Here is a 72,089-nt window from a genome sequence, read left to right as displayed (position 1 = left end):
AGACGCAGTGCAGAGTCAGTAATCGGCCTGTAGGTCTTGATGTGGGGTCTTTGCACTTGGCTGGTAGTGGGAGCTGGAGACCAGAACACTGATAGGTGTGTGCTACACCCGATAGAATGCATTGGTTGAGGTAGCTGGTACTGGTCCGTTAAGTCAATGAAGATGAAGTCAAGGGTATTTTGACCGTGTATAGGGGAGTTCATAGCTTGTGATAGTAGCAGCTGTTCCTTGATTACCAGCGGTGTCAATTTCGTTATAATCCCCGCATAATACTAGCTTGGCACATGGGTACCTAAATCTGAGGTGGTCTGAGGTGGTAATGAGGTGATTGTTAAGAATATCTCTCTGGTGGGTGAGCAAGGTGGATGGTATGCCACACAGTATATGATAGAGGCAGTGCGGCAAGGATGGGCATATGGCACAACATGTACCCATAATGCCTCCACATTAGCTGGGACTAAGACATCCCGGCGTGAAGGGCATATTTCATCTTGACAGAAGAGAGTAACGCCCCCTCCACGTCCATGTGAACGAAGGTGATGAAAGAGATGATATCCCTCAATGTGGCAAGTTTCAGGAACAATTTGCCACGCCTTGCAGATGGCAACGATGTTGGTAGCAATTGACTTGACTGTTTGCCAGCTCGTCACTTATGTTGGCGAGGGAAGCGACGTTGGAGAGCAGCAAGGAGGGGAGATTGTACCATATTCAGGGAACTTCGATGTATTCGAATGGTCTGTCAAGAATAAGTTTCATGTGTTTTCCAGTGGAGGCGATAGTCCTGATGGGCTTCTGTTTATGACGTACTTGTTTACGGCTACGAGCATGGAATATGATCAGTGATTTTATAGCGCAATAACACTGCCATCTGGATATCCGTTCCCTCACTTTAAACTGTACAGGGTGTACCTGGAGTGTCTCACTGGTGGACATCAGTTGATATCTGTTGCTGTGGACGGACGGAAGTGTTTGTCCACTGGCCTTAAACTCAATGGCGGCACTAAGTGGACCACCGACAGAGTTTCCATGGCGCAGTACACTGGTAGACATTTGTTAATGTTTGTCTAGTCATAAACACCCCGGTAGTCTTTGTCCGGGGTTGGCCCATATTGGTGGAATTAGGCACTTCTCTTCCACTCTGGCCAAGGAAACAAAAAGAGTACTTTATTATAATGCTTCTGGATCAATTGTCAGGGTCAAGAATATAGACTTACTGGTCCATCCTTTTGTCACACACACGCACACACTACTCCCTACTTTGCTGGCTCCCGGACAGATGGCCGAAGGACACTTGGCCGACGGACGTTTCAACGACGGACATTTGACCGAACGGACATCGACCGACGGACATTTGGCCGAACGGACAATAGACCGAACGGACAAATGGTCGAATGGACAATAGACCGAACGGACAAATGGCCGAACGGACATTTGGCTGAATGAACATATGGCCTTTTTAATTTTTTATTTTATTTTTCTTTCTTCTTTGCAATGCATTTATTGCACATTTACTAAAGGATAAAAGATATTTATTGTAATGTAATTGCTTCTTTGCAAAGTATTTGCTTTATAAAACAAAGGATAAAAAGATAACATAATTCTAATGTGATACATTTGCATGGTATCCATTTTTTTTTTTGGGGGGGTTTGGGGCGTGGCTAAGAACTTCACCTGACTTAACATGACTAGTTACGTCGCCCTTTCTCTTGTGTTTGTGGTGGTGTTAGTGTGTGGATTAGCGGATGTCATGTTTTTGACCTGACCTCACGTTTTGTAAGGTCACCCTGTGTACATAAACCTCTCTCAGTCCTTGTAATTAACTAGTTAAATTGAAATTGGGGAAAATAATGCTGATTGTTTCCGAATAATGCTGATTATTTCCGGTCTACCAGATATTAAGCACAAGACTGAAGCAATTTTTATATAGCAATTACATTACAATTAATATATTTTATCCTTTAGTAAATGTGCAAAAAATGCATTGCAAAGAAGAAAGAAAAATATAAATAAAATTAAAAAGACCATATGTCCGTTCAGCCAAATGTCCGTCGGCTCGATGTCCGTTCGGTCAAATGTCCTTCGGTGAAACGTCCGTCGGCCAAATGTCCTTCGGCCATCTGTCCGGCCACGACTTTGCTTTCACTGGGAATCGAGTATGAAGATCATCCAGCTATGATACAATGATTTGATTTATCAAGGATGTCACCCAGGTTGGAGAGTTCTGAGGTGACTAAAGAGGCCGATACAGGACCGGCAGGGTCGATAACAGATGTTGCACATGTGGAGGGCTACATCTAGTGCGGGAGGGGCAGCAGCAGCGTCGTTCCGGCGTTGGCGCTTGTCTGTCCCGTTATGCAGTAGGGGATAACTCGAAAGTTTGACACCTTCTTGTGTGGTGATTCTCTAAGCGTTACGGTGTGGAGTAATCGTCTCCCAGGTGAGGGGGTCGATTTGGCACTTTTTCAAGTATGCTTTAAGACTATCCTTATACCTTTATTGGTGCCCAAGAGCATTACGTTTACTATTCTTTAGGTGACTGTAAAGTAGCTGCATTGGCAGTCTACTTTCGTCCATGCGGATATCATGGCCAGTCCAGCGTAGTTGTTCATGGATAAAGGTAGATTCGATGCTTCTACAGTTGGTGTCAGCAAGAATACTGGCATTTGTTGTCATGTCTTCCCTGTGAACTTGGAGGATAGAACATAGACTATGTTGGAGAAAGTTTTCAAGTGCCTTGGTGTGTCTCCTGTATGTGACCCATGTCTCTTTGCCATATCGCAAGGTGAGGAGAACCACTGCTCGATATACGTGTAATTTTGTAGATAATTTTAGCTATCTACAGCTGAAGACACGGTTTCGGAATCTGCCAAAGGCTTGAGATGCACATCTGATCCGATGCTGATTGTCTTCATCGATGTCGTCGGTGGTGGACAGGTGGAAGCCAAGATCCCGAAAGTGGGTAACATTAGAGAGGGTAGTACCGTTAAGCTGCATGGATGGGGGAGATGTGGCTGAACCAGGGGCAGGCTGAAAGACAATCTAAGTCTTACGTACATTCACCTCAAGACCAAAGTGTGCATACGCATCTGCGTAGGTGTTCAGGATCTCCTGCAGATTGTGTTCACTGTGAACAACAAGGGTAAGGTCGTCTGCATGCTGAATCTCAGTAATGGAAGCTGCCGACACCTTTGTTCCTGCCTGGAGTCATCTTATGTTAAAAAGGCCCTTCAGCCAGTACTCAATGTCCACCCTGCTGGCTAAATTGGTGCTGGGAAGAGTAAGGAAGGCAGCCAAGAAAGTGAAAAAAGTGTTGGTGCCACTTCACACCCTTGTTTGACCCCCGTTTGGATGGGTACGAACTCAGAATGGGTGCCATTGAGCAAGACGCTGCCATTCATGCCATCGTGGAGTTTTCTCACAATGGCGATGAATTTTGGTGGGCAACCAAAACGGCTGAGGGTCCATCAGAGGACTTCCCTGTTGACCTATTCGAAGGCCTTGGTTAGGTCGATGAATGCCATGTACAGATCACGACGGTGTTCTCTGCACTTTTTATGTATCTCACGGGCAACAAAGATCATGTCAGTGGTGCCACCTGATGGCCTAAGGCCACATTGAGATCTTGGAAGGAAGTTTTCCGCCTCAGGAAGAAGTGTGTTTTGGAGGACATAGGCGATAATCTTGCCAGCTATGGACAGCAGTGAGATCCCGCGGTAGTTGCCACAGTCCGACCGACCTCCTTTGTTATTATTAAGAGCTTGGGGTATTTCCTTCTTTTCCCATATATTCTCCAGGAGAGAATGGAGACGGCTGGTAAGCAGAGGTCCTCCTACTTTATACACCTCGGCTGAGATTCCATCAGGCCCTAAGGTTTTATTTTTCATCTATTTGATGGCAGTAGCTACCTCATCCAGGGATGGAGAATAGCTGAGATGAGTCAGCTCTGGATGCTGAAGGACCTGCTGGGTAGTAAGTACATCTACATGGGTGTTTTGGTTGAGCAGTGAATGGTAGTGCTCTTTCGGTGCTGAAGGAGGCTTTCATCATCTTTAATTATGGAGTTACCATCGGATGACCGGAGGGAGGCTGCGTCACTATTGATTGGCCCATAAAATGTTTTAGTGGAAATTAAAAATTTGCGCATTTTGTCTTGATCTTCAATTTTTTTGTTTCACATACTTTATTTTTAAACCAGTTGTTCTTAGATTACAAAGTTCCCGCTGGGTCGCCGCTTTTGTTCTTGCAGAAGGTATCAACTTTGGTCAGAGACTGAAGGTTGTTCTGTCAGTCAGTTAAAGCGGCACGCTTATCATCGATGAGTACATTGAATGCTGGGTCATTTTCATCAAACCAGTCCTAGCATATTCTTACGATCTGGCTGAGGGTCTCTCTGAAGATTTGTGTCATGACAGTGTCGAGAATACCCCATTAGGCAATGGGATTTGGGTTGTTTGTTATAGGGTTGTTTATAAGCCCATGTTTGAGCTGCTCTCTGAAAGCATGTGCTACCGCTGGATCCTCCGGACACTTAGTGTTAAAAACTCCTCTGGAGGCTTGATGCCTTCTTCATTTTGGGGTTACGTGATGTGGGAGCTTGACTCTGACGAGCATATGATCAGTGTTGCAGTGGTCTGACCCGCGCATGGCACAGGTAATTAGGACATCTCGGCGATCTCTTTCCCTGACAATGATGTAGTCAATGAGACACTAGTGTTTGGATCGTGGGTGTTGCCACGAACCCTCGAACTTGCTGAGGAGGAGTAGGTCGCTTGGATTACACTTGCCAAGTTTCTCCATATTATTCCATGCCAAATTTCATCATCTCTGCCAACTCTGGCATTGAAGTCACCAAGGAGCTCAACCTTATCTTCTCTGGTGATAGAGGTTAGCACTCTGTCGAGGTCGGCATAAAAGGCCCGCTTGATGTCATCCTTTGCATCCAGTGTCGGGGCGTATGCACTGATGAAAGAGGTATTACGTGAGTGATTCATTGGGACTCGCAGCATGACGAGGCGCTTGTTGATCCCATTAGGCATTTCAGTTAGCCTGTGTAGGATGCATTGGCGGATGGCAAAGCCAACTCCATAAATACAGTTACTCTCAGCAACAGGCTTACCCTTCCAGAAGAAGGTATAGCCAGACCCCGTTCGGTTAGTTGACCTTCGTCCGGGAGCAGGGACTTACTATGTCGATAGTATACGTAGTCAGCTCTTTTGCCACAATGGAGGTTTTTCTTTCAGGGCACTCATGCGTGCCAGTACCCAGAAGGGTCCTGACATTGCGTGCAACGACCATAAGAAGTTTTATAGTTTGTTTTGGTTTGGATCTCTGATTTTGATTGTGTTTTCGACCGCATAAGGATGACCTTAATGGGCCCGGTTGCCCAGTCAGGATGGTTTTTAAGGCAGGCTATGTTTAAGGCACCTTTTCTAGCCCCCTCCCCATGTGGGGTGAGCAGAGTGGCTCCTCGAAATGGCTGTTCAGTCGCACACAGGACCGGATTGCGGTGCTTCCCAGATCCCAGTACACAAACGACCATCTTATCTGTGCCTCCCATGTGCAGAGTTGTAACTAGAGACTCCCGGCAGTCATCTGTGCCTGTCCTCGTCGCCACTTGTCCGTCCCCATAAGACTTTTGGTGATAAAGGGGGTTTGATTATGAAGAGAGCTATGATGAGTTGGATAATGGCTGCACATGAGTTGATTTATGTGGTGAGACAGAAGCGCAAGCTGCAACCACACATCTTGGTTCTCCCTTTTCCTGATCCTGTGGTGCATGTGTTGCAATGACTGGGGAGAGGGAGAGTTGCAATAGATTGCTGATAGCCCAGTTTGTTGGGTTTCTCCTTAGTAGCCTGTCCATCAGGCATTGCCTTTACCCGCCGATGTAGTCGTTGGGGTCCCATTGTGGTCACCTCTTCCGCCTATACCTCCGCTGGGGTCTCTTTGGAGCTCTGTAAGCATGTCTGCTTGGTGCGGGACTCCACCGTAAATTTTTCGTTTGGGGTTTACTCCAGTAGCCTTATACCTATGAAGGTTAATCCGCAAGGCAGCGGGCCAATGGTTAGTAGGCGCTAGGGCATGTCCACATGTCAGTGGGCCTATCCGTCTTCCCTCTGGGGCCCACTGCTTCTTCGAGATCCCCTGCTGGTCTAGCCTGGGCCCACAAGGCACCCAGTTACCGTGTGTTGCCAGGAGGAGGAATAGCAGTAATTTTGATGGTGAAGAGGCTGTGAACTGGCAGGAGAAGAATTATGCAAGTTGCTTCCCTGTTCACCACGAGGAAAATCCAGCAGAGATAGCTAAAATCGAGAGGAGCAGTCAGTGCTTGCATCTTAACACTAACATAATGCTGCCACAATAGGCGCATTTCACCACCCCCTGTGCGAGCACACACAACACAGACACACACACACTTGTGTCCTGATCTATTCGGCGCCTCGCTGCTAGAGCCACATGGAGCATCCTGTTGGCCCCTACTCCTCAACTCCCTCCCCTCTACCCCTCCTCCCCACTGGAATATAGCAAGTTCCCGCCAGAACTTTTGGAAAGGAGTTGAATTAGGGTTGAGCAGTGACGAATAGTACTTAGAGCCAGAGAAATCAACGTTAAACAGTAATTGCTAAGAGTTTGGGCCAAGTTAACCTTCACACAGTAAGATCCTACATAGTTACCCAGAGATAACTGCCAACAACTACTGGCGATGTGTTAATCCGTCCGTGATGGGAGGCCTGGGTAAAGTCGAGTGTCGTACTGTACCTCCGCACTTGACTGTGAAACACCACTACACCACTGGGTGAGGTCCGGTGACAGGTTGAACATGGGGTGCACAATAAACTAGCCTCTTTAAGTGGGGAAAAAATGACACCAGGCCACGATGCGTCTCTATGACGCTACGACACCATGTAGTGAATGAGTTACTACAACATCATGTGAGGTTCCTCATAACACCATCTGTGAGAGAGTTACTACACATCATGCGGTCCCTCATAACACCATCTATGAGAGTTACTACACCACATGCGGCCCCTCATAACACCATCTGTGAGGGAGCTACTACACCACATGCGGCCCCTCATAACACATCCTGAGAGGGAGTTACTACACCACATGACGCCCCTCATAACACCTTCTGAGAACAAGTTACTACACCACATGTGGCCCTCATAGCACCTTCTGTGAACGAGTTACTACATCACATGTGGCCCTCATAACACCTTCTGTGAACGAGTTACTACAACACATGTGGACCTCATAGCACCTTCTGTGAGGGAGTTACTACACCACATGTGCCTTTCATAACACCTTCTGTGAACGAGTTACTACAACACATGTGGCCCTCATAGCACCTTCTGTGAACGAGTTACTACACCACATGACCACATGTGGCCCTCATAACACCTTCTGTGAAAGAGTTATCTCACCAGATGAAGCCCCTCATAACATCATCTGTGAGGGAGTTACTACACCACATGTGGCCCTCATAACACCATCTGTGAGGGAGTTACTACATCACATGTGGCCCTCATAACACCTTCTGTGAACGAGTTACTACAACACATGTGGACCTCATAGCACCTTCTGTGAGGGAGTTACTACACCACATGTGGCCCTCATAGCACCTTCTGTGAACGAGTTACTACATCACATGTGGCCCTCATAACACCTTCTGTGAACGAGTTACTACAACACATGTGGACCTCATAGCACCTTCTGTGAGGGAGTTACTACACCACATGTGCCTTTCATAACACCTTCTGTGAACGAGTTACTACACCACATATGGCCCTCATAGCACCTTCTGTGAACGAGTTACTACACCACATGTGGCCCTCATAACACCTTCTGTGAACGAGTTATTGCACCACGTGAAGTCCTTCATTACACCTTCACTACACTACGTGTTTGCTGGTCAACACCACAGCGCACGTGGCCTGCGAGACCTCACACAGAAGGGCAAAAGACTAGCCCCTGTTATCTCCTGTAAACAAGGGGTGCCCAATAAACTAGCCCCTAGAGGGGCAAATTGTTACCACTCCCTCCTTGTCAAAGTATGTGATTAGTCATTTCTGTCCACTGTATATTTTCAGCTTTCGGTCTTATGAACTTTTTCAATAAGCCGTTAATTATTATTATTGTTATTATTATTATTATTATCATTATTATTATCATTATTATTATTACGGTATTATTATTGTTACTACACAGACATTATGAAAAAGCCTCTCTATTAGATTTAAAAAAGGAAGGGAGAGTGATAAGAGAGAAGAAAGGGAGGGGAGAGATGGAGAGGCTGGAGGGAGGGAAGAGTGGGTGGGAGGGAGAGGATCCAGGGAGGGGTAGTAGGGAGCGAGAAAAGGATTACGAACAAACATACACACTGGCCACTGTTTAGTTTACGGCGTTGTATAATATTACTAACCCAGACCACAAGTCATGGTGGGCGCCAGCTGCTATTATTAATAATGGCTGAACTTTAATATAGCTGAGAGAGAGTAGGCGAGGGGATGAGAGGGAGGATATATATATATATATATATATATATATATATATATATATATATAAGAAGAGAGAATTTTTTTTTTTACGGGCACAGGTCACTGACCCATATCGGGGTCTGGGAGGACGAAAATGTAATAATAATAATAATGATAATAATAATAATAATAATAATAATAATAATAATAATAATAATAATAATAATAATAATAACAATAATAATAATAATAATAATAATAATAATAATAATAATAATAATAATAATGAAGATAAGTAAAATTTATAATAAAAAATACAAAAATAAAAATAAAATAATAATGATAACAATAATAAAAATAATAAAAACTCTGCAATAATAATAATAATAATAATAATAATAATAATAATAATAATAATAGTAATAAAGAACCATAAAGAAATACAAAAAAAAAGATAATTAGTGAGGTACAATATATATATGTTGTGTTGTCAAAGTAAGAGAAACAATTGAGACCCTGCAATTGTGTGTAAATGAGGAAGAAAGTCAGATCAGCAACCTGGGACTTGGTCACAATTTTTGTGATGACATATGAAAGCAGGATCTATCATTAGACAATACATTATGCTTCCAGTATCTTCCCAGGTGGTAGTACCTCCCTGTTTGGTAGCTGCCCACTACCTATTACCTAATATATATATATATATATATATATATATATATATATATATATATATATATATATATATATATATATAGAACAAGTAAATCACTGTAGGTGCGCGTGATCTAGGTATATGCATGTAACAGGAAGAAAGCACGAAGTTCCCAAGCGCTTTCGTGTAATTCACATCTTCAGGGGTGTACAGACTAAGGAGAAGTACAAAACAAGGTGTATATATACAGAGGAGGGTGAGATCAGGTCCACAATGTCAGGTATTAGGTAATGACCCTATAAACAGTCTGTACCCACCCCTGAGATGTGAATTACACAGCGCTTAGGAACTAGTATTTTAACATGTGGTTATCAACATATATATTCTGTTTTTCTTTCCTTGTGGTTATCATATATATATATATATATATATATATATATATATATATATATATATATATATATATATATATATATATATATATAATCAACATATATATATATATATATATATACATATATATATATATATATATAATCAACACCTCAACCCGCCAGGATTCGAACCCACGGCCCACGAGCCCATGACTGTGACCGGGGAACGCTACCTACTGGACCACCAGGATACTAAAAGCAGTCCTAGACTCTGTTATATTTCACAAAAAGCCTGTTCAATGAGCTTATGGCGCCGTGAACCTCTAATGGGGACTACCCGTATCACGTAGCTGGTCAGAGTTACGTTTTACCAAATCCGGCTTCGAAACAGGAGGATCCATATATATTTCATTAGCCCAATAAAGCACGCAGACTTCTACATGCAATCAACACCTCAACCCGCCAGGTTTCGAACCCACGCCCCACGAGCCCATGACTGTGACCGGGGAACGCTACCTACTGGACCACCAGGATACTAAAAGCAGTCCTAGACTCTGTTATATTTCACACAAAGCCTGTTCAACGAGCTTATGGCGCCGTGAACCTCAACAATGAATACCATGAGTACATCACCAGATCGAAGACAGAAGTCAACTGACAACGCAGGCCAGTGGTGGAGGTCCGAAGACTACCCAAAGTTTGTGTTAACTAAAAACCGGCTTTGACTTGACTTAAATGCTAGTGACAGGAGGGAAGGAGGTTCAGGGGAAGGATAAAGGGAGGATTGAAGTGAATTTTAGAAGGAGAGAAAGGTGCCGTGGCTAAACACCGCTTACGTTATTTTGGGTTTTAAGTTGGAGGCAGCAGCAACTCGCCCGGACGCGGCGAGGAGGTGGCAGGTCCCAGAGTCAGGTGAGCGTGAGGTCAAGCATCAGGTGCGTGTTGGGTTAGGCAATGGTTTCTCAGTACTAAGTCGGCTTGATTGGGTGTGGTGTTTTCTTGTTTGGAGGAAATGTCTTGGTCTTCTGTCTAGAGTCTTAATTTTCTTCTTGCTCTCCTCCTCTTCTTGCTCTCTTGGAGTGACCATTTCGTCGTGTGTTCTTCGTCGCTTTCATGTCTTAGGTCCTGTTCTTCGTCGTCTTAGTGTCTTAGGTTTTCGTAGATGTGGAAGAAGTCGGAGACGGTGAGCTTGACCACATGAGCTTCTGCCCCTGGGCCCTCGTGGTGTTCTTGGTTCTTTGTAACGTGTGTGTTTTCTTGGGTATTCTTTTCTTTATTTTTTTTTCTTCTTGTTTTTTCTTGTCAGCAAGGAGGGCCTCTTTGTAGCTCAGTTTCTTGTCAAGTCGGGCCTTGGCTATCCTGCATTCCTCCTTCCATTTGGGGCAGGTCCGGTCGGCGGAGGAATGTGGGCCGCCACAGGCAGTGCATTTTTTCACTGTGTTAGGGCAGACGGTGTCCGGGGTTGCCGCACAGAGAGCAGGTGTCCTCCTGCGCCTCACACTTGTTGACAGTGTGACCGTAGTGCTGGCATTTGTAGCAACGTTTTGGTCTGCATTAAGGCTTGACTGGCACAGTTATCCACGCCAGTTGAGCCTCCTTGGGTAGGGTTTCGTGGTGTCCGACAAGGGCAGTGGTGTCGGACAGCTTCTTGACAACTTGGAGTTGTCCCTTGAGTAGTTCATTCAGTTCTTTTTGGTCCACGTGGGCAATTTCTGCGTGGGAGATTACTCCCATCTTCAGGTTGTCCCAATCGTGGGCAATCATTTTTAGTGGGATGCCGTTTTTGTCGGCGATCTCCGCGAGTTGTCCGGGCATACCATAATCGGTGAAGGTAATCTTGATGTCTCCATGGAGCTTCAGTCGATCCACCTTGGTAACCTCCACGATCCCATTAGTTTCAAAGAACTTCTTGAGAACTAGGAGGTTTAATTTCTTGGGGCAGGTCGGGTTAACCAGGCGTATCCGCGCCACCTTGTCAAATTCGTAACCGTTTATGGTGAGAGAGGGTTAGAGAATGAACATGAACATGAAATGCTAGTGACAGGGGGGAAGGAGGTTCAGTGGAAGAATAAAGGGAGGATTGAAGTGAATTTTAGGAGGAGAGAATAGGTGCAGTGGCTAAACACCGCTTGCGTGAGGGAGTATAAGTTGGAGGCAGCAGCAACTCGCCCGAACGCGGCTAGGAGGCGGCAGGACAGAGTCAGGCTAGCGTCAGGTCAAGCGTCAGGTGCGTGTTGGGTTGGGCCATGGGTTCTCAGTGCTTGGTCTGCTTGATTGTGTGTGTTGTTTTCTTGGGTGGAGGAAATGTCTTGGTCTTCTGTCTTGGTATTCTTCTTAGCTTGATGTAGATTTTCTTCTAACTCTCCTCCTCTTCTTGCTCTCTTGAAGTGTCCATTCATTCGTGTTTGGGTCTTGTTGTTCGTCTTCCTCGTGTTTTAAGTCCTCATAGGTGTGGAAGAAGTCGGAGACGGTGAGGTTGACCACGTGGGCTTCAGCTCCACGGGCCTCGTGGTGTTCTTGATTCTGTGTGGCGGGTGTCTTTTCTTGAGTTTTCTTTTCTTGGGTTTTCTTTTCTTGGTTTTTCTTTTCTGCTGGTTTTTTCTTGTCTTGGGAGCGTACAGCAAGGAGGGCCTCTTTGTAGCTCAGTTTCTTGTCGAGTCGAGCCTTGGCTATCCTGCATTCCTCCTTCCATTTCGGGCAGGTCCGATCGGCGGAGGAATGTGGGCCACCACAGGCAGCGCATTTTTTTACTGTGTTGGGGCAGACCGTGTAGCGGTGTTCGGGGCTGCCGCACAGGGAGCAGGTGTCCTCCTGCGCCTCACACTTGTTGACAGTGTGTCCGTAGTCCTGGCATTTGTAACAGCGTTTCGGTCTGCAGTAGGGCTTGACTGGCACAGTTACCCACGCCAGTTGAGCCTCCTTGGGTAAGGTTGTATGGTGTCCGATGAGGGCAGTGGTGTCGGACAGCTTCTTCACAACTTGGAGTTGCCCCTTGAGGAGCTCACTCAGCTCTGCTTGGTCCACGTGGGCAATTTCGGCGTGGGAGATTACTCCCAGCTTCAGGTTGTCCCACTTGTAGGCAATCATTTTTAATGGAATGCCGTTGATGTCTGGGATCTCCGCGAGCTGTACGGGCATACCCTTCTCGGCGAAGGTGATCTTGATGTCACCATGGAACTTCAGTCGTTCCACCTTGGTGACCCCCAGGATCTCATTAGTTTCAAAGAACTTCTTGAGAACTAGGAGGTTTAATTTCTTGGGGCAGGTCGGCGTATCCGGACGTATCCGTGCCACGTTATCAAACTCGTAACCGTTCATGGTGAGAGAGGGTTAGAGAGTGTGTGAAACCCTGGCTTTATACGGGCTGCTGACTGAGCAGACTGACCCAAACATCATACTTGAAGCAACGTTTCATTGTTAATGTTATTAGTGTTACTGACTGAAAAAATATAAAATTATACAAAATATATTTAACAAGAATACATACGATCTAGATACTGGGTTCAGCAGTGACATAAGCAAGTTTGCGGATGACACCAAAATAGGGCGGCACATTAATTCAGGGCAGGATGCAAATGCATTACAGGAGGATCTAAATAAACTGCAGGGGTGGTCTGAAAAATGGCAAATGAAATTCAACACCAGCAAGTGCAGCGTACTTAATATTGGAAGAACAAATACTTATATGTATACAGCCTTAACAACATCAACCTAGAGAAGTCGACTTGTAGAGAGACCTAGGGGTACTTGTAAGCCCGGACCTACGGCCTAGAAAACAGTGCGTTAATGTTCGAAATAAGGCAAACAGAGTATTGGGTTTTATATCTAGAAGTGTAAGTAAGAGTGCAGAGGTCTTATTGCAACTATATCTTGCGCTAGTCAGGCCGCACCTCGATTATGCGGTTCAGTTCTGGTGCCCCTATTATAGAATGGATATAAATTCACTAGAGTCGGTGCAGCGAAGAGTGACAAAAATGATTCCGGGACTTAGAAACCTTCCATATCAGGATAGGTTAAAGAAACTTAACTTGTATTCCCTAGAAAGACGAAGAGTGCGGGGAGATATGATAGAAGTATTTAAGTGGGTGAAAGGAATCAATAAAGGGGATATAGAAAAGTTCTTATAATATCCGAGCAGGATAAGACTCGGAGCAACGGATTCAAGTGGGATAAGTTTAGGTTTAGGAGGGAGATAGGAAGAAACTGGTTCACAACTTTGTAGTAAGTGCGGGAACTCTGGAAAGTTTCAAAAGGAGGCTAGATAGATTCATGGATGATAGAGAGTGGTAGTAACTCTCGACAGGAGCTGCCATGCACAGGCCAACCGGCCTGTTGCAGACTCCTTATTTTCTTATGTTCTTATGTTCTTATACTCATTTACAGTACGTCTGGCAGGGGTATACAGTTCATGTAGTAATTTGGTTAGTTCTATCCTACGTTGCACGTAACAATATCAGAAACTGTTATGTAAACAGGTAGGTAAATCAATGTAAACTGTAATATAGAAATATATAAATCAATAAATAGATAAATTAATGAATAGATAGATATACAAGGTGTTCCGTAAACACCTTTCATAAATTAGGCGGTGTATTCCTGAGACATAAATAAAGATAAATTACTAAATGACCAAATTGTCAATTCTCAATAGTTTCGAAAGTACAGCACGTGAGATAATTCATAGGAATGTGACATAAATCCCCTTGATTTCTACCTGCGGGGTCACATAAAAAGAAAAGTGTACAGTATGTTACAAAGGTTCGCAAACCATGAGGAATTGTGACGCCGTGTACAGGACAGTGTGACAAACTTTCGCAATACCCCTGGGTCTTTGAACGTGTGCGGCACTCACTAGAGCATTAATATTGTTAATAAACGTCATTAGCACAGTGTATTGGATGTTTCATATATACCTCATATAGGTTTCATCACATTCCTACCAAGTATGTCATGTGCTGTAACTCCCAAACTATTGAGAATTGACAATTTGGTCATTTAGTAAGTTATCTTTATTTATGTCTCAGGACTACTGTACGCCCCCTGATTTATGAAAGGTATTTATGGCTCACACTGTATAAATAGACAGACAAATGGATATATAGATACACACACAAATATAAACAGATATGGAGAAATAAAGAAAATTTAATGAATATTAAAGAGCACTATAGAGAGAGAGAGAGCAAGGTTCCCCAAGGTCATAGGCAGTAACAGGTAGGAACGCACTAAGGCGCCATCTCACGACTTACAGCATGTGGCGCGGTGATCTTGGTGAGTGTCAAGGAACTGCTGCTGCTGCTGCTACTGCTGATGATGATGATGATGATAATGATAATGATGATGCTGATGATGATGATGATGATGTGGTGCTCAGAGTGAAGTTTAAGGTGATGCGGTAGTCATTAGAAAGTTGTGGTATTGGTGCTGGTGTTGTGGTATTTAGGGGGATGTGGTAGTCTTTAGGGTGTTGTGGTTAGCGGTGTTAGTGTTGTGGTATTTAGGGGGATGTGGCATTCCCTATGGTGGTGTGGTTAGCGGTGATGGTGTTGTGGTATTTGGGGTGATGTGGGTATTCTATGGTGGTGTGTGGCGGCGGTGATGGTGTTGTGGTATTTGGGGTGATGTGGTATTCCCTATGGTGTTGTGATAGTGGTGCTGGTGTTGTGGTAATTAGTGTGATGTGGTATTCCCTATGGTGGTGTGGTTAGCGGTGATGGTGTTGTGGTATTTGGGGTGATGTGGTATTCCCTATGGTGGTGTGGTTAGTGGTGATGGTGTTGTGGTATTTGGGGTGATGTGGTAGTGGTGATGTGGTGCTTAAGGTGACGTTTCGAGTGATGTGGTAGTGCTTAGGGTAATGTGCAGTGATAGTTATGATGTGGTTTTAAGTGTGATGTTTTTGGTGATGTGGAAGTACTTAAGATGATGTTCATAATGAAGTGATGTTAGAGTGATGTGATGGTGCTTAGAGTAATACAGTAGGTGAAAAATACGTTCTTTAGGGTAATGTAGAGTCTAGGGGTATCTGTAGGCCATAATGTGGCATCTACGATCAAGTGGTAACATTAATATAGCCTTAAGTTAGTTTAAATTAGGTTAGATTCGGTTAGTTTTGGTTAAGTTAGGTTAGATTAGGTTAGGTTAGGTAAGTTTGGTTTGAGACTTAATTAGGATAGGGTAGGTTAGGTTATGTCCCATTTAAATTTACATATTTTCTCAATGACCGAACACTCACTCACTTACCTATTCTTTCTACCTACTTCATTAGCAGCTCCTCTTTACCTTACCCACCTGCATCTCCTCTCTCCAGTTATTGCAGCCATACAAGTGAATCCTTTCCTGTTGCGAACCATCATCCCATAATGTGAGAGACGGACACTGTGCCACTGTGGCCTGTCGCTACAAGGACGATGTATAACTATACGAATTGAGTATTTTTTCTTCTTCATTTTAGTATAGTGTGTGTGTGTGTGTGTGTGTGTGTAAGTGCAGGGGATTATAATCGAACAAGTAATCTCTAATGTCTATTCTATTCTTGGTGCTCTCATTGACTGAGCATAATGCTTAAATTATATGACTAAGCTGAAATGATAATAAATTTAATTATTACTCATTATAATTATTTTTCTCCATTGGGGTCGCTCAATGCCTTAGTTATCCATCCTCCTCCTCTTCCTCTTTCGCTTCTTTCCAGGTGTCTTATCACAGTATCTATCTACCTTATTCATTTTCTCCCCGTCTTTCTCCTCCTTCTTCAGGAGGAGAAAGACCCATAATTCTCAGTCGTCCTTAAAATCTGTACCTAACTTCATGCGTTTCCGATTGCTTGACTTGTATTTCAGTGTCCAATTCTCTCTTTCTCTTTTCACTTTCTCTCTTATTATCTTTCATTCTTTTACCTCTCTCTCTCAAATTTCATTTTCCTTTGTCTTTTTTCTCCTCTCTCTCTCATCTACACACATTTTTGCACACGTAATAATAATCTCAACAGATTTGGAGGTACAACTCGATTATACTCGACTCCTCCTCCACCTCGACAACATCCAATCTAAATTCATGCATTTTCTCAATGACCCTTGACACTCACCTCTCCCTTTCCCTCCCACTATTATGACAGGCGTCCTCACTGTCTGTACGTTGTTGTCATCTAGGCCCCTTGTAGACACTAACTCACGGTCATATTAAAAAAAAATCCCCCTCCTGAATATTTTAAGAGTACGTGAGAATATTGTAAATCATATATATATAGGACTTGGGTATAGTGTTTTATTAATTACGTCGTAGTTTGTCGTGTCACGTAAAATTAGAAAACCTGCCTATTTCACTTTATGATTAACCCCCCCCCCCAACCTACCTGGGGGGAGGGGGATATGTTGAGTTAGGTTAGATTAGAAGTTAGGGGTTTGGTTTAATATAGATAGCTTGAGTTTGGCTAGGTTAGGTTATGTTAGGTTAAGTCAGGTTAGGTTAGGTCAGGTTAGGTTAGGTGTGTGTGTGTGTCATTGTATCATAGCTGGATGATCGTCATACTTGATTCCGAGTGACAGCAAAGTAGTATTAGTAGTAGTAGTAGTAGTGTGTGTGTGTGTGTGCGTCCTTCAGTGGTAGAATTTAGACAAATGTGTAGTGTGTGCTAAGTTTTACACACTCTCCGCATTATCATCCTCTCACATTATGTATCCAGCAAGGAGGGGGAAGGGGGGCTTGTTCCCTCTTAACTACACTATTATTGCCAGATGGTCACCTTGTTATACTGTATACAGCTGATGCTAAATTCTCCTCAAGTTAAGTTGCAGAAAAGGAAATTATGGATAACCTGAAGATTACCTCCCCAACTTATATTACCTAACGCTACCTGGGAGGTTAGAGAAGGTTAAGTTAGGTTAGGTTAAGTTAAGGAGGTCAATCTTAAGGTAAATTAATCTTTAGATGATTCATAAGTTTTAACACGACTTTAAGAAGAGATAAATTTATAATCTTTACGTATAACTTCATACTGTGGACATCAATATAAACTCAATTCAGAATTATTCCAAAACATATTCATATATTAAGTACAAGTAGCTTCATTTACCATAGAGTGAAGGTTCTTACAGGTAATCTTTTAGCACACATACAATAGATATTACAATTTATAGACATACTCACCAGTATGTTGTAGCACCAGTATCACCATCCCCTCGTGGTCATGGTTAGGTACTCGGTGAAACACTCAGACGGGTGTTTGGTAGTACAGGTCGACCTCACCCTCTTCCTCCACCACCACTCGTCTGCCTCTCTGTTATTGCCAATTGCTTGGTGCAACTTTACTCACTTTTGCATGTCCATTGATTACATGGTTCAGGTACTATATAGGGGTAAGGATAAGGGTGGGGAATTACCTGTATCCGTACCTGTATGTGAGGTGTTTATTTTGTAATTCATACAGAGGAATATGCAAAAATTATCAGATCCAGGAGTTACAGTCGGGCACTCACAGATATGAAACACCTTGATTATGCATCTCGTGATGTATATATATATATATATATATATATATATATATATATATATATATATATATATATATATATATATATATATATATATAATATATATATATACATTATATATATATATATAATATATATATATATATATAATGTATTAAAGGAAAACCACTCTTCCTGGAACCACGTTTATTCTGCGTACATGACTCTGTGAAACACTTACCCTTCTCAACACAGAGCTGCTACAAACTAACCCAGTTAGTTTAAATAATCCTAATAATAATGCCTCCCCTCATACGGCCGTGTGATGAGCAATTACCACGTTATAAATAATTTCCCGCGTGGCTACAACAACAACAACAACAGCGGTTATTACTCGTGTAGGGATGGCGAAATTTAATAGAGATCTGCCTTGGGTTATATAAATTATTACTCTATTGTGTGATTGTCTGATGTTAGGGGAACATGATTGGGATATAATTGGATAATACATTCATTGGATTTTACATTGTGGTAACGAAATAATGGTAATAATTGTCACATTAGAGTTTAATATACCTCCCTCTCACCCTCCCTCTCGTCCTGCCAGGTGCCTGACTTTTGTGTACGACGGGTACTATACTACAATAATTCCCTGGGATTAGTATTTTTTGCTGTATATTTCAAGAGCACTTGGGAATTAACTCACCTGGGTGTAAAATATCATAAGGGGAGCGAGCAGTGGAGGTAAAGGGCGGTAGTGTTATGAACCTCGCCAGGAGCCTGGCAGGTTAATTGATATTGCTTTGTCTCTGTGTAATTGTGCACCTATCTGTTGTCTGAAGTCAATACACCTCAAAATAGGGAAAAAACGATTTCAGTGAAAACAGGGAAATAAGTTTATAAATGAATGGTTATAAAGTTACAGGTAGTCAGTGTTGATATTCCGATATTTTATATACTGTATATGTATATATATATATATATATATATATATATATATATATATATATATATATATATATATATATGTGTGTGTGTGTGGCTGCCTGTGGTAGCTGAGGTGGCGCTGCTCGCCAAGTTCACATAGTCGTGTTATGATTTACTGTATATTGGTTTGTGTATAACCGTAATAATTTCTGCCTCGTCAGATCAGTACTTATTTACTGTGTATGCCTGTTATGTGTATTGAATAAATCTGCTGTGTGTTTAGTTATTATAAAACCATGTCAAAATTTCCTTGCTTTTTGGGTAAGGTGCGTTGTGTAGAGGTACACAACACACTACAAAAATATTTTTTCGGAGGAGTCCGATGAATTTCCAAATCAACACTGCGACTCCTGTTGTCTCTGTAGGGTTGTTATAATCCATCGTCCGTTGTGTCATAGTTATTGTCTCATACAAAATCGTAAAGATAGTTTTTGGAGCGAGTGGTACGTATTATCTCTCCTTTGTGTCTTGATAAATTGTTCTTACTTTTAAATTTTTAAACCTCAACAGGATGACCCGTCACCCAGTACATCCGGATTATTCGCGCACACACACACACACACACACACACACATATATATATCGTGATAAAATCACACAGGAAAAAGGAGAAACAATAGAGCACCTTAGTTTTCGTCTTTTTCCTGTGTGATTTTATCAAGGTTTATCTTATCCACGTTTCCACTGTGGATCTACATCACACACACACACACACACACACACACACACACACATATATATATATATATATATATATATATATATATATATATATATATATATATATATATATATATATATATATATATATATATATTACATTACTACCTATATCGATTGAAACATTGATTGAAACATTGATTGAAACATTTTATTTAGCCAGAAAAACACAGATACAGAGTGGATAATAATAACAATATTAACATGGCTGAGCCAGTTGAGAACATGAGCTCTCAGTACAATTCTTAAATGCCAAAGGTCAAAAACAGCAATAACCTAGTGTGACCTGCAGGAGCAATAAATTACTGTCAGTTAGTTTAATGTTTTCAATAGTACTTCGAAAAACTACGTGAGACCTGTAATTTACATAAGAAACATAAATATCAATTATTTTTTTTACAAACTTTCCATTAATTATTTTTTCGATTATTTTTACTAAACTCTTGTATAAGGAGCAAGAGCTCTATATTTATGCCGAGCCCCACAGGTTCAGTTCATCGGCCTTTGAAAATATTATTACAGAGCAAGATATAAGCATCAATATGATTATGTTAAATGTAGGTTGGGTTACGTTACGTTACGTTACGTTTCGTTGGAAACACTTATTGCATTTCGTCGTAGCTAATTCTTTACTTTAAACAAATGTCTTTTTTACCTATCTGTTAAAATTATAAAATATCCAAATGTCCGATGAATTAAGTCAGACCATTGTGTCTCTTGTAATATGTTTTGTGACTTAAATTTTCAAAGAATTTCAAGGACAAATGTTTTTGTAGTCTTTCAGGTAACCTAACCTAACCTAACTTATCATCGTAACCTAATCTAACTTAACCTAATCTAATCTAGCCTAATCTAATCTAGCCTAACCTAACCTGTTGTTTACTGTGCTATAAGAATTCTGCAATAATTTCAGGGCATTTTGTTACTTGTGGTGGAAACTTGTAACTTGTATGTTATCTCCACTACTGTTAACCTTGTAACTCTTGTAACTTGCCTTGTAGTTATCAGCTGGCGAGCTAAATAAGTCACTTGTAATATCTGTTTGCACTTGGTTCAGATCATCTGATCTTCATACAAACACTATTTCCTTTCTATATTAGGTATAAAAATATGACGAATGGGCAACTGTCCTTTTACGAGAGAATATAGGAGGTTATTGAGGGAGCTTCTTTAATGACACGTCCATCGTGTCACAGATACAGTCTTCATCTTCCCAGAGCGCCGGTCACTTTGTGCTGACCCACGCAACTAAAGATGCGAGAAGAGCATGTGGATATTATCTGGCACGTGAGAAGGATGTGATAAGCTATATGATTCATTGCCCATTATCATAATTAACTGGGTGATGTGGATTTTATATTTACTACAAGTACTTAGCCCACATTTATATAATTGCCACTGTCAGTATGTTTAGCAGAGACTAATGCAGTTTCTGCTCCTGCTATGTACATTTTAATACAACTGAGGTGTTACCTACGTTCCTCGACCACTGATGATCTCCACCAGTTTCTCGTTCTCCACCCATTCACATGTTCTCCACCAGTTCCACATGCTCTCCACCAGCTTCACATGTTTCTTCACCAGTTCCACATTTATCCACCCCGTTAAACATGATCACCAGTTTCATGCGTTCACCACCAGTTTCATGTGTTCTCCACAATTTTCACATGTTCTCCATCAGTTTCACTTGTTCTCCACCAGTTTCACATGTTCTCCACCTTTTCCACCAATTTCCCAAGCTCCCCACCAATTCCATGCGTTCACCACCAATTTCAAACATTCTCCACCAGTTCCACATGTTCACCACCAGTTCCACTCGCTCACCACCAGTTTCACAAGTTCCCCACCACTTCCATGTACTCCACCAGTTCCACATGTTCACCACCAGTTCCACGTTCACCACCAGTTCCACACGTTCACCACCAGTTCACAAGTTTCCCACCAGTTCCACATGTTATCCACTAGTTCCATATGTACTCCACCGGTTCCATATGTTCTCCACCAGTTTCACATGTTCACCACAATTTCCACATGACCACCAGTTACACGCTCATCACCAGTTCCACACGTTCACCACCAGTTCCACACGTTCTCCACCATTTCCACATGTTATCCACCAGTTCCATATGTTCACCACCAGTTCCAGTTCTCCACCAGTCCATATGTTCTCCACCAGCTCCACACGTTCACCACCTGTTCCATATATTCACCACCAGTTCCACATGTTCTCCACCAGTTCCACATGTTCTCCACCAGTTCACACGTTCACCACCAGTTCCACACATTCACCACCAGTTCCACATGTTCTCACAGATCATATGTTCTCCACCAGTTCCACAGTTCATCAGTCCACATTCACCACATTCTGTCTCTTTCACATGTTCACCACAATTTCCACATGTTCACCACCAGTTACACACGCTCATCACCAGTTCCACGTTCACCACTAGTTCCACACGTTCTCCATTTCCACATGTTATCCACCAGTTCCATATGTTCCCCCCAGTTCCACAAGTTCTCCACCAGATCCATATGTTCTCCACCAGTTCACACGTTCACCACCAGTTCCACACATTCACCACCAGTTCCACATGTTCTCCACCAGTTCCACATGTTCTCCACCAGTTCCACACGTTCACCACCAGTTCCACACATTCACCACCAGTTCCACATGTTCTCCACCAGTTCACATGTTCTCCATCATTTCCACATGTTATCCACCAGTTCCATATGTTCCCACCAGTTCCACAAGTTCTCCACCAGATCCATATGTTTCCACCAGTTCCACGTTCACCACCAGTTCACATTCACCACCAGTTCAATTTCTCCCAGTTCCACATGTTCTCCACCAGTTCCACACGTTACCACCGTTCCACATTCACCAAGTTCACATTCTCACAGTTTCCATGTTCTCACCAGTTCCCGTTCACAGTTCCAATTCCACCAATTCCATGCGTTCACCACCAATTTCAAACATTCTCCACCAGTTCCACATGTTCACCACCAGTTCCACTCGCTCACCACCAGCTCCATATGTTCACCACCAGTCCCACACGTTCATTACCAGTTCCACATGTTCACCACCACTTCTACAGGTTTACCTCCAGTTACCACACGCTCACCACCAGTTCCACATGATCACCACCAGTTCCACACGCTCATCACCAGTTTCACAAGTTCCCCACCACTTCCATATGTACTCCACCAGTTCCACATGTTCACCACCAGTTCCACACGTTCACCACCAGTTCCACACGTTCACCACCAGTTCCACAAGTTTCCCACCAGTTCCACATGTTATCCACTAGTTCCATATGTACTCCACTAGTTCCATATGTTCTCCACCAGTTTCACATGTTCACCACAATTTCCACATGTTCACCACCAGTTACACACGCTCATCACCAGTTCCACACGTTCACCACCAGTTCCACACGTTCTCCACCATTTCCACATGTTATCCACCAGTTCCATATGTTCTCCACCAGTTCCACACGTTCACCACCAGTTCCACACATTCACCACCAGTTCCTCATGTTCTCCACCAGTTCCACATGTTCTCCACCAGTTCCACACGTTCACCACCAGTTCCACACATTCACCACCAGTTCCACATGTTCTTCACCATTTCCACATGTTATCCACCAGTTCCATATGTTCCCCACCAGTTCCACAAGTTCTCCACCAGATCCATATGTTCTCCACCAGTTCCACACGTTCACCACCAGTTCCACACATTCACCACCAGTTCCACATGTTCTCCACCAGTTCCACATGTTCTCCACCAGTTCCACGTTCACCACCAGTTCCAGTCTACCAGTTCCATGTTCTCCACCAGTTCCACATGTTTCCCAGTGTTCACCACCAGTTCACACATTCACCACCAGTTCCACATGTTCTCCACCAGTTCCACAAGTTCTCCGCCAGTTCCACACGTTCACCACCTGTTCCACACATTCACCACCAGTTCCACATGTTCTCCACCAGTTCCACATGTTCTCCACCATTTCCACATGTTATCCACCAGTTCCATATGTTCCCCACCAGTTCCACAAGTTCTCCACCAGATCCATATGTTCTCCACCAGTTCCACATGTTCTCCACCAGTTCCACACATTCACCACCAGTTCCACATGTTCTCCACCAGTTCCACATGTTCTCCACCAGTTCCACATGTTCTCCACCACTCCTGCAATTCACAACACATTTTCTCTCATGTCCCGACGATTTCACAGTTCTTTTAGATCATAAATAAATCCTTCATTGTTCTTTTTTGTGTTGTTCTATATTGTCTTGGATTAGATGTTGCATTGCTTATACAACACTGCTGATTGAGGTGATGGCTGAGGGGAGTTACTTAAGCAAGCAAAATAAAAAGGAGAATACCAACCTTGCTTTACCTAGTTACTTAATCAACGTAAACAGCAAAGGATAGTACTGACCGTAATATACGTTGTTTCTTAAACCAAGCAAACAACAAGGTGTATGCTGAACCTACCAAACCTTGTTAATTAAGCAAGAAAAACAGTAAAGGAAAATGCGGAACTTAGTCACGTTATTACTTAAGAAGAGAAATAACTGGAAATAAACATCTGATGGCCGTGGGCGAATTACCTTACTGTTTGCTATTGTTGTATACCTACGCTGTGTCGGCTTATTAGAACCTGTATACATCCACGGTTATGTACAGTGTATACCAGCGTTGTCTATACACATGCTGAACTGTATGTCTGCATAGTCGATATACATGCCAAATCAATTGTAAACCTGGATGATGATTTTACAGAGTAAATAGTACTATTATTATTTTTATCATTATTATTATTACTATTGTTGTTGTTGTTGTTGTTGTTGTTGAGATAATACTGAATTGATTTTACCCAATTGTTTGAGCATAGAGAACAACAGGGTATTACTGAGGTTAATATACCTAATTATTTCAACAAAGGAAACACCATAACAAATACTGAATGCCATAAACGCAGTTAATTAAACAAAATAAACAATTAAGTTGGAATTAAACAAGCAGGTAATCATCTCATTTAACCTTTCACCTGTAGTATAAGAGAATACTGTACACTCCAATTACCAACGCCAAAGCAAGTTCAAAGGTCTCTGAAGTGTACATAATAAACGCCACGAGTAATGGTGCCGTCCGCCTTATCTGCAAAAATCCACTCGTGAGGAAAGTACCTGACACTTCACACGTGGATAATCCCTAACAAGACGATCTGTCAGGAAGAGTGTAGTTAGTTAATTAGGAGAGGTTTATGGTAGGGTGTAGGAGAGAAAGAAAGAGAGAGGGGAGTGCAATAGAAGCGGTAGACAGACAGACAGAGGAGAAAAAAGGGAGAAAGAAAGAATATAGAAGAAAAGACGTAAGAAGACACATAGAGAGAGAGAGAGAGAGAGAGAGAGAGAGAGAGAGAATATGACAGAAATTATGTAAAGATATCTCTCGTGCTGTTACATCCCTGCTCTCACCATTACGTCATACAGTAAGCCCGTCTTAGTCAAGTAGCTGGACGTACTGGAGAGTCTGTACTGTATAGATCCATGGATCATATGAAGATTACTCCAACAGCTTATTTCACCTGATGATTAAACACCCTTTCCTCAGCTTCCGTCAGTGTCCTTAGTTTTTGTGAACAAATATATTTTCTTTTATTCAGGAATATATATTTTAATTATAATTTAGTGTTTGTTTTTTGTTTGCCTTTTGGGGGGGGGGGTGTTAAGTGATTGTAAAGATAAACTTGAGAATTGCCTGCTCCTTTTATTTTATCGTTATGAGAAAAAATATAATTATAATAATAATAATAATAATAATAATAATAATAATAATAATAATAATAATAATAATAATAATAATAATAATAATAATAATAATAAAAATAATAATAATAATAATAATTATAATAATAATAATAATAATAATAATAATAATAATAATAATAATAATAATAATAATAATAATAATAATAATAATAATAATAATAATAATGATAATAATAATTACAGTTACGGAAAAATTCTGATGAACAATAAATGCTGTAATAATTGTTCACTGTTGTAGGCCAAAGAAACAAATGGCAGAACAGGCTGAATAACTTCACAAGACAGAGAGAGGGAAAAACGGAATACCAGACCACCAACGAGCTTTTACAATTTTCCCTACACACAAACACGCTGGTTTCGTTCACCCTGGCAATTTGATGCGTATTTCGTGCAACTTGGGGCTGAAAGGGGCATGTCTAAATTTAAATTGAAACAGTTTATTTATCGCAGAAAAAACACAGATACAGAGTGAACAACAACAACAACAACAAAGACATTTGTGATCCTCTCGAGTGCTGTAACTCTCCTGTAGGCGTCGTCTGTCTCCTTTATGCCTTCCAGCACCTCACTCGGGGAAGACGAGGACCTTAGACTCCTTCCCAGTGACCTGTGGCGTGGTGTCCCGTCCTTCAGTAACACATATGGGTTACTTATGTAGAGTAGGTGTACAGTTTTATTCCTGCAGCAACTCTCCCGTAGTAAGTCAAAGGCTCCACTTCTGCTATACAGAGCCTCCAGTGCGTCAGAATGGGGTTCCAGCTTGGGGTTCCGTGTAAACTTATGCACCTTCCCACCATTCACTCCTCCAGCCGCTCGGGACCAATCACGTCCTAGCGTCATTGCGGGTAAGGTCTTGCGGTCCAAAGATACAGGGAGGGCTGGGGGGAGGAAGTGATCCACTTGATCTGGATGGAACTATAATGGAAAGTCTCTAGACGCCGTAGATCTCCTTTGAACGAGACAGGCCGATTGGGTCTACTTGTTACGGAATGAACCGCGCCGGAGCATTTTTAACGTCCTCTCTCCAGTGTGGGTCAAGGAGGTGATAGTAGTGCGGTCGGGGTGTGGTGGAGGTGTGGAATTGATGTGGAGGAGGTGTAGAGGTAGTGTAGACGGGGTTTATCTAGGTTCCTCTACTCCACTCTCCTCCCAGACTCTACCTCCTCTCCTCCCACACTCTACCTCCTCTCCTCCTACGCTCTACCTCCTCTCCTCCCACACTCTACCTCCTCTCCTCCCACACTCTACCTCCTCTCCTCCCACACTCTACTTCCTCTCCTCCCAGACTCTACCTCCTCTCCTCCCAGACTCTACCTCCTCTCCTCCCAGACTCTACCTCCTCTCCTCCCACACTCTACCTCCTCCTTTCCCAAACCCTACCTCAGACTATTGTGTGTGTGTGTGTGTGTGTGTGTGTGTGGTGTAATGGTTCAGCATGCTCGCCTCGCAAGTCAATGGACCCGGGTTCGATCTCCGGCCAGGGTGAAACTATGGGCAAGTTTCTTTACGCCATTTGGTTCTGTCTACCCAGCAGTAATTGGGAACCTGGATGTTAATCGATTTGCGGATCTTGTTCCGGGGTAATGGTTAGTCAGTGCAGTTGGCGAGTTGTCCGGTCTTCTCGGACTGTTCCTTGACACTGGGTCATGCAACTCGTTAACTTAGGGTGTGGTTGTTGAGTTGGTGACAGCTTCTACATTTTAAACAAATTCACGCCTCGGTAGCCCTTGCGCCAGCCGTCATGAACACGAGGGGCAATCATTATTATATGTGTGCGTGTGTGTGTGTGATTTATCTCACTAGTATGTATTTACAGTATGTAACTGCGTTCTAAACCGTGTTTTCTGCATGCATAATGGCTGTATATATGTGTATGTATCTTTGTATAGCTGTCTGTGTGTATATATACATGTGTGTATGTGTATGTGAACATACACCATGAACTTGTGTGCCTGCATGTGTCGGGTGTGTAGTAGTGTTTCTCTGGCACCACCTGGACGTACACACATTATCAATGTTATCCTAAAGGACTGTACACATCAAAACAAACACATGCACATGTACACTACCCCATCTCCGTGTATACACACACTGGCTGTAAGAAAAAATGGGGTGGGCAATGTACTGTAAAGTCTTCATATCCTACAGTATCATAAAATTTATAAAGCAGTGTAAAATATGTATGAATTTTATGTTTATAGTTAAGCTGTTGACAGAAAAAACTTTTGTTCTACAAGCAAATCCTCTCGGTTGGAAATATTTACATATAATATTTTCTAATGTCGGTAGAAAGTAAGATTATCAGACACAGTAACAACGATGGAAATATATAAATAAATACGAGCAATATGACCAAAATAATGCAAATACAAAAAATTAAGAAAACATATTGTATGTGTACAGTATATGCGTGAAAACTGTTAGATCTAAAAATAGAGTTACGAGTAAAGTTTAAAAGTAAAACTATCAAAAAGGGTCATTAAAACATGAGTAATTATACAGAAACTCTCAATAAAAGTTTCCAAAGTTGAAATTAAAATGGGAAGTGCATTTAGATGTGTAGTTAGAAGTAATTGCTTATGAAACTAATACCCGGGAGGCAGGCAAAAGTGTTACGTGACAAAAATGACGATGCGGAGGACATAGGGACGAATGGTAATGGGGATAATGATACTACTACTACTGACAATAACAACAACAGTAGCAATCATTAAAATACTGTAATAATAATAATACTAATGATAATAATAAATGATACTACTACTACTGACAATAACAACAACAGTAGCAATCATTAAAATACTGTAATAATAATAATACTAATGATAATAATAAATGATACTACTATGGTGCTTCTGCTGGCATTAGCAGCAACGGTGGCAGTGTGAACAAGATATGACCAATGATAATGCTATTGATGATGATAGGGTGATGCTACTGCTGCGCGATAGTAATGACAACGGTGAGCCGATCGTTGAATAACATATTAATAATGAAATGCTATTGATGTTAATAGGTAATTACTGCTGCTACTGACAATAACAGCAACGGTAGCAATCGATTTAAAATGCTGTGATAATAATAATAATAATAATGATGTGTGTAGTGCTATGCTGACAATAACAACAGTGGCAATCGTTAAAATACTGTAATAATAATAATGCCTAATGATATAAACCAATAAAATGATACTACTACTACTGACAATAACAACAACAGTAGCAATCATTAAAATACTATAATAATAATAATAATAATGATAATAATAAATGATACTACTACTACTGACAATAACAACAACAGTAGCAATCATTAAAATACTGTAATAATAATAATAATAATGATAATAATAAATGATACTACCACTACTGACAATAACAACAACAGTAGCAATCATTAAAATACTGTAATAATAATAATACTAATGATAATAATAATAAATGATACTACTACTACTGACAATAACAACAACAGTAGCAATCATTAAAATACTGTAATAATAATAATAATAATATTAATAATAATAATAAATGATACTACTACTACTGACAATAACAACAACAGTAGCAATCATTAAAATACTGTAATAATAATAATAATAATAATAATAATAATAATAATAATAATAATAATAATAATAATAATAATAATAATAATAATAATAATAATAATAATAATAATAATAATAATAATAATAATACCAGAACCAGGCGAAGTCCTCTCACACGAAAACATAACTACAAGTTTTTCATAAGTTTGATATCGTTCGCCAAACTCTTTATTAATATTATGCAAATGTTCTCCTCTTGGGATGTCTTATATCTAAGTGATCTCCTCTATCTGAATAATTACCTATTCATTATTCGTATATTATTATACATTAATTTTTATCTATTTATTCTGCTAATGTGTTTACTTCATTCTTAGCTATATATTTATTTATTCTAACTTTTTCCCTTTTATTCATTTTTGTTTAAGGTTTTCATCAACTTTTACAGTATTATTTTTTTTCATTTCGTATCTTTTTTGTGGGGGGGGGGGTAATTTACTACGACCGTTTTATCCCTTTCAGTTTCAGTTCAAATAACAAACACAAATATTATTATTATTATTATTATTATTATTATTATTATTATTATTATTATTATTATTATTATTATTATTAATTATTCTTAGAAGTAGTTGTAGAAGTAGTAGTAGTAGTTGTCATGGTATTGGTTGTAGGAGCAGCTATTTCAAGACCACATATATGACTGGAAAGGTAAACGAGTGTGTGAAGGAAATTTAAGCACTGTTGGAAACTGCATAGACTAAGCCACATGCGGCGTATGCTGCATTCACCCACGGAGTCAAACATCGCTGGAATTACCTGAAGTGCACTATCCCTAACATCGGACTTCTCCGTCTTCCAGAAGAAGCCACCAGGAACACATATATTCCAACAAGGAGGAATGGGAATCACTAACAAGGAAGAGGTTCCAGCCAGTGAAAATTAGAACTCTGCCAAGCTAATGGCTGGCCTCACTGAGCACATAGTAGCTCAAAATGCGCCAAGTGATGTAAACAACAAACTATGTAAAATTCGATGGTTCATTAAGACAGAATGGCAGCACACCCAAAGCAAAAAACTTCAACAACTACTGCAACAACTGTCTGAGATCGTGAAGAGAAAAGTAGAAGTAGCACAAGAGGTGGGCAGCTCAAAATGGCACACAACTTTACCAATAAGAGCAAAGGGTTGCAGCCTCATCAAGCAAAAATTTACATACGCCATTGATCTAAGGCAGTGGTTCTCAACCTTGTTTGCCCCATGCACCCCTTTCACCATATGTCAGAATGTCATTCCCCCCTCCTTTCCAAGATTGTCTGCCTCAAAAAGTGCATTCCAAATAATATGCATATAATACTGAAAATCCTTTATTTTTTCCATATTAGTATCAGTTCCTCTACCGGCCTGAAATTTCCCTGGTTGAGAACTCCTGATCTAAGGTATGGTTGGCCTGTGGAAGGCATGCCCACCAATGTGTGTGTGGAACATCCTATGACATCAACTATGCCATAGTGTGCAAAAAGGGAAGTTTTGCTTGCATTAGGCACAGCAAAATAAGGGACCTCACAGCAAATACGTTGAAGGAAATATGCCGTGACGTCACTGTGGAACCACCCCTCCTCTCACTGGACGGCGATTGCTTCATTCCCAGGATTGCCAACACAACAACTGAAGTCCGAGTAGACGTCAGTGCCCAAGGATTCTGGACGAGGGAATAGTAGGCCTTCTGTGATATCAGATTCAGTCCGTTGGTCACCAGGTGGTCTGTTTCTCTCAGGGCTTCCGCGACAGAAACAAAATAAAACTTCGATCCATTAGTTTTAACGCGTATCAAGTTATTTATTACTTCCTTTGTATGGATGAAACCATGAGCGGTAGTGGCATCGAACATGAAGGTTGGTCCTTGTGGTGTTTGGTGCACCCCCTCACGAACCAGGAGTCCCCTCAGCAACACCAGACCAGTCATCCTAAGTGTGTTGGTTGTAGCACTACTATTATAAATATTTTCGACCTTCATTTTCGCCCTTCAATGACCCTGAGATTTTGCTGTTCCTTAATCATTATTAATCTTCTTACACTGATGATGCTGGCGTTGTTCCATTGGATTTACTAAACCTTATCTGATACACCCCCTTCACCCAAAGTGACAACACAATACTCCCTCATATTGATCTACAAAACTCACTGGGTTACACCAACCCCAACTGTAACTATTACTTTCTTGACTCTCCTGAGTTTAGCTCAAGTCTCCTGTTACCTGTAGACTTTGGTTCTGGGGATAGACTAATGGTTGTCCTTCCGTCAATATGCCACGATACAGCAGTGGTGTCGCGCTATACGTTTGTATTAAGTATAATAGTTTTTAAGAGATAATTTAAAAGTTCAGGAGGAGTTCATGGAGCGTGTTTTAACTAAAATACATTACGACACGGAATATTCTGGTAGGAGTAAATTACAAAAGGCCCCGCACCAATGTGAGGAACTTTCTTGATAAATTTCGGAACTAATTTCTATCGTAAGTTCGGGGAGGAAACTTTACTAATTTACAGGCGACTTCACCCTTGATCTACCAAAATCAGAGATGGACATCTCACTTTTAGACCTTCTTGCTACCTGTCATTCTGAGATCTGCAATGTAATAAAACCAAACCCATCAGAGTAACTGCCACCTCTGCCACTGTGATGAATCATATTTGTCTAAGAACATTCCTGACAACGTTGTGAGTGAAATTATTTATAACATTATCTTAGGGCATATCTCAGTTTTTACCATGGATACAATAGCCACAAAATCTAAAAGACTGGTAATGTCTCAATGGAATACAGACTATGCTGCGACGACAATATTCTCCTGTTCGAAAACAGGCAAATAAATGTTTGGTGTAATGTACTAAGATAAATGCTGTAGTAATTATGGTCCTGCCTGGTTGTCCGCGGGCGTTCTGGTAGAAGTATAGTACAGTAAGTAGTAGTTTACTGGATGACCCAACAAACGATCTCGTAGAAGGTACTGTACACTTGCATCTAACCTGCTTTTTCTCTCTCTTTTACTAACCTATCTCGATTAGAACCTATCTCGATTAGGTGTGGTAGGGAAGGTAAACACACTTTTATAAAAATAGGTTTCTGTTATGGTAGCTTGTACAGGAGTCTACGAGAGACGTGTTACGGAAACGGGTGGTGATGAGAGTCTGCTCTCTCCCTGGGTAGGGGTGAAGCCGTGATATGAGGCAGTGTGTGTGTGGCGTGTTGGTGGTGTAATCTGTCGTCACATAACGACAGACACAACAGAATGTACAACGCTACACAAGTGTGTTGAAAGTGCTTAATAAAACCCAGCTCGGTATTCATGCACTGGCATATATGATCAATAATAAAAAAATAAATAAAAAAAAACATACCAATATGAATGCTAAGTGGGATCTTGTCTACGCCTCCGACAACTCTAACGTGATTTGCTTCAAATTTGCTTGCATCTTCAATGCTTGCTTTGATAAATGTTCCTCTTTCAAAACTATGATAGTAAAAAGTATACCTATCTCCAAGCCCTACATTACAACTGAAATCAAGGCAATGATAGCAGAAGAACATAAACTTCAGAGAATATTTGTAAAAAGTCCATAACGTTCAGTGCTGCATACTGACGAAATATTCTATAGAGAGTAACACAAGAAGTTAGAAATGCCAGACATACCTACTATACACATAAATTATAGTCAACATTAGAAAATTTGCACCGCCATATATTCTGTCCAGAACTGAAACACTCAACTTACAGCTCCACACTCAGCTTTTATGATAAATGATACAATTATAACAACCCTCTCTTATTACCAATCACTTCAATGATTACATTATCAATGTTGGCAGAAATCTTGCTAAAAATATTCCTGATTACCTTGAGGAATTTAGAGCCTACCTGCAAAACAGACAGCAAAATCAGTTGTTCTTGTCCCCTGTCATGACAAATGAACTATTGACCATCACAAAAATGTCCACCGATGCAGCAGCAGGCGACGACAACATACAAATGAGCATCATTAAGAAATTGCTATTACTACCTGTTCTCTTACACATTTGTAACTTCTCCTTTCCTGGTAAAATGAAAGTCTCTAAAGTTCGCCCAGCATATAAAATATCTGATGATAAAGGTCTTTTCAAGAATCACGGCCCCATATCATTCCTCCCACCCATAAGTAAAATACTCGAGGGAGCTGGCATGTAGTGACAATAAACTCCTAAAAGATTCTTGTTTTGCTTTAGAGCGAGAAGGTCAACTCAGAGTGTCCTGTTGTCCTTTACCAACGGCATCTTGAACTCCTTTGATGTTAGTCATTTCACAGTCAGAGTATTCCTGGATCTCTCAGAAGCCTTTGATACTGTCGACCATACCATCCTACTGTCAAAGTTTGAACATTACTGCATTAGGGGCTTATCTCACAAACGGTTAATTCATATCTGTCTAACGATCGTCAGTTTGACACCTCATTTATTTTCTATGGGTCAGTGACCTGTGGCCGTGTGGGCTAATCCCAGTTAAAAAATAAAAAAAATACGTAAATAAATAAATAAATATATATATATATATATATATATATATATATATATATATATATATATATATATATATATATATATATATATATATATATATATATATATATATATATATATATATATATGTTGTGTTGTCAATTGTAAGAGAAACAAGTGAGACCCTGCAATTGTGTGTAAATGAAGCAGAAAGTCAGATCAGCAGCCTGGGACTTGGTCAATTTTTGTGGTGCCATATGGCAGCAGGGTCTACCATTAGGTTAGACATAACCTAACCTAACCTAACCTAGGTTAGAGCAGCATCATGTACCACACTCGTCAGTCACCCACTCTTGCAGCACCACTAAAACACAACCTCTGGTTACTGCCCGCAATAAGAAACTGATCACATAACACGAACAGTTTCTATTGAAGATGTTATAATTTGAGGATATTTACACTTAGCGCTGTGCTCCTTTTATTTATAAATCAGTTAATCACTTGATTGAGAATAACTCTTTACAGTTCCAGACTGACGAAAGGTACAGCTTTCAATCCAGACCTCCATGAAACATCACGATGTGAAGGTGTGGAGCAACTTACCCCAACCAATCCCATCAAAGAGTAAGCTTCCTTTAAATCATCTGTTAAATGGCAGCTACTGTCTAAGTACTGTATTAATATACTTATAACGCTTACTTTACCACTATTTTTACTGTGCCAATAGATAATTATTGAAACATATATTGATACGTTAATAGAAATTGCCTCTGCCAATGATTATATATTTTAGCATCACGACATGTTCCTGACTGTTTGCTTTATCGTATCGTTTAACACAACCCATGTTGTAATGTTTCCACCCACGAAACGTTAATAATTAAAAAAATCCAACTTAGACAAGATGTTTGTGTTTAAGCCAGGAAAAACACAAACATCTTGACTAAGTTGGGCTTCTTTAATTACTAACGTTTCGGAAAATAATTTTCCACCATCAGAGCTCAGAAAACAGACAAAAGGTTTTGAAAATTACTGGTAATATACGAAAAAAACGATACATTTTTCTAAAATTTACCTTCCGCATTTGTTTTAAAAGAGCATTATTATTTAAAACCAATAAAAATGACGGGAGACCTACGTACAAAACAAAAATCAGAAAAACAATAAAACATAAAGGGAGTATTACCTGAATTGACTCGAGCCTTAGTGAGAAAACACAACAATTCACAGGAAGCCATAACACAAATGGATGGCTTTACTATATTGTTTACACGGCCTCCATAATGAGGAGATCCGTCTTACAGTTGCTCCTACGAAGAACTGAGAAATCAGACCGCGAAAACGGGTGGTCATGTTGGTGAGCGTAGTTACGGATAGCTGAATGTGGTGGTTGTGCGATTAACTGGCCTGTTCGGACGGAACGGCCCAAGTGCTCATGGATGCGAGTTTTCAAAATATCTTTTTGTTTTACCTATATATGCTGCCCTACAGCTAGCACATGTAAATTGAACTCTGGGCTATGAAGACAGCCTAATACGGAAAACCAACTTTAACAGGTTTGAGTAAAAACAATTCATCATTCATTCCTCTTAATTACAAACGAAATCTAATGCGTACTCTTACCAACAGCCTTTAATATATGTTCAAGCTATTTCCACCTGGATATTGAACTGAAATACATAAAGGAACTACTCCTTAACAATGGTGTCCCTCAGAGATTTACATATACTCATATAGTCAAAACCATTAAGAGGATTTTTGGTCCCACACAGACTCAAATCCCCACCATTCCGAAATATTCTATCTATTTCACCATCCCGTACACAGGCCACTTAGTTTCACCCTTAGAAACAAACTAAAGAAGCTTCTCAATGAATTCTATCCACAAATTTCTCTGAAACTATTCTTCAAAGCCCAGAGTTCAATTAAAAATGTATTTAAAATTAAAAACACCATACCCACACACACACTTGCAATCCTCAGTTGTTTATCAATTTAAGTGTGCTAGCTGTAGGGCAGCATATATAGGTAAAACAAAGAGACGCTTGATAACTCGCATCCCTGAGCACTTGGGCCGTTCTGTCCGAACAGGCCAGTTAATCACATATCCACCACATTCAACTATCCGTAACCACGCCCACTTACATGGCCACCCGTTTTCACAGTCTGATTTCTCAGTTCTTGGCAGGAGCAACTGTGAGACGGACTTCCTCATTCTGGAGGCGTGTTTCAATATAAAGTAAAGTCATCCATTTGTGATGTGGTTTCCTGTGAAATGTTGTGTTTTTCTCACTAAGGCTCGTCTAAGTTAAGGTAATACCCGTTGTATGTTGTAGGGTTTTTTCTGATTTTAGTTTTGTATGTAGGTCTCTCGTCATTTTTATTCGTTTTAAATAATAATGCTCTTAAAAAAATTGAGGAAGGTAAATTTTAGAATAATGTTTCGTTTTTATTGTATATGTCCTGTAATTTTTACAACTTTTTTTCTGTTTTGTCGGCTCTGGTGGTGGAACATGATTTTCCGAATTGTCAGTAATTAATGAAACCCAACTTAGTCGAGATGTTTGTGTTTTCCCTGGTTCTCCTCTTCGTTATGAAACTACGCTTTTCACGTAACAAATCCATTGCTAAATAAGAGGGTCCCGGGTCTCATCTCAGTATTGTTGTTATTATTCACTGTGTATTTTTCTTGCTAACTAAAATGTTTTAATGTTAATTTCAATATCAATATAAATATCAGAGATGATGGTACTGGTGGTGGTTGTGGAGAGTTAGGTTACACTGGTAATGATGGTAGTGATAGTGGTGGTTGTGATGGTGGTGGTGACGGTGGCGGTGAAGAGTTCTCTGCTGCGTTCACACTTTTACGGGTCCCATTTAAACTTTTTTCCTGCTGCATTCACATTCAGGTAAGAGAGAGAGAGAGAGAGAGAGAGAGAGAGAGAGAGAGAGAGAGAGAGAGAGAGAGAGTTAAATCAAAATGTCTTTATTCCAATTGTCTTCACAGGGCCAACTCATCGCCCTTATAGAGTTAAACCATCATGTCTCGAAGTGTTAAACAATCACTCTGTTGGACCATCGTCATAAAAGGCTTTGAATTTGACGTTATAATGTTATTACTGCGCCTCTACAACTAAGGTCATTAAGGGCGTAACAAGGCACCTAATTCCTGTTCACTACAGGTAGTATATAAACAATTAAAATCTATTAGACATACTATACAACTCTATATTAAAGGGTTAAGCCATAGTCGTCAAAGGGTTAAACCATCGACATGATGGTAAAACCATAGTCTTCAAAGGGTAAGATCATCATCACGAAAGGGTTAAAACATAGTCATCGAAGGGTTAAATCAACGACCTCAATGGTAATACTGTAGTTGTCAAACGGATAAACCCTCACCAAAGGGTTAAATCATAATCGTCAAAGTCTTAAATCATAGTTTTCAAAGGTTTAAGTGTCACTGATAATAATCTATATTCGACCACCCATAAATGTTTTCTGAACGTCTGTCTCTTAAAGCGATTTCCTGCGCAATTAATCGTAATATTTAGCGTGGTTTTATTCGTGTATTTACGTATTATTATTTGTTTTTAATTGCGGAAAATGCTGACCTTTAGTATTCCAGTGATTAGTAAGTAATATTTTTTGTGGCTTTAGAATTAATACTTAATGAAAGTACCTGACCTGAATTACCGGTCAAAGGGTTTATGTTTTAATGCTGGTGGTGGTGATGAGGTTTTAATGCTGGTGGTGGTGGTGGTGGCAGTAGTGATGTTGATGGTGATGATAGAGGTGATGGTGATAGTGATAGTGCTAGTGGTCATGGTGTTGTTGAAGAATGGGGTAGTGATGTTAGTTGGTGACGTTGATAATTGTGGTGGTGGTAGTAATAGTGATAGTGATGGTGGTAGTGATGATGGTAATCGTGGTGGTGGTGGAGGAGACGTTCATATAATAGTACAAGAGCTACGGGGGTTTTAATTACCTGTCTGAGGACAAAAGCTCTGATGATATTTTTTTAATTGTACATTATATGTGTAAGTCAAAAAGTTATTTCTTACTTGCCACGACCTGGACAATGATGTATGGGAGAGGGTTTAAAATCATTACCTCGCGGTGGCGTTTTTGATGATGCAGGAATATGACTTCGCTATATTCGGAGAGAGGGAGATTTTTTTGGTACTCTACACTGACTGGTTTTACTATATTGCTGCATAAAAAAATATGTGCTTTGGAAGTCAACAACAATAATGTTTTCTCAGGTAGAACAACTTTGAACCAAACTTAGGGAGTTTTAATATAATCTGCAACAACTACTAAAGATACATCTTAATTTACATGTTTATTAACGTTTAGGGCAAATATCTAGTAAGATACACAGTTACATATGGGAACAGATATATTTATGGAATACAGACTTTATATTTATATTCAGTCCTTTCTCTCTCTAGAACAATACGTGCTTATTCCTTGTACATTATATCAGTCATAATGCATACAAAATAGCAGTCCGTATCATGGTCCTTATCTATTGTCTCACAACTTACAGCTAAAGTATCTTATTTCTTACGCAAAATTCTCACAATACCATCGGACCTTTTGACCTCAGACGGATGATTAAACCCCCTGTAACTCTTGAACTATAAGCACCGATCAACCACCACACACACTGTTATAATATGCTAACAGCGGCACGGAGGTTGACATCTGAGCTTACAAAGCCTCTAACACAACATACTCCTCTCTGTCCTTCTCCTCTCCTTTCTCACACACACACACACACACACACACACATGATGTCCTTACATGATCACATAATTTTTTCTCGTATCTAAGTCTTCTCCACTTCCACAGTGCCACTTAACCTTCACACCTTCACACGTCAACGTCAGGTAAGTTGTGCCTCTGATCTTGCCAACTAAGACAGGTCTGAAGGAGAGGTAAGGAAAAAAAGGTCTTAGAGCACTTTCTCTGATCCTCTTGTTTCACGGTGAAGTGGCCCTCTTCAAAAAAAGCCAGCCTTGTGCTACTGAGGGTATATTTGATCCTATCAACACCACACACACACACACACACAAAGGCATAAGTGACAGGTTTGAGGGCGGCCGAGCTCCTCGTGTATGTATCTCAGTTTTTTATAAACTTTTTGAAGCAATCTTTTCCTCTTGTCGTTAATCTTCTGAGAACTGTAGCTTACATCTCCTTGACAAGACCAAAAGTGTATTGTCACTCCTGAATAAGCGTGAAAATCCCTCAGTGTAAAGAGGAAATTTTTGATAGTCACGAGAAAATGTTTTTCGTTGGCGATATATTGTGTTTTATTAAGGTAAATTGTACGCTCATCCTACCGCTAGTTTTCTAAAATTATAACACTGACTTCAGGAATTATGACACTGGTTTCTAAATTTATATTTGTTTCTAAATCTATGACGTTGGTTTCAATAGTTATGACACTGGCTTCAAGGCTATGACACTGGTTTCTCAGGTTATGACACTGATTTCTAAGATTATGACACTATTCTCTAAGGTTATGCTCCTGCTTTAAAAGGCTATAACACTGGTTTCTGAAGATCTAACACTAAATTCTAAGGTTATAACACTTGTTTCTAGAATTATGACACTAGTTTCTAAAGTTATAAAATTGTTTTTTAATGTTATGACTGATTTGTAAACTTATAACTCATGTTTTCTTAAATCACAACACTGAGTTCTGAAGCTATACCTAAAACATTTCAAAGATCAAACTGGCTTCTGAGGTTATTACATTTTTCTTTAAGACAACACTGAGTTGCTTCCACATCATCTCAGGACTTAACACACAACCTATTGCACAAACTCCTCCTCCTCCTTCTCATCACGAGTAGAGTAGCCACTGCTGATAGTGTGGCCAGGGTGTGTATTTTTTTTTTTTTTTTAGTTTTGCTACATACAGCGGCTAGTTTATTGGGCACCCCATACTCATCCTGTGAGCGGTGGCGCAAAAGGATTACAGAGTAGAGTTCACAAAGGATCTGTATTACTAATCCCCAGTGGTCAGGATATTATGGCATTGGATGTTAAAGAATAATTTTCAAATAGATTCTTTGTTTGGTTCTACACATAGAGAATAACTTATTCGCAACTGCGTGAGTACAGGAGTGTGAGGCAATATGTTTGGCCGCACACTCTGTTATTCCCATTTGCGTGAGAGGTGTTCATGCACATTGTGTGTTTGGTTCTAAACATGGGAAATGATATAGCTAGTGAGTGCAAAAAAGTGGATTCAATCTTAATAAGTCAGCTACCTTATCATTAGAAATAAAGTGTTGTGCCATTTCACACACAGTATGCTTGAACCTGTCCCTAAAATGTTCTATCTTCACACAGTCGAGGTCGGGTTCAAGCTTGAGGAACATAGCGCCAGAGGTACAAATATCCTAACCTTCGTCTAGCGAGTACAACTTCTTATATTCTTGTGATCTTGTTACGTGCTCTAGATACCTGTTTCACTTGATACATCTCATCATGGTGAACAATGGATTGACTAATGCCTGTTTTTAATTGTCTGTTCGCGTCAAACTCATCAGCAAGTTCTCTCGTAATTACAGTTATAAGGGTTCTTTATGACAGACCCAGAGTGTATTCAACAGCGTCTTTGTTAGACGTGAGTATGGCGAGAGCATCAACTCTGTCATGTTCTTTGAGACCTTTGTGAGAAGGGATCCACAAAGTTTGATCTTGACACCCCGGTCAAAAAGGTATGCATATTTGTGTCTGGCTTCAGAGACAAGCGCGTGATGATGTCGCGGGAAAAACAAACACTCAGGGGGTGGAGACTTCAAACATGTGATAAAAATTATGTGTATTTACAATATTTACAATCTTGTCATTTTCCTCGTGGTTTCCTGCACACAAACCAGGATCTCTGGACTTAACTGTTGATAAAGCCCAATCCAGGGTCTCTAGTTGATCAGGCAACCCTCCAGTCCTTCACCTTGACTTCCCGGCTTTCAACTCTCTCTCGCAACATCGTCAACCCCCCAGGTTGACTCAGCCGTTTTCTATCAACCATAACATTAATTCATACACCATTTAAGTTGGTTTGAACATTCTTAAATTAGATAATATAGAAGCTTATTTTAACTATCGAAATGTTCCAATCACCCACTATTTACCACCAGCCTGCACCAAAATATTGGCCACAAAATATATATAATATTAGTAAAGTTAATAAAGAACAATAAAATAAATTGAACATAAGTTGACTAAATCAGTCGCCTGACTGCCAGTGACAGTTGTTTCAATAAATTTAACAGCTGTGAATATGACAACTAATTCAGTTTGTAGAGTGGATGCCCATTTGATAATTCAAACCGCTTTCTCAATTGTATTACCGTTAGGTTGTCACAACGATAGTGCTTCCAGCCCTCCCACAGTCAGTGTTAAAAGATCTATCAGTGTAGATGGTCTGTGTGATGTTATCATCAGTCTGTAGAGTGTGTATGTGATCAAGAGCTCTCACTTTGGCAGTGTGTTGAGATAAATACTTTGTATAATTAATCTTGTGGGCGGATATGTCGGTATTGTGATATCGAAGGGAACTGTCCGCCAGGGTGGAAGGAAGTGCTGTTGTGTCTCAACTTTGTACAGATGGTCTAGTCCAAACATCTTCATATGTGTAGCTGTAGTTCGGATCCATTTAGACTCACCAGTCCCATGGTTCATACATTCTAGTAATTTTAAGGAAACAATGTAATCAGGAACACCACTCAAAAGCCTTAGGTTGACTTCAATTATTCTATCTTTGACACTGGGTATACCTAGTTCTTTCCTCATATTAAGTACTTTAGTGCTCATGGGGCAGCCAGGGTGTGTAGTATGGCAAGGGTGTGTAGTGTAGTTAGGTGTATGATAGGAGGCCAGTGTGTGTCGTGTGGCCAGTATGTGTAGTGTGGACAGGGTGTATAGTGAGGCTAGGGTGAGTAGTGTGGCCAGGGTGTGTGGCGTGGCCAGGGTATGTAGTGTAGCATGGGTATATAGTGTGGGCAGTATGGTCAGGGTTTGTTGGGTGGCCAGGGTGTGTAGCGTGGTCAAGGTGTACAGTGTGGCCAGGGTGTGTAGTGTGACTAGGGTGTATAATGTGACCAGGTTGTACAATATGACCAGGGTGTCTAATGTGGCCAGGGTGTGTAGTGTGGCCAAACGACCAGTCCATCTCTTTAACTGCTGTAATTCTTGGTCTGAAAGGCTTTTTAGATTAATAGATATTGTTACGGTCTGTAATGTGACCAAGGTGTGCAGTGTGACTCGTGTGTTTAGTGTGACGAGTGTGTGTAATGTGGCCAGTGTGTGTAAAGTGGCCAGTGTGTGTAGTGTGACCAGTGTGAGTAGTGTGACCAGTGTGTGTAGTGTGACCAGTGTGTGTAATGTGACCAGTGTGTGTAGTAGTGTGACCAGTGTGTGTAGTGTGACCAGTGTGTGTGTGAGTGTGACCAGTGTGTGTAGTAGTGTGACCAGTGTGTGTAGTGTGACCAGTGTGACCAGTGTGTGTGAGTGTGACCAGTGTGTGTAGTGTGACCAGTGTGTGTGTAGTGTGACCAGTGTGTGTGGTGTGACCAGTGTGTGTAGTAGTGTGACCAGTGTGTGTAGTAGTGTGACCAGTGTGTGTAGTAGTGTGACCAGTATGTGTGTAGTGTGGCCAGTGTGTGTAGTAGTGTGACCAGTGTGTGTAGTGTGACCAGTGTGTGTAGTAGTGTGACCAGTGTGTGTAGTGTGACCCGTGTGTGCAGTGTTATAACATAAGGTGGTGTTTTGCTTACTTTATTTACCCGTGTGCAGGGACTGTAGTTTAATTAAATGTGTTTCACTTGGTTCTTTACTTACTTGTACTCATCCATCTGTTACTGGGACCCATTTTGTTATTATATTAGTTAGGGGAAATATAAAGAGGTATCTGGATAATTACATTTATTCAACAAGGACGTGATCTGACGTTAATGTTTTATCCTTATTTCTAACTAGATATTCCGTGGAGGAGGAATTCACTATTCACTCGTATGACTACAGAAAAAAAGCATTCAATCAACCTTACCGCCCAGTACGATCGTCGCCGGCCCAGGCAGGTGCCACCCACACTACAACACACCCAATGCTAAACTGACTGTACATCTAATATTATCTATTAGCTGTAGGGAGCATATTCTGAGTGTCCAATCGGAGACTGTTTTTCGAAGATTCTTCAGGCACTTTTTCCACTGATTGGCAAGTTCACAATATGGGCGTAGTCACGTCAGTTCTATGGGCGGTGGACCTATCTTCATGGCACTTGGTAAAGACAGGGATCTGGTTACCCTTGAGGGGATAACGAATGGTGACGAATTAGGGTAATTGTCGCTAGACAAGCACTGTAAACGCACAGGACCCCACAGGTTAATTTTCAAATTTCAAATTCCCCTTGTAACGATTGGCTGGTTGGCTCTCGTGAGCGTAGGCGTACGTGGCATCCCTTTTATTACAGTGTGGTCAGGGTGTGTAGTGTGGCCAGGGAGTATAGTGTGACCAGGGTGTGTAGTATGGCCAGGGTGTGTAGTGTGGCCAGGGTGTGTAGTGTGGCCAGGGTGTGTAGTCTGGCCAAACGACCAGTCCATCTCCTTAACTGCTGTAATTCTTGGCCTGAAAGGCTATATAGATTATGTTACGAACCCTCCACCCAGCACTACGAACCACGCCATCTATTGTCTTGATCTACCTACCCAGCACCACGAACAACGCCATCTAGGGACGAGACACGAGTATGACTCGTCTTAGTTAACACTCCGGGGTTTCCCTTCTCCATATCCTGGTTGTTGCGTCACTTCCTCCAAGTCTTCTTTGTGAGCTCCAATTCGAGGAGAGAGCACTTGGCTCTGGGAAGTGACCACAGGATCATCTATCCTCTAAACCTACGGCAGTGACTACCTACCGTCTTCTACACTACTCAGCCTTACTCGTCAGCCATCTCAGCTCCTCACTTAAGTACTTGTATCTTGTATTGCCTCCCCCACGTCCACTTGCTTCAAAATTGTTTATGTTTTATTAATATGTATATACTGTTAATGTTTAGGTTAAGTTTGGTTAAGGGTAATTTATAAGCTGAATATTTTGTTTAGGGATTTATGGTACTTTATTATACACAACGAAAACTCGCATCCTTTGTCTACCCTTTTATAGTCCGATTGTCTTTGTTTTGTTTTTTTTGTTACCTGTTGGGATCTGGGTAGACGTATAACTATATTCTAAATCCCCAACTCGTAACAATTAATATATATTGCTGCGGTAAAATTGTCATACAAGATTACATTTATACACTAAGTATTTAAACAATGTACGTAATACCTGTACATACTCTCATAGACAGTGCAGGTTCACAAACAGTATGCATGGGCAATGCAGGAATACAAACACTGTACATAGATAATGGAAGTATACACTGTATACATAGACAGTGCAGGGATACAAACACTGTACATAGATAGTGGAAGTATACACTGTATACATAGACAGTGCAAGGATACAAACACTGTACATAGATAGTGCAAGCCCCTCGAGAACACCCACCCCACTGAGGGGGAACCAACCACTGTCGCTATCACCTGAGGAGTTTCCCCCCCTGCCGGCCAGCTCGAGTACTACACGTCTACCCTCTGTGGTGGAAACCAGCAACCCTCAAAACCGAGTGACAGGAGCACCTCCCACTCTATCTGGCAATCACCCTCAACAGTACCGTTCATCCTAATTCTGTTGGCTGTAGGACTTGTGAGTACGTTACCCCCCACACTATTATAATGTTCTTAGATCTTCCTTTTTCACACCTCTGTGACCCTGAGTTTTTACTGTTCCTTAATCAGTATCAATGTTCCCACAATGATGATGCTAGTGTCATTCCCTTATATGTGCTAGATCGTATGTGTTACACCCCATTTACCCTTGGTGTCGACACAATACTCCCTCATATCGATCCTGATGCTTTTCTACAAAACTCACTGGGTTACACCAACCCCAACTGTAACTATTACTTTCCTGACTCTCCTGAGTTTAGTTCTAGTCTCCTACTACCTCATTCCTTCTCCTTGATTAGCCATAACATCAGCAGTTTTCCCTTTCATCTAGATACCTTTTTCGATCAGTGTTTATCTTCTATTGCCCACAAATTTGATGTCCTTGGGTTCTGTGAGGCCAAACTCACTAACGATATTGACCATTTGTATAACATTCCTAATTATAATAGACACTGCTGTAAGGGCGCGCGTTTTTCAACACCTACACTCCCCTTATCTTACTTACTTCTCTTTTTATTTTTACTTACTTCAGTTCACTGGTTACTACATAACCTCAGTTCCTTTTGATAGCATGGACGAGGGTCTAGGCACATGGGTATGGTAATTCTGGTATCAAGTCACTTGGACGGAAATAAAGGTAACTACTGTGGGAGAAATGAATACTCCTAAAACACTCGAAGAATAGATTTATTAATATGGAATCAAAGGGAAAAAGAGATATTATTAACATATAACTACCAGGCTCAACTCCTGGGCTTATTGCAGACTCAGTATTTCTTCTTTACTTATTTTCTTTTTTTACTCAACAGCAATTACTCAGATATTACACTCTTACTGCACACAACCTTACTGGTGTTACATTACATTACCTAGCAGGACTGGTTCCTTGGCCCTACTCACAATACCTAGTACATGGCAACTCCTTGTAGATTACTTTACTGCCACTCCAAGTGGGTACATCTACTTCACCCACATCTTCTAGTGGTACATCTCATTACAGTTACAAGACTTTACTCCTCGTCCCAAGTGGACAACTTTACTTCTCACACATTACAAGGTACTTTACATAACTTACTGACTGTTGGTAGTGCATATGAGATGCACTCACAACATACACGTTAATACCGAAACCAGCAAATACATGGGTCCACTACCCAACATGGGATAATTATTGCCAACTAATTATCCCCAAACATACTTATACAACACACTCTGTGGACATATAACTTCCAGGGAGCATCCCAGGGTAGAACAATGGGGCTCACGACCGTTGTTGTGATCGGTGGTAGCCAGACACATGGCGAGTCTGGGGTCTGGCTCCACGAGGCAGTGGAGCAGATTAATCATGCCGAATAGATGCCATCGTTTCATATATTGATCCATGCTGGGTATCTACTGAATCTGGGGCAGTCGTTGAGTGATCCAAGAGCCACAATTGGATCTGGAGACAAACGGGAGAGCAGACGTGACGGGACGGAAGCATGAACAACACAATAACACCAAATCTCTTGTCTGGAAACGACAGATGACATTTACTTTATATTACTCTTACACTGGGTGAATGACAATTCAACTGTTGAAGCATGAACACTGATATTCACTACAATTGACTGAGTCAAACTGAATGGGTAGGGAACACAGAACATACCTGCAGACAAATGGGAGAGCAGACGTGACGGGACTTCTCTCTCACTCTTACCCATGGTATATATACCACTGAGATGCCAACGATCGCTACTCACGCAATGACAGAGATCACAAACAACTCAACTGTTACTCATTCAAGGATGACCCTCAGTTGACAAAGGTCTGGCGAATTACTTGAGTTGATTTACACAAACTAATTCAAGATTGAGCTTGCAGGAAAAGTGGAATAAACAACGTATTGACAACTGTGTTCGAAGGCGGGATTTACTGGGAGGTGTAGGTTATGTATCTAAGCTACTGTGCCGAGTACAATTTTATATGTAATCACGTGGCAACACTGCACGTGTTATGTGGCAACATTGCCCCGAGGCTGCCATATGGCAAGGCAGTCTCAGTCTGACTCTGTGGGCCGTGCATGGCACACGCAAGTCACCACTTGTATTTCTCCTATCCGTTAATAAATGGACTTCAGTGTTACCCGGTGTTTCCCTACCCATCACTGCTTTCTTCAGGGAACACTTGGTCTGACTTGCGTGTGCCATGCACGGCCCACAGAGTCAGACTGAGACTGCCTTGCCATATGGCAGCCTCTGGGCAATGTTGCCACATAACACGTGCAGTGTTGCCATGTGATTACATATATAAATGCTACTCGGCACAGTAGCTTAGATACATAACCTACAGGAGGGATCACGAGTGTAAAACGAATGAGAAAAACACGTCTCCTTCTCAGGGGTAGCTAACCAGCTATCCTCTCATGTTTTGCGGTCGTGGAGTTTAATAAGAATCATTAGTGTTAAAACAGACTAGCAGTCAAAGTGACCATGACACTGTGTCACCACGTCACGACACAGTTTTGGTGGCGCCCTATATGTTGATATCAAGTATAACCTTCTGTAGGATATGATTTAAGGGTTCAGGAGGAGTACATGGAGAGTGTTTTCATTGAATTACTTAACGACACACGAAATATCCTAGTAGGAGTAATCTACAGAAGACCCCACACAAATGTAAGGAATTTTCTTGATAAGTTTTCGGAGCTTATCACTATCATAAGTTTAGAGAGGAAACATTGCTACATTACAGGAGATTTCAACCTTGATCTATTAAAATAAAAAACTGACACCTCAGTATTAGACCTTTTTGCTACCTGTCATTCTAAACTCTTCTTCAACACTATAACCAAACCCACTAGAGTAACTGCCACCTCTGCCACTGTGATAGATCATATCTGGACTAACAACACTCCTAACAATCTTGCAAGTGGAATTATTTATAACAATATCTCAGATCACTTCCCAGCTTTTGCCATGTATAAAACAGCCACAAGACCTGAAAGGTCTAGTAGAGTCTCAATCCAACACAGAGACTACTGCACCGACAACATGCTCCTTTTTTAAAACAACCTAATGAATGCTAACTGGGATCTTGTCTATGCCTCCAACAACCCTAACGTGAACAGCTGTAACTTCTCTTGCATCTTGAATGCTTGCTTTGATAAATGCTTCCCGCTCAAGACTAAGTCAGTGAAAACTGTATCCATTTCCAAACCCTATATTACAAGCGAAATTAAGATAATGATAAAGGAAAAACACAAACTCCAAAGGAAATTTGCAAAAAGACCCATAACTTTCGGTTAGAAATGCCAGACGTAACTATTATACAAATAAGCTCCAGTCAGCATCAGGCGACAGTAAGAAAACCTGGAATGTCATAAATTCTATTCAGAACAGGAACACTCAGCCTTCGGCCTCCCACTCAGCTTTTATGATAAATGATTCAGTTGTAACGGAACCCTCCCCCATTGCCAACCACTTCAATGAATATTTTATTAATGTTGGCAAAAATCTTGCAGAGAGCATCCCTCATCACCATGAGGAATTTAGAGCCTACCTGCAAAACAGACAGCAGATGAATTACTGGCCATCATAAAAATGTCCAAAGATGCAGCAGCAGACGAAGACAATATACCAATGAGCATCATTAAGAAAGTAGCCCACTTATTACTACCTGTTCTCCTACACATTTGTAACTCCTCCTTCACTAGTGGTGTCTTTCCTGATAAATTGAAAATTGCTAAAGTTCACCCTACATATAAAAAATCTGGGGACAAAGGTCTCTTCAAGAATTACCGCCCCATATCAGTCCTCCCAGCCTTGAGTAAGATACTGGAAAAGCTAGCATGTAGTAGACTAAATTCCTTCTGCAATGTCAATAACGTCTTTACAGACGCCCAGTTTGGATTTAGAGGTAGAAGGTCGACTGAGAGTGCTCTGCTATCCTTTACTAATGACATCTTAAATTCCTTTGATGACAGTCAGTTCACAGTCGGTATATTCTTGAACCTCTCTAAAGCCTTCAATACTGTCGACCATACCATCCTCCTTTCAAAGCTTGAATATTACGGCGTTAGGGGCCTGTCCCACAATTGGTTTACCTCATATCTGTCCAACAGGATGCAGTATGTTTACTATAATATCCACCAATGTGACTCCTCGCCAATCTTTTATGGAGTCCCCCAAGGTTCCATTCTCGGTCCAGTACTGTTTTTGTTGTACATAAACGACATAGTCCATGCTAGCACACTCATAAAATACAACTTATTTGCAGACGATAGTAATCTCTATGCCAGCAACTCAGACCTTCATTCCTTAAAGAGAACTATGAACACTGAATTAACTAAAGTCGGGACCTAGGTAATACGTAATAAACAGACCTTAAACCTTGAGAAAACCCACTACACGATCTTTCACAGAAGGAAAAACTTACCCCCAGACCTGGACCCCCTGTACCTTGGTTATATAGTCCTCAAATGCGAACAAAATACTAAATTCCTCGGAGTTATTGTTGATGAGAAACTTAACTGGAGAAACCATATACAAGCCATTCACAGTAAAATCAATAAACAGTGCGGTATCATGTATCACACTCGACAGTCGCTCACTCTCACAGCAATGAAAGTAATCTATCATGATCTTATTTACCAACACCTGATACACTGTCACACACTATGGGGGCCTCTGGCTCTTCAAAAACACAATCTCTGGTTACTGCACAAACGAGAGTAGTATGGACAATGACCTACTTGAAAAAAAACAGATCACACAAACGAAACATTTGTTATATTGAATTTTTTTTAATTCGAAGATATTAACACCTACTGCTGTGCCCACTTTGTTTACAAATCTATCAATAACTTGCTTGACAATAATTATTTCCAATTCCGGAATAATCAGAGATACAACTTAAGGCACCCAGAGATGTTCTTATTATCACCATGCTATTGTACTATTCCAGCTGATACTAAATGTTACATAGTACTTCCTTGAGACAAATGTATAGTATATATCAGGTGCCTCAAAGAGAGCTCAGGTTCTCAACTGGCTCAGCCATGTTAATATTGTTATTATTATCCACTCTGTATCTGTATTTTTCTGGCTAAATAAACTGTTTCAATTCAAACTGTTTCAATTCAATATACATAGAGAGTGCAGGGATACAAACAACGCCCATAGATAGTGCAGGTATGCAAACAATGTTCAGTCCTCTAATAAAGTTAGCCATGGGGTCGATGTGATTTGAGGCTTTCCGAGCAATGTTACATTACTCGACCTTTTTCTGAACGGTTGGTAGTTCTACATCCGCGACCTTTGACCATGAATGAGTATACTATATAAGTTTTTGAACGATACATACATTACTATAGCTAAATGATTTTTTTGTGATACTGAAGTATCTAGTATGTCATACAAGGGCGACCTCTTTCCCTAATCCTACCTCCATCTCTTGTTGTTGCTGATATGGCGAGCAGGCGTACCAACTTATGATGCTGCACTGGGGATTATATCAGAGCATTTTGTCTAGCGTTTCAAATTGTAGCGACGGAAAATCTAACGAGACTTTTTGGGGGGACTGTACATAGATAGTGTGGGTATACAATATTATCGACTTATTACAGCCATTTAAGCTACATGTTTTGTTAAAAGTGAATATTGCTATCCAGACGCTTTTATATAATGTATAAACAAGAAGAATGACAGACAGACACACATAAACAAAGAAGGCATGGGAGAGAGAGAGAAAGAGAGAGGGGGGGGGACACAAGCAAAGAGAAACAGGACAGAAACAAAGGAAAAATTAGATATACAAAAATAATGACAGAGCCAGACAGAAAGAGAAAGACAGATATGAAAACCAAGAAACAGGGAAAAAGATAAAACGAAGGTAAAACATAAAGAGAGCAAGTGCAGAGGAAATGGACTACTTCAAGCTACACAGTCAACGAGAAACTCTGTCGAACAAGAGAGAGAGAGAGAGAGAGAGAGGGGGAGGGAGGGAGGGAGAGTTAGAGACAGAGCCATTACAACTGGACGGGAAACTTGAACAGAGAAAGTAAACATCAACTCCTATCCCACCACACTATGTTTCACCCTCCGATTTGGTATTTTAGTCACCAAGCAACGTTGTTTTCCATTGGTGGTGATCGTGGTAACAGAAGTTGGAAGCTGTTGTTTGTATACTGTAGTTGTGGTGGTGGTTGGTGAGCTTGGTGATTTTGCAAGTTAGTGCTAGGGGTTTTTCATTGATGGTAAGGGTAGCTGCGGTAGTGGTGGTAGTGAGGATGGTGATGATTGTTGCAGTTGTGTTGGAGGAACGGGTGAGGGTGATGGTGAGGGTGATGGTGAGGGTGATGGTGAGGGTGATGGTGATCGTAGTGGTGGTGATGAGAATTGTGGGATTAATATTAAGGGAGTGTTGGTAGTAGTGCTGTTGTTAATTGTAGTGGTGGTTGTTAGGATAGTGATGGTTGTAATTGTGGTGTTGAAGAGAATGGTGACGCTGATATTGGGGGAAGCTATCTCTCTCTCTCTCTCTCTCTCTCTCTCTCTCAGGTCACAACAGAACAAAACATACATTGCTACAGACACACACACACACACCATGTTTCTTGAGATAAATTATCATTATTAAACTCTACTTTACACTTTAGGTCAGCACTACACGATGGTCACTTTTATATCGAGGGAACAGCGCAATAAACCTGCAGTTATTATCACCACCAGAATAACACAAGATGCCATTACGGTGTTCTCTTGGGTGATACAGTAGGAGGAGAGCGGGAAGATAGTGGGTGGAAGGGAGGTGAGTGTTGGGGCGGTGAGAGGATAGTGGGGGAAGGAAGGAGAGTGGGCTGGCGGGAGGAGAGTGGGACTGTGGGAGGCTGGAGGAATGTGGTTGGAGGGCAAAAGGAGAGAGTGAAGGAGGGAGGAGAGTGGAATGGCTGGAGGAGAGTGGAATGGCTGGAGAAGAGTAGGACGGCTGGAGGAGAGTGGGAGGGCGGGAGGAGAGTTCTCGGAGGGTGGAGGAGAGTGGGACGGCTGGAGGAGAATGGTATTAGGCTGGAGGAGAGTGGTGGGAGGGCGGGAAGAAGTTGTACGAAGCTGGAGGAGAGTCGTGGGAGGACGGGATGATTGTGTTAGGTGAATATTCTTTGAGCTAATATATACCTGGAGAATACTCCTCTGGTGAAATTTCATTTGATGGATATTCATCTAGAGAATATTCGTTTAGTGAATATTCACTGGGCTAATATTGGTCCTGAGATATAAAGGTAAGCAACGTTATGTTAAAAACTAAAGATGAGTATTCGTCTAATATTATGAATATTCGTTAGGTATGTTAACCAGATGTCAGGATAATCAATGCTATGCTGATAACTATTCGTCGGATATATTTTCAAAAGGCATATATTATCAAGAAAACGCCAGAATAATCAACGCTCAATTAGAACGATGAATATTCGATGGACACATATTAGTCATAAAAAGTCAGGACTCAACACCTTCCTAGATCGATGAATATTCGTCTCAAGGATATTCACAATAATTTCTGAAATAATGTATACTTTGTGAATATTTGCCAGAAGGTAAGAAAAGTCAGAATATTCACTACCATACTAGAACAACAAGGGGACACAGGGTATTCGCCCACCTTGCTAATGTCTCTCTCACCCTCCACCCACATTGATGCCAGAGTCACGTTACTGCCACAAGTCCACTCTCCACACTAAGCTGTTGCTCTCTCTCTCATAACTGTAATTCCCTATTGTTAATCTCTCTCTCGCCATCTCTTGCATTTTCACTACTAATTCCCCTCACATTAAGGTAATCCTCGTATTTTTTCACACATTTTCTTCTTTCTTACACCAAGGATCTCGTATTAAACCTGTAAAATACCAAAGATAACGAATTTTTTCTTGTCTTTCGCAAATGTTTCGACTCTTGCTTTTAGTATTACAGCATTTACATTTATACAGTTTCACATTTGACTGCAGAAACATTCGGTGTTTAACACACCATCTCTGAATACTGATGGTACATACACTTTGTTAATTTACCAATACATCAGTGTCGGTATCTTCTATTTGAGCTACAATAGAAAATTTATGTGAACAAATTAGTTACAAATTAGATCAACACCTTAACAGACTCATTTATGTCATCCAGGAATGTAATAACACTTTGAGTCTGGTATCTATACTATACGAGTCATATATCACTTAAAATGGTTATGGTTTTTGGTTTCACTACATTCTGGTCTCAGTGCTATGTAATAATTTGGGACGGGACGACTGGCAGTTCCCTGGGGTCTTCACTTCCTTCCTTTGCCAATCTACAGCTAACCACAGTATCCTAGCAAAACACCACCACACACAACCACTACATCACCACCACACATCGCGCCTCATCATCACTACACCACACCAAACCACACCACACCACCACATCCTTGCACCACACCACCGCACTACCCTAGCATTGCACCACACCATACCCCCTACTCTACTTTGCTGTAACTCGGAATCGAGTATGACGATCATCCAGCTATGTCACTTTCATTGGTGAGTTTTGAGGTGACTAAAGAGGCCGATACGGGACCGATAGAGTCGTTTACGTGAGTTGTACATGTGGAGGGCTACATCGAGTTCGGGAGGGGTGGTGGCAGCGTCTTTCCGGCGTTGGCGCTTGTCTGCCTCGGTTTGTAGTCGGGCTACCTCGAAAGTATTCACACCTTCCAGTGTGGTGCTCTTCCAAGCGTTACGGTGTGGAGTAATCAACTCCGAGGTGAGGTGGTCGATTTGGCACTTTTTCAGGTTTGTCTTAAAACTATCCTTATACCTTTTCAGTTGCCCGCAGGCGTTGCTTTTACTATTCGTTAGGTGACTGTAAAGTAGCTGCTTTGGCAGTCTACTGTCGTCCATGCGGGTAACATGGCCAGTCCAGCGTAGTTGCTCAAGGATAATGGTAGTCTCGATGTTCCTACAGTTGGTGTCAACAAGAAGAATGTCATTTGTTCTCTTGCCTTCCCAGCATACACGGAGAATGGAAAGTAGACAACGTTTGTAAATGCCTGGACTTTGGGATATAAATCCATTGCCAACCTAATCAGGATTTTATAAAAGGAAAGTCAAGAACCATGGGTTTCCAAGGGGTAACAAACAACCGTTACAGATTGACATCTCTTTACTACGAAAATAATCACAATAACACAAATTACAGGCATTTCCTACGGCTGCAGATAAATACTCCTAACCAGCCCGGTGGAATGTTCTGGTGGGCGATGTCTTACCACACAGGAGAGACGCCAGGGCACAGACGGTGGATAGGGCGTGGAGGAAGTGGCAGCCGCGGTAATAACTGGAGTAGGTGTCCAGAGTTGACAGCCGAATAGTGAAGGACTGGGGAATCAGCCCACGAGCCCCAGGAACCTTAGATACGTACACCATCAGAGTTGGAATCGAATCGGGAGGAGGAAGTGCAGCTGTGGTTAAGGCTGGATAGTGTCTGATGTGAGACGAGGCAGCAGCCACCTTCTCACCTCCGTCTACCCCCCCTAGTGAGGCCGCGAACAAGCAAACGAGCGGCGGACAACCATCCCGCTCGTTACAGCCCTTACAATGTTGGTGAAAGTTTTCAAGTGCCTTGAAGTGCCTTCTGTATGTGACCCATGTCTCACTGCCATATACCAGGGTGGGGAGGACAACTGCTCGATATACGTGCAACTTTGTAGATAATTTCAGCTCCCTACAGCTGAAGTCACGGTTTCGGACACTGCCAAAGGCTTTAGATGCACATCTGATCCGATGCTGAATCTCTTCATCGATGTCCGCGGATGACAGGTAGGAGCGGAGATACCGAAAATGGGTAACATTAGAGCGGGTAGTACCGTTAAGATGGATGGATGGTGGAGGTGTGTCTGAACCAGGGGCAGGTTGAAAAAGAATCTGAGTCTTACGTACATTCACCTCAACGCAGAAGTGTGCATACGCATCTTTGTAGGTGTCCAGGATCTCCTGTAGGTCGTGTTCAGTGTGAGCAACAAGGGTGATGTTGTCTGCATACTGAAGTTCAGTAAAGGAAGCTGCCGACACCTTTCTTTTAGCCTGGAGTCGTCTTATGTTAAAAAGACCCTTCATCCGGTATTGAAGTACACCCCGCTGGCTAAATTGGCACTGGCACGAGTAGTAGTATGTAGTAGGTAGCTACCAAACAGGGAGGTACTACCGCCTGGGAAGATATTAGAAGCATAATGTGTTGTCTAATGGTAGACCCTGCTGCCATATGGCATCATGAAAACTGTGACCAAGTCCCAGGTTGCTGATCTGACTTTCTGCCTCAATTACACACAATTGCAGGGTCTCAATTGTTTCTTTTCCTATTGACAACACAACATACATATATTATTTCTCACTAATGATCTTTCTTTATTTTTTTATTTCTTTGTGGTTCTTTATTATTATTATTATTATTATTATTATTATTATTATTATTATTATTATTATTATTATTATTATTATTATTATTATTATTGTTATTATTATTATTATTATTATTATTATTATTATTATTATTAATACTACAGTGTTGTTATTATTATTATAGTGTTGTTATTATTATTACAATGTTGTTATTATTATTACTGTATTGTTATCATTATAATTTTATTATAAAATTTTATTTTTTTAATTTTTATTATAAATTTTATTTATTATAAGTTATTATTATTATTATTAATATTATTACATATTTGCCCCCAGGTCCCGATGTGGTTCAGTGACCTGTGTCCAGGTGGGCTAACCCATATAAAAAAAAAAGAAAAAAAAAGAGGGGCAGCCAAGAAAATGGAAAAGAGAGTTGGTGCCGATACACACCCTTGTTTAACCCCCGTTTGGATGGGGAAGAACTGGGTGCCGTTGTGCAGGACACTTCCGTTCATGCCATCGTGGAGTTGCCTCACAATGGAGATGAATTTTGGTGGGCAGCCAAAACGGCTGAGGGTACACCAGAGGGCTTCCCTATTGACCAAGTCAAAGGCCTTGGTTAGGTCGATGGAAGCCATGTACAGGTCACGACGCTGTTCTCTGCACTTTTTCTGTATCCGGCGGGCAGCAAAGACCATGTCAGTGTGCCACGTAATGGTCTAAAGCCACATTGAAATTCTGAGAGGAAGTTTTCCGCCTCAGGAAGAAGTCTGTTTAGGAGGACTCAGGCAATAATCTTGCCAGCTATGGACAGCAGCGAGATCCCACGGTAGTTGTCACATTCTGACAGGTTTCCCTTGTTCTTATAAATATTGATGATGGAGACGTCTTTTAGAGCTTGGGGGATTTCCTCCTTTTCCCAAATATTCTTTAGTAGAGAGAGTAGGCGGCTGGTAAGCAGAGGTTCTCCTGCTTTATACACCTTGGCTGGGATTCCATCAGGCCCTGAGGCGTTGTTATTTTTCAACTGTTTGATGGCAGCAGCTACCTCATCCAGGGATTGAGGATAGCTGAGGTAGGTCAGCTCTGGATGCTGAAGGAACTGCTGGGCAGTCAGGACATCCACATCGGTGTTTCAGTTGAGCAGTAAAAAAAAGTAAAAGGCGAAAGATTTATACGTTTTGAAGGGAAACCAGAGCCAGTTGAGCAGTGAATGGTAGTGCTCTTTTCAGAGCCGAAGGAGGACTTTATCGTCTTTAATTATGGAGCTACCGTCGGATGAGTGGAAATGGGTTGCACCACTAGTGATTGGCCCATAAAATGTTTCAGTAGAATTGAAAAATTCGCACATATTGTGCTGATCTGCAAATTTTTGTGTTTCACATGCTTTATTTTTAAACCAGTCGTTCTTTTGATTGTGAAGTTCTTGCTGGGCCACAGCTTTCTTCTTGTAGAAGATATCAGCTTTGGTCCTAGACTGATGATTGTTCTACCAGCCAGTTAAAGCAGGACGTTTATCTTCGATGAGTACATTGATTGCCGGGTCATTTTCATCAAAACAGTCCTGGTGCATTCTTTCGATCTGGCCAAGGGTCTCTCTGCATGTTTTTGTCATGACAGTGTCGAGAATACCCATTCGGCACTGGGATTTGTGTGGTTTGCTGTTAGTTTGTTTATCAGCCCATGTTCGAGCTGCTCTCTGAAAGCATGTGCTACCACTGGATCTTCCAGACGCTTAGTGTTAAACCTCTTTTGGAGGCTTGCTGCCTTCGCCGTTTTGGGGCGACGTGAAGTGAGAGCTTGGCTCTGACGAGCTGATGATTAGTGCCGCAGTGGTCTGAGCCACGCATGGCTCGGGTGATGAGGACATCTCGGTGATCTCTTTCTCTGAGAATGATGTAGTCACTGAAATGCCAGTGTTTGGATCGTGGGTTTTGCCAAGAACCCTTGAACTTGTCTGCCTGCCTAAACAAGGTATTGGTGATAGTGAGGTTTTGTGCAGCACCACACTTGCTGAGGAGGAGTAGGCTGTTGGAATTACACCTGCCTAGTCCATTTCTCCCTATGGTTCCATGCCAAATGTTAGCATCTCTACCACCTCTGGCATTGGAGTCGCCAAGGAGCACAACCTTATCTTCTATGGGGATAGAGGTTAGCACTCTGTCGAAGTCGGGGTAAAAGGCCTCTTTGAGGTCATCCTCTGCATCCAGTGTTGGGGCGTATGCACTGATGAAAAGGCATGACGTGAGTGATTCAGAGGGACTCGAAGCGTCATGATGCTCTTGTTTATCCCAATTGGCATTTCAATTAGCCTATGCAAGATGCGTTGGTGGATGGCAAAACCAACTCCATAAATGTGGTTTGTCTCCGCAGCAGGCTTACCCTTCCAGAAGAAAGTATAGCCAGACCCTCTTTCTGTGAGTTGACCCTCATTTGGGAGCCGGGACTCACTAATGGGTACTCTGTCGATGTTACATCTAGCCAGTTCTTTTGGCACAATGGCGGTTCTTTTTTCAGGACGCTCATTTGTGGCATCATCCAGAAGGGTCTTGACATTCCATGCAGCGACCATAATAGGTTATATAGTTTGCTTTTGTTTGGATCTGTGATTTTGATTGTGTTTTTTCAACCGCAAAAATTGACCTTTCTGGTTGCGGTTGCCCAGTCGCGTTGGATTCTTAGGCAGGCTATGTTTAGGGCACCTTCTCTAGCCCCCTCCCTATGTGGGGTGAGCAGAATGACTCCTAGAAAGGGCTGCTCAGTCGCACAGACAGGACCGGATTGCACTGTTGCCTAGATCCCAGTGCATAAACGACCTTCTTATCTGTGCCGCCCATGTGCAAAGTTGTAACTAGAGACTCCCGGCAGTCATCTCTGCCTGTCCCCGTTGCCACTTGTCTGTCGCGATAGGACTTTTGGGGTATAGTGGTTATGATGATGAGAGGTATGATTAGCTGGATAATGGCTGTGCGTGAGTTGATTATGTGGTGAGGCAGGAGCACTGGCTGCAACCACACATCTTGGCTCTCTCTTTTCCTGATCCAGTGGTGCAAGTGTTGCAACTATTAGGGAAAGGCAGAGTTGCAATGGACTGCCAATAGCCCAGTTTGTTGGGTTTCGTCTTAGTAGCCTGTCCATCAGGCATTGCCTTCGTCCGCCGGTGTAGTCGTTGGGTTCCCATGGTGTTCACCTCTTCCCCTTATACCGCCGTTGGAGTCTTGTTGGAGCTCTGTAAGCATGTCTGCCTGATGTGGGGCTCCACCGCAGATTTTTCGTTCTGGGATTACTGCCGTAGCCTTATACCTACCAAAGTTAATCCACAAGGCAGCGCGGCAATGGTTGGTAGGCACCAGGACGTGTCACCATGCCAGTGGGCCTATGTATCGTTCCTCTGGGGCACACTGCTACTTCGAGATACCCTGCACACACTACCACTCACTATTCTATAACATACCCTTACCACTACAACTCATCACCACACCTTCCACGAACCAAACCATCATAGCACCACACTAGCACCACACCGCCACATCACACCACCACACTACTAAACAACATCACCACACCACGCCACCACACCACCAGAACACACCACCACATTACCATACTACACCACCACCACACCAAGTCATCACCACAGCACACCACCATATTACCATTCCAGCAAATCACCACTACACAACCACACACACAACCATATCACCACACCACGACCACTACCATACTTCATCACCACCATAACACACCACCACTGCACTAACCCACCACACCAGCGTGCCACCACACCGCAACCACTCCATACTTCAACCCCACCATAACACAACACCATTGCACTCTACGAACACACCACCACCACACAACCGCACCACCACATCAACACCCAACTCCCACACCACCGCCACATCACACCACAACCACACCACCACTCCACCACACCATCACTCCACCACCACTCTACCACACCACCACCACACCACCATCACACCACCACAACACTACACTACATCACTACACCACACCAAGACTCTGGGGGTATGAGATATTAGTTCACACTCAGGATGAGATGGAGAAAGGAAACTCACAATGTGCTCACTGTATACATATTGTATTGGATATACAATGCAGCTTGTTGCTGGGTAGGCAGCATGGTAACAAACGTTGAGTAGAGAGAGCTGGTTGGTGAGGGTGCCCAGAGGAGGGACACGCGGCTTGAGGGACGCCAAGGTCGCTGGCGGGTGCGGGAGCCGCCAGGTTGGCGCGGAGGAGGAGGTGTTGCTTGCCGGTGGCACTGTGTAGGAAGAGGCTGGTCACAGCGGTGTCATGCCTTATAAGGCGGGGGTAGGCGTGAGTAGATAGTTGACCCCCGCTCCGTGGGCGGCACTGGAGGCGTAGGCTGGGGAATTCGAGAAGGTTCGGTGCTTGTAGGGAAGGAATCCACTACAAGACTACCACAAAACCACACTACATCACTACACCACACCACGATCACCACCATACTACCACACCACCACACCACCACACCACCATAACCATCTGTTACGACCTTAGGGTAGATCGTTACATAAACACAAATCACTGAAGTCTTTTAAATATAAAAGTACGATTTATTATATTATTTATCCCAAGTTCCCCCAACAAAGGTCAAGTTAACAGGTCAAAACCTAAACAAGATAATAAAAATATGAACATTTACAGTCGCGGTCTGACCACGTAAGGGGACTGACGTGTGCCTATAGGTGCTCCTGTACTCCAGATCGTCACACAAAGGCCACCTCAGTCTCTACCTAACCCCTCGCCGGCAAGTGTTGCCAGCGATGGGGGGGGCGGGGTCGAAGTAAACGCTCCAAAAGAGGCGTCCCTCTCTCATGGATACAGACATTTCTGATACGGATAGTTGCACTGCATCCCACAGCCTGCAAGAGTCAGCCCTCAGTGACAGTGACAGTAACAGTAATGTTTCTATGGGAAACACTTGCCGGAGTGGCAAAACCAATGCCAAGGGCAGCGAGCTTCCTCTCGCCACCCGCCCCTCTGCCAACCGACCAAGTAAGCTGAATCTGCACTTCCCCAAGGACTCACTGAAAACCGTCGAGGACCGGTTTAATTGGACATCAAAGTATTGGAGACAACACGGTCTCACCATTCAATTCCGAAAAGGTAAGAACCGTAACTTTATCAAGTGTCAGACTCCTGAGGTCTATGAAACACTTAGTACTGTTGGGTTTGACGAGGTTGTCCTCGTGCCTCCACCTGCTGACGCAGCGGAATATTGCCACATCCTAGTTAAACAATTCCCCCTATATCCTGAAGTCGAAGATGCTCAGAAAACGTCGTCACTACCGGGGGAAGACCCCACAAGCAGCTGTCATAGTTAATTGGAAGGGGGGGAGTGCCCAACCACTGTTGAGGCTCACCCAGTCCTCCCTCCACTGTATGTGGAACCATATCACCCCGGGCCTGCTTTTTGTGTCATCTGCTCCCATTGGGATCACACCTTCACCGCCTGCTGCCGTTGTGATCTTACCAGATGTCGCTTCTGTTCTCATAACCATCACTCCTCCGTCTGTGCCCAAAAAATCAAAGACCACCTCAATGGGGGTGGTGTGGGCTATGTTGTTGACCCCCGGTGTTGTAATTGAGGTGACTGGCTCAATACTGACTCACGGCAATGCCCCAAACGTCCGCCTGTCCCAAGAGAAAAACCTCCCCGAAGGCTGCGTCAACCTCAACCTCCTCCCAGCCTACCAGGCCGCCTCCCTCTGCGTCCCCTCCTCTGTCTCAAGCAACGCCTCCTTCTTCAACAACAGCTGCCCCTGCTTGGCCTCACCTGGCTACAACACAGCAGTCCCGGCCGTCTCCTAACTCGACTACTACTGGGCCTCCTCTCCGCCTCTACTCTGACGCTGTCAGGCCTTGTGCTCCCACTGGTGCCCCCCACATCCCCCCTCCGGTGACACGACACCCACAACCCCCCTCCGGTGACACGACACATATCATATCCCTCTTCCACGAATTTACCAACAGTTTTGAAAAACTTTTTGATACACTCTGTACCGCCATCTCCAACCTACACAGACTACCCGTGCCTCCAGCTGCTACCCAGTCACCCCCCTCTTCTGGTTTGACACACGCTGGTAGCCCCCCGTGTGTGCCCCTCTTGCTCACGGCCTACTGCACTGCCGCCTGGCTTCACTGCTGGCGTGGCACCTACCGAGCATGCCCCGGTGTGCCCTGCTGCCCTCGTGCCACGTCCCGCCCCATCACCACGACACGTGGTGCCTCATTCTGTCCACCCACTACAAGCCACGCCTGTTCATGTCTCTGAGCTGTCTCCACCAGGGCCCCCTATTGGACCCGAGGACACCACCCCCGGCTCGCCGTCCCCCACCGGCATGCCGGCACCTGGGGACCATCCACTCCAGTTCTCCACATCAATGGACCACCATGAGGACATGCATATGGACTACGTATCTACGCCAAGAAGGATGTCCCCTACCAACCTCTCGACGTCCCTTACCAACCTCTCGACGTTCCCCTTGAAGCCGACACTACCGACGTACACGCCATCACAATTACGCTTAATGGTATGTCCCTCAATATTATCAATGCCTATGTGCCTCCCTCCACCTCTACTGCACCTGTCCTACCACAACATATCACTTCCACCCCCACCCTCCTTGTGGGGACCTCAATGCCCGACACCCCAGTCTCTGCTCCCAGGGGCCCTACCAAAACACCAGGGGTAACTCCTGACTTTCTTACCTACAAACCACTGATGACCCTGTTATCAACACCTCTTCCTCCCTGACAAGATATCCCTCCTCCTAGACACAGGCCTGGCACTTGACATTATTAGGAACCTGACACGTTTTGCCATAAACAGATAAACTGTACCGGGAATTTTCCCCCCACACACTCATCATTCTGTCACTTTATGTAACTTGCTGACAAAACCCATGACCCTTCAGGCTTTAACGTCCTTAATGCATGAGTCATAAAGGCAAGCATGAACTCCGCATGCTTCCCAGATGGGCGCTGTAAACGATTTTGCGCTTCACCTTGCACAGGATGTAAGGGGGTGCCCAATAAACTAGCCCCCTGGGGGGCATATATAAAAAAAATTACTTATTCCCACCACTAAATACTGTATGTATACAAGATAAAATAATTAACATTAATAATAAGATAAGATGTTTGGAAGTGGCTGAGTAAGGACTGAAGGTCCAACAAGATCACACAAAATCAATATCAAGCAATAACAAATCTCAATAGACCACCGACGTCACCTTTCTACCGCCAAATACTGACGTATCACATCCGGATTGGCCAAAACGTAAACTTTATCTAAATTACCCTACTGACATTAGTTCCACTATGTAACCTATATACAAACATAATACTATAAATACACAATGTAATATAACAAATTTAATACGTTAATAATGGCTCAGTCAGTGTGGGCAAGTAAAGAGCGAAACTGCTCGAGCCAACCACACACCATCCGAACCAACGTGTTTCATACCTAGAACAGAAACTTATGGCTGACACTCGTAACACCATCACACTACCACAACACCACAATACACCACTACATTACTACACCACACCACGAGCACCACCCTACTTCACCATCACTGCATCACACCACAACATTGCACCATCTCACCACCACCAAATCACCATACTAGCATCACACCATTACACCTCAACACCACCACTAAACTACCACTCCAGCACCAGCGCCACACCACCACCATACCACAAACACCACCACCACTAACAGCATCACACCCCCGCGCCACGACCACAATACCACACCAGCACCACCACCATACCACCACCGCACCACCGCACCAGCATGATACAACTGCACAACACCACCACACCACTACATCACCACATCATCACCACACCACAACCATGCCGCCACAGCACCACACATTCCTGTCAGCTCGGGGCCGGCCAACAGCCCGGGGCGAGCGAGGATCCCAACGAGGGATTGGATCACATATGTCAATAGCGGGCGGGATGGAGTGCTGGATTTGCCGAGTGTGTGGCCGGAGAGACGCGGGCGGCATGGGCGTCGCCGCACGCCTGGATGGGTGGCGTAATCATGCTGAGTGCCGCTAAAATACGATGGAAAAGTGTCCGGGAACCCAGAGTTAAATCGATGTACACACAAGTTCTCCTGTTAGCATGAAGAGGGGGGGGGGGTGAAATATGAAACTACCCGGAATCTAGAAAAAAATGAGTTAGAAGATGGTGTGAAGGATTTCGAATCCATTTTTCAGGGCTTGTTGTTTTTCGATATATGAACAAATTCTTCGTGAGGTAAAGGACATTTGGGATCCCTTACAGGTGATGAAGGTATGACTAAGAGTTCATAATATACCATATATCCAGGTAGACCAAAAGTTTTAGCTGTTTTTCTAAAGTAACTGTTCACTCGTGCATTACCCTTATAACACTTACAATAACCAATTCACTGTCAAAATTAAATTTCACTCGTACACAACAGCTTACATGTGCTCCAGACGCCTGCCACATGAGTTAATGAGGAAAGCATTTAAGCCTAAAATAACCTAATTTCATCCAACCTAACCTAACCAAACCTAACCTAAACTAACCTAACCTAACCTAATTGCTCCCACTTATATGAGTTGTTAGGTTGTGCCATTTTCCAAACGCGAGCGATTGGCCTCTTGTTGGGCTCACTGTAAAAAATAGACTCCTGTCATTAATTTACAGTAACAATCAGCCATTCAAGGTCAGGGAGGGCTGAGTCGAGACTGAAGGACGACTATAAAGCGAACGAGGAGGACCAATGTGACTCACCTGGAAGATTGGGATGGGAGGACCTGTGACTCGCCTGGAGGAGGGGGATAGGAGGACCTGTGAGTCGCCTGGAGGAGGGGGATGGGAGGACCTGTGAGTCGCCTGGAGGAGGGGGATGGGAGGACCTGTGACTCGCCTGGAGGAGGAGGAGAAGGGAGAAATAAGACTTGACTGAATGAAGAGGAAGAAATATGACTGATCACACACACACACACACAAAATCCTTATCGTCACTACTTGCTTTTGACACCCTCAATTCAAGTTGCTACCCGCTTGTCTCTGAAGCCAGACACAAGCATGTGTGCCTTGTTGACGGGGGTATCTGGATCAAGCTGCTGTGGATCCCCTATGATAGAGTCAATGCCTTAGCTAAACTAGAGTCTAACAGACACGAATGATTACAATCTGTGACTGTCAAACAGAACCTTAAAAACTGTAATCAAGTAAATAGACAAATGCAACCAGATACTATGTAAATAATATTGATAATGTGTGTTAAAGGAATATCCTTCCTTCCTTAGGCTTTAGTAAGCCCCTTTATAATATTTATACTGTATATACTTGTAACACTTGCCAGATGCTTCTGGTGTTATTGTACAGGGGTACCTAGTGACAGCACTAGGATCCCACTTCCTCTATCAAGGAATAAACTATTGAAATTGAAAAATTGAAATTGACAAGTACAAACAGGCATAATTCAATCCATTATTTACCGCAATGAGAGGTATCAAGTAAAATATGTATATAGTGCAAGGAACAATATCACTATATTACAAGATGTTGTAACTGCTAGACTAAGGTCAGGATATACTGTAAGTACCTCTGGGTATGTCCTTGAAGCAGATGTCAACAAAACTCATTGTAAAGTGTCTGGCCACAGACCCCAACACTACGCTTTAGATTATGAAAAATAGGGTTTTCTTAAGCTACGGTCACACTAGAATTTTCCGTGCAAGCAATAAATCAACAGTCCAAATCCGCACACTGGTCACACTGGCGAAAGCAGCCGTTGGCCAGGCATCCAGCTCGCTCGGCTAGTTTGTGCTCAGTTGCAGAGCAGGATGGCTTCATTGTATGTTTCTATGGCAGCATTAACCTCTTTAGTGAGATGTGTGGTCCTGTTAAAGAAGACCAAGACGAAAAGAAACAATTGTAGCGTCCAAGCGATGTTTGTTTACAAAAGTGACGCAAGTACTCTATAGTCGTATGAAATTCCCGTCGTGATGTATTATTATTATTAATAAAAAAAAATTATCATGACATTTTTGCTCGTGTTTTGTTACGGAAATACACTTTTTATATTCTTATTTACATTTTAACACTAATAAGAAAAAATAAGAGCGCTGTAAATTGCATTAATACAATAGACTCTCTATAGCAAATTTCAATCCTTCGTACCGTGGATTTTCAGACGCTCCGTATCGTTCCAATTTCGACAACTAATAAGTTGTCGCTGTAAAAACAACTTAAGGCGTTCGATGAAAAATCAACGCTATTTTGGATATATTCTAGTGTGACCGCAGCTTTAGAGAGAGGGTCAAGGGTATTGTGTGTGTAATGCCACAGCACTTTGTATCTGATGGCAAGATAGCTGATTGTTAAAACTGTATCCACATTTCGCAACTAGTAGCTAAATAAAATCATATGTACAGAACTAAACAAACAATGTAATGGAAATATCCTGACCTCTGCTTTATAATCCTCTTTGCTCTTATGGTCACACAATAAGTGTGAGGATACAATAAGTTAGCTGTTGTCCGTGGCAAATTTCAATTACAACACCAACACACAATAACCCCCCACACACACAACACCCACACACAACACACTACACCTCCCCCCACACACGTATCCTTGACCACCGAAAGGCGTACCTGGCGTTGCTCTGGCAGCAGCCACGTCAACTGTTATGTTGGCCCATACCAACTCCGTCCCCTGAACCCCTCCTCCCCACCAGAATATCAACAAGTTCTCGCCAGAAGTTATTATTTCATTTAGGAAAGGAATTGAACCAGTGTTGAATAGTGGTGAGCAGTGCTTAAGTCAGTGAGAAACAACTCCGCAGTAACAGCTGAGTCTTACCCAAGCTAACCTTAACACAGTGAGGTCCCAGGTACCCAGTGATAATTGCCCCTGAGACTCCACAACACAAGCTATGTGTTAATCCGTCCACGATAGGGAGGCCTGGGACCAAACCTCATTCACTTGAGTGAGTGAGGTCCTGTGACACCAGACCACGTGGTGTCCCCATGATGCTACGACACCACGTAGTGAATGAGTTGCTACAACATCATGTGACGTTCCTCATAACACCATCTGTAAGGGAATTACTATACCACGTGATGCCCCTCATAACACCAACCGTGAGGGAATTACTACACCATGTGATGCCCCTCATAACACCAACCGTGAGGGAATTACTACACCATGTGATGCCCCTCATAACACCATCTGTGAGTGAATTATTACACCACATCAGGCCCCTCATACACCATCTGTGAAGGAATTACTGCATCATCAGGCCCCTCATAATACCATCTGTGAGGGAATTACTACACCACATCAGGCCCCGCATGCACTATCTGTGAGGGAATTACTACATAATCAGGCCCCTCATAACACCATCTGTGAGGGAATTACTACACCACGTCAAGCCCCTCATAACACCACCTGTGAGGGAACTACTACTCCACGTGATGCCCCTCATAACGCCATCTATGAGGGAGTTACTACACTACGTGTCTGCTGTTCAATAACTCAACCCACAAGATCTACGTGACTTCCACTGTAAACATTAATCTGTATGTTCACTGTATGTTCCTTTACCTTTCTATAATGAAGGTTTTTGTTAAACCACCAATGTCAGTGTATGTAATAAGGCATTTATTTCTAATGTATATTTTCAGCCTTCGGGCTGCAGAACTTTTTCAGAACTTTTTCAATAAACCGTTAATCATTATTATTATTACATAACAACCTCCCCCTAAACACACACACACACCCACATAACAACCTCCCTCTACACACACACACACACACACAAACACAACATATTGCATCCTGAGCATGATGAGGGAGAGAGTCTGGCTGCCTGAACCCAAGTTACGCGGCAGTGAAATAATTGCTGCAATAGCGAGGTGATCAAAGGGTAGGGACAACAGCCTCCACCCCGACACTTACAAGACCTTCGTGTCATCTTCAGATCAAACGTTCCTGGGTTCATTTCCTTCTGCTCTGCCATGACTCTTCTTCTCGTGGGTCTCTACAAACGCTTTCGTGTCCTTTTGTCTCTGTTTCTCCTCATGAAATGCTTTTACGAGACTCTGGTGCTGCTGAAGGTGTTATCTCTAAGTCTTTGTATAGTGGAGACGTTGGGGAATACTGAGCACTGTGTATATCTGTATAGTTAGTATACTGTGTTGAGTATGTATAAAGAGACGTTGGGATATACTGACTACTATGTATATTTAAGTGGTACTGTGTTTAAGGAACATTGTAGCTTAATTAATCGTCCGTATTACATTTACATCATAATTAGGATATCCGAGTTCAATGTATCTATAATCATTAGAGCTCAGGGCAGGAAAGGTATTAATTACAAGTGATCTCAGGTAATTGCACGATATGTCATGAACAGGTCTGAGAAATTGAACTGACAACCAACAGACCAAATAAGACGAAGTAGACGGAAGACACAGAAGAAAACCAATTTTCAAATAGATAAATAAAATTACGGTATTTAGAAATTCTTTGTGGAAAAATGTGGATAGTAATGTAAGGAACTGATGAATACAGCCATATACATAAACAATACAGCCATATACATAAACAATACAGCCATATACATAAACAATACAGCCATATACATGAACAATACAGCCATATACATAAACAAATGCACATAAATTCATGCACATATATATATATATATATATATATATATATATATATATATATATATATATATATATATATATATATATATATATATATATATATATATATCCTGTAGTATAATGGTCAGCAAGCGAGCGAACCCGAATTCGATCCTAGGGCAGGGTGAAACTATGGGCAAGTTTTTTTAGGCCATTTGCCTCTGTCTACACGGCAGTAATTGGGAACCTGGATGTTAATCGATTTGCGGATCGTATTCCGGGGTAATGGTTAGCCAGTGCAGTTGGCGAGCTGTTCGGTCTTCTCTGACTATTCCTTGACACTGGGACATGCAGCTCGTTAACTTAGGGTGTGGTTGTTGTGTTGGCAACAGCTTCTACACCTTAACAAATTCACGCCAAGGTGGCCCCTTGCGCCGGCCATCCTCGATGGTGGTAATAACGATATACTGTATACATATCGCTGTACGTGCACACGCAGATGCTATGTACACACTACATTCTTGATATAAATATACACACATACAACAGTATATACACACTCCACTCTTGAGCAGACATGGGGATAATAGTAATAAAGTATTACAGGGTTTTAAAGTAACAGTAATAGTAATAGAAGGCAAAGTAATAAATAATAGTCTAATGTTTTCCATTACAGATACTTTTTTTAAATCTTAGATTGTCGAAAATTTTCCTATAATTACTGAATTGCTGCAGTCATTCAACAGTTTGCTTTGACAAGGGAATATCGAAAGCCAACCATAACAAGTTTGTTTGTAACACACCAAAAATCCCTGCATATCTGTATTATTTCATTATTCCCAAGAATACATTACTGCAAAATAGAGATAAAATAGGAACATACTGATGATTATGCAAGAAAAATACTATCTGGCAACATAACTCCTGCAACTCCAGGCTCCAGGGTGTGGTGACTGGCTGTGTTGATCGTGTATAGTTTGTGACCAAAGGTAATAGTAATAGTAATAGATGACCAAGTAATAGTAATAGCAATAGATGATAACTAAAGTTAAATTAATAGAAAGAAAATAAAGCAAAATTAAAAGTAATGGTAAAAGAAATAGAAATCCAGTAATAGACCCCATGTTTGTTCTTGAAATGTTCTTTAACTGATGGCCTGGTTCACATGTGGTCTCTAACTGATGGCCTGGTTCACATGTGGTCTCTAACTGATGGCCTGGTTCACATGTGGTCTCTAACTGATGGCCTGGTTCACATGTGGTCTCTTACTGATGGCCTGGTTCACATGTGGTCTCTAACTGATGGCCTGTTTTACATGTGGTCTCTAATTGATGGTGTGGTTCACTTGTGGTCTCTAACTGGTGACCTGGTTCACATGTGGTCTCTAACTGATGGCCTGGTTCACATGTGGTCTCTAACTGATGGCCTGGTTCACATGTGGTCTCTAACTGATGGTCTGGTTCACATTCACTGATGGCCTGGTTCATGTGGTCTCTAACTGATGGCCTGTTTTACATGTGGTCTCTAATTGATGGTGTGGTTCACTTGTGGTCTCTAACTGGTGACCTGGTTCACATGTGGTCTCTAACTGATGGCCTGGTTCACATGTGGTCTCTAACTGATGGCCTGGTTCACATGTGGTCTCTAACTGATGGCCTGGTTCACATGTGGTCTCTTACTGATGGCCTGGTTCACATGTGGTCTCTAACTGATGGCCTGTTTTACATGTGGTCTCTAATTGATGGTGTGATTCACTTGTGGTCTCTAACTGGTGACCTGGTTCACATGTGGTCTCTAACTGGTGGTCTGATTCACGTGTGGTCTCTAACTGGTAGTCTGATTCCCATGTGGTCTCTAAATGGTCGTCTAACTGGTGGTCTTGTTCATATGTGGTCTCTAACTGGTGGTCTGGTTCACATGTACTCTCCAACTGGTGGTCTGGTTCACGTGTGGTCTCTAACTGGTAGTCTGATTCCCATGTGGTCTCTAAATGGTCGTCTAACTGGTGGTCTTGTTCATATGTGTTCTCGAACTGGTGGTCTGGTTCACATGTACTCTCCAACTGGTGGTCTAGTTCACATGTGGTCTTTAACTTGTGGTCCGGTTCATACTGAATGTGGTCCTAAACCAAAAACTTCTGTAATAACTTCTGTATTCCCTATTTTCCTCCTCTCTTCCGACCTGATAACTCTGTAGCAAACTCTCCTCCGGGTAGAGCCAATCTCTTTGGCACCTTATTCTCCTCTAACTCCACCTTAGACGATTCTAACTCAATCCCTCCTACCCCTGCACCTCCTACTAAACCTATGCACTTTCCTATAATCTCCACTCGCAGGGTTGCTGGTGTGTTATCCAGGTTGGATGTGAGTCAAGCGCATGGACCGGACGGCATACCCCCTCGTGTTCTGACGGAGTGTGCTGTAGCCCTGGTCCCTGTGCTTGCTCGCCTCTTTCGCTTTTGACTCAAAACCCAAACTTTTCCTTCTTCTTGGAAGCATGCCTTGGTTCAGCCCATCCCAAAGAAGGGTGACCATTTGAATCCCTCTAACTATCGCCCCATTCCCCTAACTTCATCCCTTTCTTAAGATTTTCGAAACTAACTTAAACTCTAATTTTCTCCGTCACCTTGAACTTTTTTATCTTTTGTCGGATCACCAGTATGGCTTTCGCCAGGCGAGATCTACACCTAGTTGTGATCTGCTCTCCTACTGCACCCATCTTTGGTCATCCTCTCTTCAGGAATATGGGGAAACTTTCGTCGTGCCCTCGACATCTTCAAAACATTTGACAGGGTATGGCACAAGTCTTTGCTTTCTAAACTTCCCATTTATGGTTCTCCTCCTCCTCCCCCACTTTCTTATCTAAGTTATAACTTCCTTGAGAACCGATCCACGGCAGTTGCTGTCCATGCATCATCTCTCGCTCTGTCACTACCAATAGTGGTGTCCCGCAGGGCTCTGATCTTTCACCTACTCTCTTCCTTCTTTTTATCAATAGTTTACTTCACACTACGGCTAATTCTATCCATTCTTACGTTGACGATTCTACTCTTCACTCTTCATCACATTTTTCCCTTCCCCCTAATTCTGAAATTAGATCTGTTTCTATAGCTGATATCATTTCACCCATCAATGCGGATCTGTGCAGCATCTCCGAATGGGGAGGTAGAAACTTGTTTAAATTTAATTGTAATAAAACTCAGTATTTACCAATTATACTTTCCAAATTAGATGATCTCCCACCAATGATATTTCAGGACGCAATCATTCTGCCAAGTTCTAAAATAGCTATGATAGGCCTCACCATTTCCTCTAATATGTCATGGAAGCCACACATCCACAACATTTCTAAAGCTGCCTCCCGAAAGCTGGGAATGCTGTACAGAAACCGTAGTTACTTCACTCCAGAGCAGTTGCTTCAAGTTTATGAGGGATTCATTCGTCCTAACTTGGAGTACTACTCTCATATCCGGGGTGGCTCTTCTTCTGCCCAACTGTTAGATGGGATAGAAACAAAGGCATTTCCTCGTATTGACTCTCTTCCTTTAGTTGATAATCCTTCTTCAATTTATTTTTGCCGCAATCTTGATTCACTCTCTCTCTTTTACTGGTACCTCCCACCGGCAAGGCCGTGGGCTCGTAACACTCTTCTTGCTCGCGGTGCCCACCGTTTTCTGTGGCTGTCGGTCACACTAGAATAACCCGTTATAGTACATCCTTCTTTCCTCACACAGCCAAACTGTGGAATGCTGTGCCTTCTTCTGTGTTTCCATATTCATACAATCTGTCTCACTTTAAAAAGCTGTTTTTCCGTCATCTTCGTGGTCTAGTTCACATGTGGTCTCTAACGGATGGTCCGATTCACATGTGGTCTCTAACTGGAGGTCTATTTCACATGTGGTCTCTAACTGATGGTCTGATTCACATGTTGTCTCTAACTAGTGATCTGGTTCACGTGTAGTCTCTAACTGGAGGTCTGGCTCACATATGGTCTCTAACAGATGTTCTGGTTCACGTGTGGTCTGTAACTGATGATCTGATTCACATGGGGTCTCTAACTTTTACGGGAATTAGCCCATCCGGGCACAGGTCGAACGACCCACAACGGGGCCTGGGGGACGAAAAAATAAGAATAGAAAGAAATTAAAAATAGAAAAGAAAAAGATTATATTAATCTACAGCAAGAAGATGCCGGAAAACCAGCTTTTTAAAGTGAGACAGATTGTATGAGTATGGAAACACAGAAGAAGGCAGAGCATTCCACAGTTTGGCTGTGTGAGGAAAGAAGGAGGTACTATAACGGGTTATTCTCGTGTGACCGACAGCCACAGAGTCGTCTGGTTCACATGTGGGCTCTAACTGGTGGGTTGGTAAACATGTGGCCTCTAACTGATGGTCTGGTTTTCATGTGGTATCGAACTGATGGTCTGGTTTACATTTGGTCTCTAACTGGTGGTCTCTAACTGGTGGGCTGGTTCGCATGTGGTCTCTAACTGGTGGGTTGGTAAATATGTGGTCTCTAACTGGTTACGTTACATTGCTTTATATTATGTATTGTTAAGTTTGGT

General features: G+C 42.2%; 2 protein-coding genes across 2 annotated transcripts; both read left to right on the top strand.

The window, feature by feature from the left end:
• Positions 1-22,157: 22,157 nt before the first annotated feature.
• LOC121870614 lies at positions 22,158-23,012 on the top strand. The gene has a single exon (XM_042372460.1). The coding sequence runs from the start codon at positions 22,158-22,160 to the stop codon at positions 23,010-23,012; it is 855 nt and encodes a 284-aa protein (XP_042228394.1).
• Positions 23,013-23,058: 46 nt separating this feature from the next.
• Positions 23,059-23,928, top strand: LOC121870607 (uncharacterized protein PB18E9.04c-like). The gene has a single exon (XM_042372447.1). The coding sequence runs from the start codon at positions 23,059-23,061 to the stop codon at positions 23,926-23,928; it is 870 nt and encodes a 289-aa protein (XP_042228381.1).
• The last annotated feature ends 48,161 nt before the right edge of the window (positions 23,929-72,089 follow it).

Source organism: Homarus americanus, unplaced genomic scaffold (assembly GCF_018991925.1).
Source record: "Homarus americanus isolate GMGI-L3 unplaced genomic scaffold, GMGI_Hamer_2.0 scaffold32583, whole genome shotgun sequence".
NCBI classification, from domain to species: domain Eukaryota; kingdom Metazoa; phylum Arthropoda; class Malacostraca; order Decapoda; family Nephropidae; genus Homarus; species Homarus americanus.
This window is presented reverse-complemented; position numbering and strand designations above follow the sequence as displayed.

Coding starts and splice junctions, on each gene's coding strand:
- LOC121870614 (XM_042372460.1), top strand. CDS start 22,158: ATGTTATCCACCAGTTCCATATGTTCCCCCCAGTTCCACAAGTTCTCC.
- LOC121870607 (XM_042372447.1), top strand. CDS start 23,059: ATGTTCACCACCAGTTACACACGCTCATCACCAGTTCCACACGTTCAC.